Source organism: Camellia sinensis, chromosome 7, assembly GCF_055761805.1.
Source record: "Camellia sinensis isolate YWXY chromosome 7, ASM5576180v1, whole genome shotgun sequence".
Lineage (NCBI taxonomy): Eukaryota > Viridiplantae > Streptophyta > Magnoliopsida > Ericales > Theaceae > Camellia > Camellia sinensis.
The window spans coordinates 24,906,757-24,978,845 of record NC_138967.1 but is presented as its reverse complement, the minus strand read 5'-3'; the positions used below and the strand labels follow the sequence as shown (position 1 = coordinate 24,978,845).

Below are 72,089 nucleotides of genomic sequence, written 5' to 3'. Positions count from 1 at the left end.
AGGGTTTCCACTCGATCGCGAGAGAGATAGAGAAGAGAGGTCGCAACGATGGATATGCCTTGAGATCGCAATGACGGAGATTACCTCGACACGCCAGAAATCACCTCCACACTGCCGGAAATCGCCTTTATCGAGAGAGAGAGAGAGAGAGAGTGAACAGTGTTTTCAGATGGGTATATATAATGGCATTTTCGTAAGTGATGGAGATTAGGAGGGGCATATAAGTCATTTTGCCCCTCCCAAAACAGCTGCGCACATAAGTTGTAAAAATAAGCACCCCAATAGCAACTTAATTTAAGCCAAAATTTGGCTTAAATTAAGCCATAATCTATCCTCATAAGTTGTACCAAACACACCAATATAGCTGAATTTAAGCCAAAAGCTGATTTAAGTTGAAAAAAAGTTCTACCAAACACCCACAAAAGGCTGTCCAAACCAAGAAAGAGAGGTATCTGGTTAAGTTGCGCAAGCTCCGTGCTGCCCATACCGCCGAGTTGAAGAAGCAAGTCGATGATGTGGAAGATTGCGGCTACGCTGAAGGAGAGGAAGTTTATGAATGGCAAGTGGAGGGAACAAAGGACATTTTCTTCCAGTGTGGCTGTAAACTTGGCCATTGGCTAGAGTTTGACTTCTTCAAGAATTACCAACTTGCCTCCATCCCGCCGCATATGCAAGCATACACCGTAGCCGTACAGCAAAAACTGATTGATGCGGCGAAGGTGGCAAGCGCGGCTGAGGCAACACTCTTCTCTCCAAGCAAAGAGATGCCTTAGTCTGTCATCGGGAAAGAAGAATCGTCGAGCGATGACGTGGCCGAGCGAGAAACTGATATCTGCCTCAGCGTTGAAGAAGAGGCCGTGGTGAATGTGACCGAGGAAGAAGTTGTCGATCAGGAAGAAATCGTAGACATAGATTAGGTTTTTTTTTTTTGTTGATGTAACCGAGCTGGCGGCCCCACCTTTGGTAGCCAAACTTCATTATGAATGGAAATCAATGAACTTTTTGTTTGCCTCTTGTATCTGTTTCCCTCAATGTAACTGCAGTGTCTGAATTACAATAACACTATCTTTCATAATAGTCAAGATAAAACGGCTTGGTTCAACTGTAACATGTTAAGTGTGCATAACGCCGAGATGAAATTTGCTCGGTGTGTCCAAACGTGAAATGCACTTGATCATGCCGAGCTAATTTCCACTCAGAAAAGACCGTACAAATTCAAGATCATTTCTCAAATCTAGGCAAGCACCACGTTTTCCTGAGCAAAAATCAATTTGTTTGAGAGCGAAAAGGTTGTGTCGTTGTGATGTGAATTACATTAACTGTCTCCCCGGTGAGCAAATTCAACTCTGTGTGACGAGCAAACTCCGCTTTTGGGTGAGCAAAAATAGCTCGGTTAGGAGAGTGAATAACATTTTTCTCCTTGGTGAGCAAAATCAACTCGGTAAAGGCGAGCAAAATCAGCTCGGATTCTATTGTCCAAAATTGGGTCATAGCACCACTTGCCCTTTCAACAAATAGAATCAGCTCGGAAAGGAAGAGTAAAGTTAACTCAGAATAAATGCTTACAGTTGGGGACAACACCAACTGTTGGCACGGTGGGCGAAGACAGCCCAAGGGTGAGCAAAGTCAGGTCAGTCTTGTGCGCTAAGCTGATCATAACACCAACATTCTGGACGGAGCACCATTTCAATTAAGGGTGAATTGCCCCTAGTGCCCAGTGTCTTAATGCAGTACTTTGATACAAAAAATGGGATAGGATAAACATAATCACATGATACAAAAAGAAATAACACGGTGCTTTCCATTGCTCATCAAACATTACATACAATGCCAAAAGGCCAAGTTTCAATGAAAAGGAAGAAAGATTACATTTCAGAAGTAAAACAGCTTGAGATTGGCCGTATTCCATGGTCAGGGAATAGCTTTGTCGTCCAAGTCCTCCAAATGGTATGCCCTTTGCCAGCAAGGCCTGTTATCTTGTATGGCCCTTCCCAATTTGCACTCACCGGGGACCAATGTGTTGCCCATTACTTTCCCCAAGACCCAGTCCCCAGCTTTGAATAGACGTGGATGCATGGTTTTGTTGTATTTCTTGGAGTGGTCTTGTTGGTAGGCCATGATGTGAATTAGCGCCCTTTCCCTTATTTCTTTAGCTAGGTCCAACTCTAGGGCGATTGCTTCACCGTTCAAGTCTAGCTCAAAATTTTCATACTGGATGATTGGTATGCTGATCTCTAAAGCTATGACCGCTTCCATGCCATAAGCCAGGGCGAATGAAGTTTCTTCGGTTGAGCGTCTCAAGGTAAGAGTTCCTCAGTCCACCTCCCTTTGGCTTTCTCAAGCTGCTTCTTCAGCCCATCCAAGATAGTCTTGTCCGAAGCTTCGGCTTGGCCATTCGATTAAGGGTAGGCCGGTGTGGAATTGTATAATTCAATCTTCAACTCTTCACCAAAATTCGCGAAATAGTTTCCCATCAAATTGCATACCATTATCTAAGATGAGGGCCTTTGGGACTCCGAACCAAGTGATGACATTCTACCATACAAACCTCTTCACGTCTTTCTCTTTGATGGTGGCCAGTGGCTCAGCTTCCACCCACTTGGTGAAGTAGTCAGTGGCAGCCACGAAAAACTTGCGATTGCCCGAAGCCGTTGGGAGTGGTCCAACAATATCCAGCCCCCAAAGGGCAAATGGCCATAGACTTGTCCTTGGTGAAGTAGTCAGTGGCAGCAACGAAAAACTTGCGATTGCCCGAAGCCGTTGGGAGTGGTCCAACAATATCCAGCCCCCAAAGGGTTTGCCATAGACTTGTCGAGGGGAGCAACTCTTTGGGCGGCTGATGGATCTGGTGAGAATTTTTTTTTTCATTTCTCGCATTTGTAAACCTATTTTTGTGCGTCAGCTTGCATGCATCGGTACCAATAGCCTTGAGAAATTGCTTGGTACGCCAGTGATCTACCCCCAATGTGGCTACCACACTTGCCTTCATGAATCTCAAAGAGGAAAGCTTCATCCTTGCTGGGATGGACGCATTTCAGATACGGCCCAGTAAAGGACTCTTTGTACAAGGTGCCAAATGGAGAGAGCCAAAACCGCTCTGACTTGGCCCTGATCTTGTTGGCTTTTTTTCTTTTCGGTGGGCAGCACTTGATCTTTTAGGAAGGTAATGATTGGATCCATCCAGGATGGCCCCAAGTCAGTGTAGAGTACTTCAGGCACCTCTGGCTCCTCGATGCTAGGTAGGGGCAAGAACTCGATCATCAAAGGATTGGGAAAGGCGTTTTGCATGGATGCCAAGCTGGCTAGTTCATCTGCTTGACTATTTTCTTCGCGGCCTATTTGTTCCATTCTTATTGCGGTAAATTTTTTGATTTCGGCACGTACCAGTGCTTGATACATGGCCATCCTCTCATCTTTCGCCTCATACTCACAAGAGACTTGGTTAATGACAAGTTTGGAGTCACTGAACACCATAAGCTTGGTGGCCTCCATCCGTAGAGCACTTTTTAGGCCGGCTAGGAGGGCTTCATACTCTGTCTCATTGTTGGATGCTAGAAATCCCAACGTGATGGTATGTTCAATGGTTTGTCCGTCTGGCGAGGTTAATACAACTCCTAGCCCGGCACCGTGTCTATTTGAGGCCCCATCGACAAAGAGTTTCCACATCTCCCCAATGAACAACTTCTAGCAATCGGAGGGATTTTGAGATTTTTGCAAGTCCAAGGCATTGGTCAAAACCGTGCGCAACTTTCCTACAAGCGCATTCATCTTGTCATTCGGTAAATTGGCTGGCTCTTGCTCTACTTGCTCAAGATTGTCTTGCTCGTCTATTGCTTGCACCTTATCTCCCTGTGGCAGCATTGACACCATAGGCCATGCAAAATCCGCACTAGTCATTTCCTTTTGCTCGGTGTCGTGCACCAACTCTATTGGACAGACGAGGTCGGTGCCTGTGCACATTCCGTGACAAAATCAGCCAGGGCTTGTGCTTTGATGGTTGTTCACAGCTGGAACTTGATGTCATACTGCCCCAACTCTACTACCCATTTCAAAACACTACCAGAGAAATTTGTTTTCTCGAAAAGCACCTTAAACGGGAATTTCATTAGCACTACTATTGTATTGGCGTGGAAGTAGTGCGCTAATTTTCTTGAGGCCATCGTGAGAGCTAAAGCCAGTTTCTCGAGCAGTAGATATCTTGACTCAGCGGGGAGAAATGTCTTGCTGACATATAAAATAGGGAGGTGTTGCACTCCCTCGGTTCGAACTAGCATCGCACTGATCGCATGTTGAGAAACGGCCAGGTAAAGATAGAGCTCTTCACTTGGCTGTGGGGTGAGCAAAATTGGGACGGAAGAGAGATAGGCTTTTAAGTCTATCAGAGCTTGGTCGCATTCCCCATCCTAGAAAAATTTGGCTTTCAAAGTCTTGAAAAAGGGCCTGCAACGATCTGATGACCGGCTGATAAATCTATTCAGCGCGGCTGCTATTCTAGCAAGATGTTCTACATCCTTTGTGGAATTCGGTCATTCCAGCTCTTGGATTGCCTTGATCCGTGAAGGGTCAGCTTCAATGCCTCAGTTGGTGACCAAAAAGCCTAGAAATTTTCCAGTTCCCACTCCAAAGGCGCACTTAAAAGCATTCTGTCGTAACTTGTGGTGCTTGAGGATGGTGAACATATCAGCTAGGTTGTCAAGGTGCTAAAATTCTTTCTTACTTTTGACCACCATATTGTCGATATAGACCTCTATGGTGTGGCCAAGTAAAGGAGCAAACATTTTTATCACCATCTTTTGGAAAGTTGCCACGATGTTTTTAAGGCCAAAGGGCATGACCTTATAGCAATACAGGCCTCTCGGCGTGGTGAAGGATGTGATCTCGCGGTCCGGTTCATACATGGCTATTTGATGGTAGCTGTGGTATGCATCAAGGAAGCTAAACCCTTGGTGACCATCGGTAAGATCCACCGGCTGGTCAATTCTTCGGCACTACAACCGTGTTAGAGATCCATCTGGGGTAATGGACTTCTTTGATCGCCCCGGCCTCTAGTAAGTTTTCGACCTCTTCGGCCACTACCTCAGCACGGTGTAAAGCTGAGCGCCGAGTTCTCTAAATGACCGGCCATGCATTGGGAAAGACATTCAATTGGTGGCAAATAAAGCTAGGGTTGACGCCAGGCATATCGTAAGGCATCAACACAAAGACTTCAATGTTGGAAACCAAAAAGTTTACATAATCCAGCCACTCGACGTTGGACAAAGATGAGCCCAAGAGAAAGAACTTGTTTGGATCATTCTTGTCAATACGAACTTCCACCAAATCCTCTACCAATTTCTCTTCAGCTTTTCTTTCCACATCCTCCAAGACCTCCTTACTTTCTGGTCATTCTATCATTTGGCGAAGCCCTTTGCTGCCCAGATGCCATTGACCGCGACGAAGCATTGTTTGGACATGACTTGGTCCCTCTAAACCTCTTCGATTTTCCTGGTCAAAGTAGGAAAGCCATAACCTGGTGATAGGTTGACGCTACTGCTTGCATGGTATGCAACCAACCACTTTCCAAGATCAGATTGTAGATCGACGAGACCTTCAGCACCCAAAACTTCACCTACTTCATGACTAACCCAACCTTGACTGGCAATATGATCTTCCCGATTGGCCACTCCGGTTGAGAGTTGAAGCTGACCAAAGGAGATGTTGCTAGAGCCATGCCCTTGTTCTCCAACTTCATCTATTTGAATGTACCATAGTACATGATCTCGACCGAACTCCCCTGGCCGATCAGAATTCTTTTGATAACAAAGTCTTTGACGCAAAGTGTTATTCCTAAGGCGTCATTGTGAGGGGTTTGAATTCTTTCCAAGTCTTTGCTCGAAAAGGTCATGATGTCTTTTATCTCGATTTGCTCCTTCTTCACGGCGAGCTGAATAGAGAGCACTTCCTTCAGGTGCTCAGCCTTCTTAATCATCTCTCTCAGCTTGCATACTCGCGCCGGCTCAATGATACCATGAATAACATTGATAACTCCTTAGGGTGCTGCATCCAAGACGACTAGCCCATTCGGCTTGGCTTGTCCTTGTGGAGTGGCCCTCACACCTCTGTCTATGTACTGGTCTAAATGCCCAGCCGCAACCAGCTCTTCTAAGTGTTGTTTCAATGGTACACAGTTCTCCGTGCGGTGCCCCTTTTCCTCATGAAATGTGTAGTGGTACCTTGAGTTGAAGCCCCTCTATGCATCCCCTAATTTTGTTGGCCAGTGTACATATGGTTTGCCTCGGCTTTCACTGAGGATGCGATAAATGGAAATTTTAAAAACAGTGGTGATGCCAGTCCGTGCCTTCAATTTCCTCTTAGCATTTCCTCCTTGTTGCGTGGGGCAGTAGCCCGATCATTCCCATAGCCTTTGTTTCTGTCATTGTGGCCAGCTCTGCGATGTTGCTCTCTGGTTCAATTATTAGGGCAGTTATCCCCCTGCCCCACCGAGTGAACCCTTCCAACCACGCACTTGTCCGCTGCTACTGCAACCTCTACATGGGCAGCTGCCTCAACAAGCACACTATATCTTTTATACCAAGACCCCGCTATCCTCACACGGATGTCGTCACGCAGCTTACTCTCAAACTCGAAACAACGCAAGTCCTCCGTCTCCACCAATTCTGGAGCAAACCTCGACAGATTAGCAAACCACCTTTCGAACCGCACCAAAGGTGTAGTACCTTGGCGTAACTCCACAAACTGTTTCCGCAACTCTTCCCGAGCGGAAGGAGGGAAATCACAACTTCCTCGCCTAGGCATCCTAGTAAAAGTAACAGAGACACGTTAGCACACTCATACATGTGCCGAAGCTAAACACTCACGTCCTAATACATGGACAACTGAAATTCACTCCACGTAAGCACATAAACACATAAGCACTTACGAATTTCATTTCCGGATAATGATAGTCCCGAGGCGTTACTAGAGTTCTGGTTAGAAATAGCATTGATCAAGTGCTTTTCCAACTAGACTCCCAGAAACCCAAGGATCCAATCAACATCCTAGAAACTACGTTCCATACCCACATAGTCACATAAGCATGTTATCAATTTAAACACATAGTATATGACACTACTACTAAGTCTCTATCAAGCGAGACAAACCCATTGTGATCTTAATCACTTCCCACGTACCCAAAGTATTCAAACCCGGTAAGCTCGGATACCAAGTTGTCACGCCCTCAAAAAAAATAATGTTAAACCCATCAATATAAACATACATTTATATACAAAAGATCCACATTCCCTCAAATAATCAGAGTACTTCATTACAAAAGTATTACACGTTAACAAAAAAAGTAAATGCCCTGCGGGCTTACAGCTTTCCAAGTTATCACTTGGTTACAAAAGAGAGTATTAACTCGGTTACACATTAAGCCCTTGGCTTGAAATTACATGTAATACATCAAAAGGAAAATAAGGCAACAAAGGTATGTCTTGCCCCTAGCCTCCCAAGCTATGTTCGTAGAGGCGGCATGCTACCTGTACCTGAAAATGATGTTCCCATATAGGGTGAGCCACAGCCCAGCAGAGATATACTAAACCAACTATGAACAATGATTAAAAGATTAGCAACTGATAGGTGGTCGATACTTACACTTCCATTTACATCTTATTTCGATTCCATGACAACCAAACCTATGTTACAATTCACCTTTCATTTCTTATTCAACTTTGAGTTTGAAAACGGGGTTCAGTACTCTGGCCAAAACATTTTGATGAGATTATAGTTCATCACTAGAACATTTTCAAAATTCACGGTGGATACACATTTTGGTGTTGTATCAATAACACATAAACTACTTCCATACTTCACAAACGATGATGATATACATTTCAGTGCTATATCAAATCAAACAGACTTTTCAATAGATAAGCATATGAGCTATATCACTACTACAACAGATAAGCATGTGAGCTATATCAATATTCCAATAGATAAGCATATCACATATCAACAGACAAGCATATTAGCTGTATCCACACTTCACTAGACAAGCATATGAGCTGTATCTACACTTCACTAGACAAGCATATGAGCTGTATCTACACTTCACTAGACAAGCATATGAGCTGTATCTACGGAGTTCATCCCCCATCTCCTCCCAATCCTATCCGGTTTAGAGGTACATCCCCCATCTTCCCCTAAATCGCGGAGTACATCCCCATCTCCTCCTCTACACAATGCATATAAACACAAAGGTTCTATACACAATATAACGCATGTAAACACAGAATCACATACGCAATCAATCAATACATAAAGTTAATGTATTCTACCAACCGTCTACACATAATGCATATAAACACATTGGTCATATACACAATCACTCAATACATAAAGTTAATGTATTCTATCAACCGTCATACTCTATGACACATCCGATTGATTAGTTTTAGTTTGGCTAATCATCATGCATTGTCTACAACAATCAACACTACCCTCCACCGGTAGCCCAAAGAAAATATTTCTAAGCAGGAAATAAATGCACAAATGGATATTCAATCAACATTTCAATTCGGTGAGTGATAAATAATTCAACTACACCCTTTTTCCCCATACATTCCCAATCTCAACAATTCCATTTCATTTCCTCATTTCTCACATTTAATTATCTCAATTAATCAAACAATGTAATTAGGTCATTTTCCATAATTACCATCCCAACCCTTAGGTCCCATTTTCATCAATGATTCAACATTTATTCCATTTCTCTATACCAAACATGCTTCTAGGTTTATTATAAATAAAACCCCAACTTTTGTAAAATTACACAAAGGCCCAAACTTTCTCAAAATTACCCAACAACCCCCGACATATCAAAATGCTAAAATTCAAAGACAAAGCTCATAAAGAGGAGTAGGATATCCCTACCTCGAATGATGGGGCTCAACGAAGGAGATGAAGAAACGGAAATGCTCCAAATCCCAAAATTTTCAGATTAAAAGATAGCCCTCTACGATCAACACAACTTTTGTAAAAGCCCAAGGTGAGAAAACAACTCCTACTAGATCAATCCTAAGAGAGAAGTTAGGGTTTTAGAGTGAGGTGCTCTTCAATGGAGGTTTTGAAAAAGTAAGAGAGAGAAAGGAAATCAAAAAGTGATCAAAAAGGTGATTTCACGGACTGATATAAAAACAGGTCCGCTCGAGCGTACAACACCCCGCTCGAGCGTCAGACACAGGTTCACGCTCGAGCGTCCCAAGATCCGCTCGAGCGCCGGATGCACTCTCCCAGAATTTTCTGCAGATGTCCAAAATGCTGAGAGAAGGAAATTCACGCTCGAGCGTCCAAACTGCCGCTCGAGCGGAAAGGCAGCAACAAAATCCCGCTCGAGCGTCAAATCGCCGCTCGAGCGGAGAGACCAAAACCTGGGCAAAATTTCTAAGTTTTAAAACACGACCAGCTTATTCCCAACTTGCCCAACACAACCCAAAACTCTAATTAAAAGAGTAGGGGATAGAAATGGGGATAAGACAACAACAAATCTACGGAACCGAGTCCGGATTACAGTTAAACAACAACAGGAAATACCGGGATCGCTATAGTTAACATTATCATAGTTGGTTCATATATATTAGGTTTTCTCTACAAAAGTAAACTACATGATAAAAAAAACTTAGGCAATTAAAAATCAATATATTAGAACTATGTACAAAAAGAGCAAATAGAGCAAAAAGGCTGATGAAAATTTTACACAAATCAATTAAGCGGATGATAAAGAAAGTTAAGCAATTTGAAATCAATATACCCGGACTATGGATGGAGAATAAAAATAAATAAAAAAGGCAATGAAACATAGTTTTACACAAATCAATTAAATAGATGATAAAAAAACTTAAACAATTAAAAACCAACATACAAGAACTATGAACGGAAAACAAAAATAAATAAAAAAATGCTGTGAAACATAATTTTACACAAATCAATTAAGTAGATGATAAAGAAACTTAATTAATTAAAAATCAATATACCAGAACTATGAACGGAGAATGAAAATAAATATAAAAAAAAAGTTGTTAAACATAGTTGATTGAGAGATAATGCGATCGATTGTTTGGTTCTAAAACAAAGTGGGATATTATGTTTTGATTTAAATCCATTGGGCTATGAAACAAATTTGATTTGAAACATCCGAAACAAAGTGGGTAATGCTGATTGTAGAATCTATTTTAGATAACGAAACATGGTTGCTCTAGAACCCTCTGGAGTAGAGACGATTATTATTTGTGAAAGTGATGCAGTGGATTGTGACCGGTGGTTGTTTTGAACCTTTTGAAATAGAGTCTATTATTAATACACAAAACCAATTGAAAAAAAAATAAATCTAAGGGTTATCAGTTTACCAGTAAGGCCACTTTGAATCATTACCACTTATTCAAAGTAGATCAATTGTAAACATATTTATTTTATTTATATATTTTCTTGATTTGAATCTCACAAAATTTTACTTACTTACCATTCATGAGAACATAGTGGAGGAGACAAATATTGAAAAAGCCACAATAGAGGAATTAATAAAAAAAAAATAATCCTATTATGATATTTGAAGGTATTTGATGTTTGAATGCTCACTATTCATGAGAATGTAGGGGATGAGAAAAATATTGAATAGATCATAGTAGTAGAATTATTAAAAAAATAATCATATTATGATGTATTTTAAAGTGTTTGAATTTCGGAAGGTGTTTGGTTGTTTAGTAGATGTAGATTGTTATGTGATAAGGATTCTAGTGCAGAAGCAACAGCCACAGCTTCAGCAGTAGCTTCAGCTTCAGCAGTAGCTTCAGCTTCAGCAGCAGCTTCTGATATGGCTACTTCAACATTCAAGAACAGAGCTTCAACTGCAGTTCCATATAGTCAGTTAGGAATTGGTTAGCTAATTGTTAGGAGTTAGTTACACTGTTAGGAGTTAGTTATCTGCTTAGATCAGCAATAGTTTATCTTCTATAAATACAGCTTGTATGTACTATCAACATTAATAATAAGAAATGCATTTTCCACATGGTATCAGAGCAATAAAGCTCTCACGAGGATTCTTGGGTTCTTGATTTCATTTTCTCAATTCTTCCAAGAATCTTCAATTTTTCTCGATCATTCTTCAAAGTTCTTCAATCTTCTTCAATGGCAACTCCTACCTCCAATGCTCTTCCATCAAATCTTAGTCTTCTCATTTCAAATCTCAGTTCTTTCATAACTGTAAAACTGGATTCTTCAAATTTCATCATTTGGAGAAGTCAATTTGTCAATATACTGCGTGCCACAGATTTGCTAGGGTTTGTTGATGGTTCTCATTCTTCTCCACCATCAACAATTACAAATGCAGATGGAACCACAGCAGTTAATCCAGAATTTCTGCAGTGGAAACAAATTGATGCACATCTATTAAGTTGTCTAACAGCTACACTCACACCGTAATTTTCTCTTCTGTTTTACATCTTCAACATAGTGCAGAGGTTTGGCAAGTTCTGTCAAAATGATTTACTACATTGTCTCACAGTCACATTCATCAATTGAAAAATCAATTGACTAATCTAACCAAGACTTCTCAATCAATTGAAGAGTATCTGAGTCAGATTAAAGAGTTAGCTGATCAACTTGCTCTTGCCTCTTCTCCTGTAGATGCAGAAGATCTTGTTCTTCTTACAATAAATGGTTTACCTGAAGAATTTGATGCTTTTAAAACCACAATTCGAACCAGATCCGAAGCCATCTCAATGGAAGAACTTTCATCTCTTCTATGCTCAGAATCTATTCACATGCATTCCAAGATCAAGAACATTAATACTCATGAACCTTCAGTTGCATATGCTGCTTCTCACGGTTCTTCTCATGATTTTTCTTCTCAAGGCCGATCTTATTTCAAAGGTCATCGAGGTGGTTCTCGATATGGCTCCCGAGGACATTTTTCATCTAGAGGCAGAGGTCGACACTCATCCAGCAGTGAACATCACAATTTAATTTGTCAGATATGTGGAAAACCTAATCACTCAGCTCTGGAGTGTTGGCACCGATTGAATGAAAATTATTCTGTTCAAAATCAGTCACAGCAAAATCAGTCACAACAATTTCCAAATCTGTCAAGGCCATCTTCAGCACAATCATCCTCTGGTTTTTCAAACACCAGAGCTTTTGTGGCCTCTGCTTCCTCTCCACCTCAGTATGATTCCTCTCCTTGGTATCTTGATTCTGCTGCATCTGATCATACGACTCATGATTTGTCTCAGTTAAGTCTTCATCAACCATACCAAGGCACTGATCACATCACTGTTGGTAATGGTAATTCTATCCCTATTCTTAATACTGGTAAGGGTCTTTTACCTACTCCACATCATATTTTTGAACTCAACAAAATCTTGCACACTCCTATTGCTTCCAATCTTGTGTCTGTACACAAACTTACTAAAGATAATAATTGTACAATCACTTTTGATGGTTCTTCCTTCATTGTTCAGGACAAGCACACCAAGGACATCCTACACAAGGGCCTTAATTCACATGGTTTATATCACTTTCATACATCCAAGCCCAAGCCTTTTTCTGCTGCTATTCCACCTTCTTCATTTCAGTCTCATAATGCATTCTGCAGTTCAACTACTAATAAAGTGTCTGCCACTGTTTGGCATAAGAGATTGGGGCATCCCTCATCTCTCAAGTTTAATAAGCTCAAACACTTTCTTTCTTCCACTTGTAATAAAACCAAGGATGATGATTTTACTTGTGTTCATTGTTGTGTAGCAAAGAGTCATAGATTACCTTTCAAATTGTCTAACTCTACTGTTCAAAAACCATTTTCTCTCATTCACAGTGATGTATGGAGACCTTTTTCCCTTTCTCTTTCTGGTTATAAATACTATGTACTCTTTGTTGATGAATATAACAAATTTACTTGGCTTTATCCGTTGTGTTACAAAAGTGAAGTATTTGATAAATTTGTTGAATTCACCGCATATGTTGGTACTCAATTTTCCACTCACTTGCAAATTTTTCGTACGGATGGGGGTACTGAGCTTGTTAATTCCTCTATGACTAAAATTTTCAATTCTCATGGTATTCTTCATCAAATTTCTTGTCCCTATACACCTCCTCAGAATGGAGTCTCTGAGAGAAAACATAAACACATCACTGAGACTGCCATTGCACTGCTTCACCATTCTTTTATTCCTATTAAATATTGGTTTGATGCCATTTCTGCAGCCACTTATCTGATTAATTGCATGCCTAAGTCTAAGGCTCCTCATTCTTCTCCTTATGAATTATTGTTTCACAAAGCACCTGATTACTCTTTTCTGCGTGTGTTTGGATGTCAATGTTTTCCTTGGCTTAAGCCACACACTTTCATAAACTTCAACCTAAATCTACTTTGTGTGTTTTTCTTGGTTATCATCCTTCTTACAAAGGATATAGGTGTCTTGATCCTTCCTCTGGTAAGGTTTATCCGTCTTGTCATGTCATCTTCCATGAAAATATTTTTCCTTTTGCTAGTATTTCTCCTCTTACTTCTCAGACCTTGTCTATGCTTCAATCCTTTTTCTGGTCTCGTTTTCTTTCTCCTTCTCCACCTATGAATCATCCCTCTGTTTCTGTTAGTTCACTACCACCAGCTCCCATATCTCATTCCTCTTTTTCCTCTTTACCTTCTTCAGCAGCTCCTGTGCCCGTGCAGTCCACTGTGCCTCTGCAGTCCACTGCCTTTCCTAAATTTGTCCAGTCTGCACCTTTGCAGTCCTCTGTATTCCCTCAATCTGTCCAGTCTGCATTACCTCCTCAGTATGTTTCTTCTTCTCTACCATCAGGTCCTCTTTCTTCTTTTATTCCCACTTCTACTCATATTTCTTCTATTTTTATTGATTTACCTCTACCTCCTCCTTCTACTAATTCTCATTCTATGATTACTCGCTCTAAAGTGCATCCTCAAGTCTTCATGGCTTATTCTTCCTCTTTTTCTGACATTGAGCCATCTATCTATCAGCAAGCTCTCACCTCCCCTGTTTGGCACACTGCCATGCTAGATGAATACAATGCTCTTCTTGCTCAAGGTACTTAGTCTTTGGTTGCTTTGCCTACTTCTAAGTCTGCTATCGGCTGCAAATGGGTATTCCGTATTAAGCACAATTCTGATGGTTCTATTGCTCGTTATAAAGCTCGTTTGGTTGCAAAAGGGTTTCTCCAACAAGAGGGGATTGATTATACTGAAACTTTTAGCCTCGTTGCCAAACAACCTACTATTCACATTTTATTGTGTGTGGCTCTGCATTATCACTGGCCTCTTAAACAACTTGACATTAGTAATGCCTTTCTCCATGGTACATTGGGAGAGGAAGTTTACACGACACAACCTCCAGGCTTCACTAGTCCATCTCATCCCACTCATGTCTGTCTTTTAAAGAAGGCTCTCTATGGTTTAAAGCAGGCTCCTCACACCTGGTATTCTACCTTCTCCAGCTTTTTACTATCGCAAGGTTTTCTTAATAGTCAGTGTGACAATTCCTTATTCATTCAAAGGACTTCTTCAACTGTTACTCTTCTTCTTGTATATGTTGATGACATTTTGGTTACTGGAAATAGCTCTTCTCATATTCAATCACCTCTTGCTCAAATGCATACTGCCTTTGCCATGAAGGAGCTTGGGGATATTTCCTATTTCTTGGGTATATCTATACAAGCTTATGGTGATTCCTATTTCTTATCTCAACACAAATATGCTTCTGATATCCTCATTAAAGCTGGTATGACCACTTGCAAGCCCTGCAATTCCCCTATGTCAGTTAAACCTTCTCTTGGTCCAGATTCTACTCTTCCATTTAATCAATCAGAGCTTTATCGCAGTGTTGTTGGTGCACTTCAGTACCTTACGATCACCCGGCCTGACTTATCTTTCTTTGTTAACCAAGCTTGTCAACACATGCATGCTCCCACTAATGCTCATTTTGCTGCTGTCAAGCGACTGTTAAGATTTGTCAAAGGGACTTTAGCTCATGGGCTCACTTTCAGTCCTAGTTCTTTTGAACTTCAGGCCTTCTCTGACTCGAATTGGGCTGGTGATGCTCTCGATTGTTGCAATTCTTCAGGCTACTGTGTGTATCTTGGGTCCAACCTTATTTCTTGGTCTGCTAAAAAGCAACCAACTGTCTCAAGATCCTCAACCGAAGCTGAATATTGCTCTCTCGCTCACACCACAGCTGAGCTTACTTGGTTAACCATGTTACTTCGTGAACTTCAACTTCACTCTCCTATTCCTCCTATCCTTTGGTGTGACAACCTATCTGCTATTGCCTTGGCTTCCAATCCCGTGTTTCACACTCGGTCTAAACACATTGAAGTGGATTGTCACTTCATTCGTGAAAAGATTGCTACCAAACAACTGCTTCTCAAATACATTCCTTCTCTTGATCAGATTGCTGATATCTTCACAAAGCCTCTCTCAGTTTCATGATTTCACTACCTTCAAGCCAAGCTTCTGGTCTCTCCCTCTCCCATCAGCTTGCCCGAGGGTGATAAGGATTCTAGTGCAGAAGCAACAGCCACAGCTTCAGCTTCAGCTTCAGCATCAGCTTCTGATATGGCTACTTCAACATTCAAGAACAGAGCTTCAACTGCAGTTCCATATAGTCAGTTAGGAATTGGTTAGCTAATTGTTAGGAGTTAGTTACACTGTTAGGAGTTAGTTATCTGCTTAGATCAGCAGTAGTTTATCTTCTATAAATACAGCTTGTATGTACTATCAACATTAATAATAAGAAATGCATTTTCCATATTATGTGATATTTAATAAGTTTGGAATGATACTTTCGAGATACACAAATAATAGAAAACATATGTACTCTATAGACTTTTAAAATAATAATAATAATAATAATAATAATAATAATAATAGATATATTTAAATACCCCAGACCCAGTCCTTTTATACAGGTTTCAAAAAATATATAAAAAAAAAAACAAACAAACAAACTTGGGTAGGTAGCCAAGATTTCAACTTTGGAGGGTTGCGGAGGAAAGTGAGTCCGCTCAAGTTAATTGACTAAAATATTATTTTAATTAATTAATTTGTCCATCTATCTATATATATATATATATATATTGAGAAGAAAAAAAAAATAATTAGTGTTTGGTTTCAGTTTTCTGAAATTTAAGTTTTTTTTTTTTTTTCATGCTTTTTTAAATTTATTTTTAGTGAATATTTTTAAAGTTTTAAGCAATTTTTTTACTTTTTTAGATCCGCCTTACTTAGATATATCTAAATAGTAAAATATTTGTAAAAAAATATTTTAAAAAATTAATAAATATACAAAAATACGAAAAATATATTGAATTTTTATTTTTTTTTTGTATTTTTGATATTTAGCGATTTTTTTTGAAAAAATTTAACAAATATTAAATTTTTTAATTGTATTTATGTTGGGTGTGTCTAAAAATTAAAAAAAAAAACTTGCTTAAAATATTAACAAAATCAATAAAAACAAAAAAATTCGAAAAACAAAAATATAAAATTTTCTAAAAATTGAATTCTAAAAACTGAAACTGAATAGAGTGAATGGTTTAAACAACTTTAACATAATCTAACAGTCATATGTAAAGTATTTATGTTAACAAAAATTCAATAAATATGTTTACAAACTCTTCAAAAATGATGTTTAGACTGCCCACTTGGCCCAAATAGACCTACCTGCATGCTCTAGAGAAACCCACCACAGAAGACCTCCCTAAACATGGTTTTATAAACAAATAATAAGTTCTGAAATCAGATCCATGAAAAATAAAAATAAGAAGAAAAAGACCACATGAATTTGATCAGATAGAAAATTAAGAAAACAATTTAAGTAGAGATAATTACTAAGATTATGCAAAAATAAAGGACAATACAATTGACCCAACTTCATATATAAAGAACAGAACAACAAACGACTCTAAATCAAGAACAAATGAGTGAAATCTATACAAAACTGTTTACAATTATCTGTGTTGGCACCGAAAACGGGTTAGCCTGCAAATAACACTGCTTCTGGATCTTGTATGCAATCTGGAATTTCATGGTGAAAGAGACAGAAGGAACTTATTAATTCACCTAGCTAACAAGCGTCGTCTAAAGAGTTGGCTATCACAACTGAAAGTGGATAGGCCAAAGTGATATTTTAGTTAAAGTATGTGTTAAGTATAATTAAGCTTATTTTGTTTTGATAACATATATGAGTGATTAACTTACTAGCATTACAATGAATACTCGCTACCACCACAACTGCCGTCACCACCACTACTAGTACCTCATTATATCCAGTGGCGAAGCCACAGCTGGTTCAGGGGAGTTACGTGCCCCCCTGGGTTTTGGAATTATTATTATTTTTTTTTGTTTTTGCAAACGTAAAAAAAATATTTTAAATAAAAAAAATTATAAAATATTATTTAGAGTGAAATATCAATGACATTTTTAAAATTATGAGAATAATAATGGTTTTTTTTTTTGAAAATAAAGATATTACAATAAGCCATATTATTATTTATAAAAATTTCAATACAATGGTGAGGTCTATCATTATTTACATACAATTATAATTAATCTCAATAAAAATTTGGAATTTATTGAATTGTTAGTTACATTTGACATGTGAGGTTTATCCTCTATATGTTTCTTTACATTTGGTTGGTGATATCATATGTCAATGATGGTGTGGTATTACTATTATATTGAAATTTTGTATAAAAAATTACTTTATCATTATATAATTTATTTTAAAACTTATATCCATGACTTTTTTTTATATTGTCTATAATATACTAATTACAAATAATATATATATATATATATATATATTTATCTTTCTTGAAGTCAATCGTAAAAATTTATGTGAAATATTTTTATAAAAATATCTTTCTTGAAGTCAATCACAGAAAGACACCCCAAACCACCCCCCCAAAAAAAAAAAAAAAAAAAAGAAGCTTACTAGCATTCCAAGGAATATCCATTTATTGGATCAACGGTCCATATTAATTTTTTTTTTTTTTTTTTTTTTTTTAAATCCTTGTTTGTTTGTTTGCTTTAGATTTTACATTCATATTTTATAGTCATTACATAGGTAAGCCTGATCAATTATAAGTGATTAAACAAAAACTTCCAATTATAGTCATTAGATAGGCAAGCCTGGTCAATTATAAGTGATTAAACAAAGACTTCCAATTATAGTCATTAGCTAGGTAAGCCTGGTCAATTACAAGTGATTAAACAAAGACTTCCAATTTGAGAACTTAGCCTTACTCCATCGTCAGTAGTGTAAACTCAACCCCACAACATAAACCGATGCCTATTTTGAGAAGTTAAAATTTTAGTTAAAGTGTTAAAAAGTCACTACAATTTTTTTTTTTTTGAATTTAAATTAATTATAAATTTGTATTCTTATTTTATAGTTATTAGATATGTAATGAAGTTTCTCTATTATATAAATGAGATGGAGAGAATCAAAGTCCAAAAAAATCTATTTATTGATCTTGCTGCTCCTCTTTTTTTTTTTTTCTTTTTTTTTGTGTGTAAAAAATCAAATAATCACTAAAATATCAATTCACAAAACAAGTTAGAGTTGTAGTTTGAGCCCAACTCCAAGTGCCTAATAAAAAATAAAAACTATTTTTACAAACCTTAGTTGTAGTTTAGGGTTTGTAAAAAATTTAGCTGTCATATGGCTATGAATATTATTTGAAAGACGTTGTCAAGTGATGATATGAACATGATAGTAACCATATTTTAAAAAGCTGCTTTATGTTTACTCACCTAATGGATTTCTTTCATGATATTTTTTTTCATCCCTTGTTTATTTAAATGTTGAAATGGATTTCTCACCTAATCCCATTAACGGCAGATGCACCCAAAACATCACAATTAATTAACAATTAATTACGTAAATGGAGGTTTATTCTATTCCTATTAGAGAAAGGGTTTATCACATTTTTTAAACAAATGTCAATGAGTGACTTTCACGTATTGTTTAATATTAAAATTTATATGATAAATGTTTCATAAATAAATAAATTAAAAAAATAATTCTGAAATTAATAAAAATGTGTAATAAGTGAAAACTATATCATATTTTTAATCTAAATATTTAAATACCCAACTCCTTTTTATACAAGTTTTTAAAAACAAAATAAAAATAAGAAACAAACTTGGACAGCCAAGATTTCAACTTTGGAGGGTCGCAAAGGAAAGTGATCAGTCTGCTCAAGTTAATTGACTAAAATATTATTTTAATTAATTAATTTATTGATCTAAATATTTCATTTTTTGAGGGGGGGGGGACTAGTGGTTTAAATAACTTTAACATAATCTAATAATGATATGTAAAATATTTATGTTAGTATCCAAAAAAATAAAAAAAATAAAAAAAAAACCAAAAAACATATTTAGAAACGATTCAAAAATGGGCTCAATTTAGAAATTTAGTTAAAAGTCAAATGTCAACTTTTAACCTATTTTAGGTCACATCACTATATTTTTTTTTATAAAAAAAAATAAAAAAATAAACTTTTAACCAACGCCTAACAACAATAATGTTTACAGCATCCTTACCAGCCCACTTATATTTTATTCTAAAATATTATTAAAAAATTTATTCCCTATTTTAGGAATCACTTTTTCATTTGCTTCCCCCAACAAACTCCCTATTCTTTCTCTATTCTATCAAAATAATCTTTTACTTCCCCCAACAAACAAGCCTAAGACAGAGTGCAAAATACGCCCAAAACAGAGTGTAAAACAACACCAACAAAGCAACAGATCAAAGTATCCAAAAACAAATAAGGGTGGTCAACTGGTCAGGCCAATTTTGGGTATTTTCCTTCTCCAATTACAAGCACTCACGGTACATCCGGGGGGACATGCAGGAGGACATCCCCTTCGCGCTTTCAACGAAATAAAATAAGAATTTATTAGATATGAGGAAGCTACAGTGACTCTCTACAAATAGTGAGTCACTGTAGCAACACTTACATTTGAGGGGTTGGATAAGGGATTTGCTAGGAAAGGATTTCTGAAGAATTATCGCCTTATAATAACAAAAAGTTACTATAAGAGAGCTACTGAGGATGCTCTTAGAAACTTTCTTGCAACATGTCCAACACTGGAAATGGGAGTTGAGCAGTACTTGGTATTGGGAGAAATTATTCAATGCTCTAAGAGCACTATGTGTCATGTGGTGCTCATACCAATCAAAGCACGCCTCCCAACATGTTTGCCAATCGATCCATCCACATCAGCTTAATTAATTTAATGAAAAATATCATTCTAAGAGCATCCTTACCAGCCTACTTATATTTTATCTTAAAATATTATTAAAAAATTCATTTCCTATTTTAAGAATCACTTTTTCATTTATTTCTCCCAACAAACTCCCTATTCTTTCTCTATTATATTAAAATAATCTTTTACTTCCCCCAACAAACAGGCCCAAAACAAAGTGCAAAACATCACCATCAAAACAGCAGATCAAAGCAACCGAAAACAAAGAAGGGTGGTCGACCGGTCAGACAACCAGGCGGTCAACCGGTTAGGCCAATTTTGAGCATTTTCCTTCTCTAACTACAGGCACTCACGGAACATCTAGGGGAACATCCAGGAGGACATTTCTTTCGCACGTTTAACGAAATAAAAATAAGAATTTATCAGATATGAAAGAGCTACAGTAAATCCCTATAGGGAGTCACTGTAGCAACACTTATATTTAAGGGGTTGGATAAGGGATCTGCTGAGAAAGGATTTCTAAAAAATTAACCCCTTATAATAGCTTTTTGTTATTATAAAGAAGCTACTGAGGATGCTCTAAAGGATGTCAAATAGAGTTCACATGGTTAACTTTGTCTCCGCGTTTGATGTGTTTTCTCTCTCCTCAGCTAGACCAAATTCAATAATAGCACAATTTCAAAATTTAAATTTATTAGACAACTCCAATATATCATCAATTTTTTTATTAAATTTAAATTTGATAAAAAAATCATCTTTTTTCTAGTCTAATAATTTCATCAAATGAGAATCAAATTAAAGATATGATAAATCTTTCACCAAATTGAGGATAGTAAGGAGTTTTCTTCAAATCACTATTTATAGTCTTTGAATTTTTACCACCGGATGTCCTCCAGATGACTACTTATTTGCAAAAAATTTTGAAAAAATTACAGTGACCGGTCAACCAGCCGAACATCCGCCCGATCGTTCATCCGGTTGATCCATATTTTGATAAAAACTTAAAATCCTCTGTCTTGATATCAAATAGAATTTTTATTCAAATTTAATGAAAAAAAAATACACCATTAAAATACTCTTACACATTGATTTTAAACCAGATGAGACACTACAACAAAAAAGGCCTTTGGTGATAGACTGATTTTGTCTCCAAATATCAAATTTTCGTCACTAAAGTGGTCTACGACGAAAAAAATTTGTCACCACGTTCGTGGCTTATACGTTGTCACTGAAAGTACCTGGTGCCGAAAAACAGTTTCGTCGCCTATTTTTCATTTTTGGCGCCGAAATGTTTCGTCTCCAAATGTTGAATTTTTCATCCTCTAAAACATCAATTTTGTCACCAAAACTAAATAATATTTTATTTTAATTATTTTTTGTGACGAAATATTTCGTCACCAAATAGATTTTAGTGACGAAAGTTTTCCTCACCAGTGATATGGATTAAAATGACAAAAAAATTCATCACTAAAATGAGCAGAAAAGAAAATTATTCAATGACAAAAACCATTTTGTCACCAAATATTTCAATTTAGCGACGAAATATTCAACAAATGTGACAAAATTATTCATCATGTTTTTTGAAAACTAATAGCGACATTTTTCATTTCGTCGCTAATAAAAATTAAAAAAATTTAAAATGGGGGGTACTATTTTCATATTAAATTTTTTCTTTTCAGTAAAAATTCCCTATGCATTTCAATAACCTGTGCAATAACCTGTCCGATGGCCTATTCAATAACCTGTTCAATAAAATATCTATTACAAATCAATACAAAAATCTGTGTATTTTCATAAACATCACAATCGAACTTCAACACTATCCACAAAAATACAATATGAACTGCATGCGGATTATAAACATGTCTTTTAATATCCACAAAAAACATGTCTACTAATATCCACAAAAATATAATTTCAGCTGCATGCGGATTACCAAACACGTCTCCTAATATCCACAAAAAACATGTCTACTAATATCAACGAAAATAAAATATTAAGTGCGGATTACCAAATATATCCTGTAATACCAACAAAAATATAAAATTTACAACGCAACCAAAATACATGTAAGGTAATATGAACAAAAATAAAAAATGAGCTAGTTTCTGCTCTCCAAATTACCAAACATGTCCATATAAAATCTCTAATTTGCAAAAAAAATGAAACACAAAAAAAAAAAAAAAAAGAATGCAAGTTAGACAATTATTATCTTATCAATTAAATATACAATTTAACATGCATTTTTCGACTTAGTTTTCAAATTGGGAGTCCGGTGCTAGTTCCGTAAGTTTTCACAACTTACAATGGTCCCTCCCGAGGTGTTTGAGGTGTTCCGTGGGCGTTCCCGTGCCTGTTACATGATTTTAGCCTCCGATGGCCTATTTTTCAAGCTTAAGTATGAAAAATTGCATTTTTGGACTTAGTTTTCAAATCGGGAGTCCCGTGCTAGTTCTATAAGTTTCCACAACTTACATTGGTCCCTCCTAAGGTGTTTGAGGTATTTCCTGAGCCGTCTCGTGGCTGTTGCACGATTTTGGCCTCTGAAGGCCTATTTTCAAGCTTAAGTGTGAAAAAATACATTTTTGGACTTAGTTTTCAAACCGGAAGTCTCATGCTAGTTTCGTAAGTTTCCACAACTCACATTGGTCCCTCCCAAGGTGTTTGAAGTGTTTCCCGGGCCGTCTCGTGGCTGTTGCACGATTTTGGCCTCCGATGGCCTATTTTTGAAGCTTAAGTGTGAAAAAATATATTTTTCGACTTAGTTTTCAAATCGGGAGTCCCGTGCTAATTCCGTAAGTTTCCACAACTTACTTTGGTCCCGCCTAACATGTTTAAAGTGTTTCCCAGGCTATCTCATGGCTGTTCCACGATTTTGGCCCCCGAAGGCCTATTTTCAAGCTTAAGTGTGAAAAAATGTATTTTTGGACTTAGTTTTCAAACCGGGAGTCCTGTGCTAGTTCCGTAAGTTTTCACAACTCACATTGGTCCCTCTTGAGGTGTTTCCCAGGCTGTCTCGTGGCTATTGCACGATTTTGGCCTCCGGTGGCCTATTTTTGAAGCTTAAGTGTGAAAAAGTGCATTTTTGGACTTAGTTTTCAAACCGAGAGTCCCGTGTTAGTTCCGTAAGTTTCCACAACTTGCTTTTGTCCCTCCCAGGTGTTCGAGGTGTTACCCGGGCCGTCTCGTGGCTGTTGCATGATTTTGGCTTCCAATGGCCTATTTTTGAAGCTTAAGTGTGAAAAAGTACATTTTTGAACTTAGTTTTCGAACCGAGAGTCCCATGTTAGTTCTGTAAGTTTTCACAACTTATTTTGGTCCCTCCCGAGGTGTTTGAGGTGTTACCCAGGCCGTCTCGTGGCTATTACACGATTTTGGTCTCCGATGACCTAACTTCTGATGGATTCCAATTTTCTTTACAATGTAGATGAACATACAAAAAAATGTCTTAGGCTAGAGGTAGATGAACATACCCGCAAAGGATGCGATGCCTATATGGAAGCAGGACTACACTGATCTCTCCCTCAACTTTATAACAAAAGTTTACTTAAGATTAGAAGGAAACTTTGGAGTGTCACGATTCAAATAAATTGATATGCAATCACAAATCTTACACATCAAATCAATACAAAGAATTTAAGGGATTCATGTAAGTGCAACTGTTTAATGACTAACTCGGTTTGACACGAGTACATATACTATGCACATCAAAATATATAAATTTCTTATGAACTTAATTGTTGAAAAACTGTATTCGAACATCTAATAAGCACAAGGTGTAATAAAAAATAATGTGGAACAGTAAAGCATGTAATTTGATTAGTATAAAATTAGTATAAAGTCCTATAATAGATTTATATTGAATGGGAAAAAAATACTAAAGCCATAAACTTAATAATATTACATTTTGAAGTCTTTCATACCCCTACTGGCTAAGTTTTGTGATTTTTGTTTGCTCACCAAGAGCTACTTGAAGTCTCCAAACCTGACATGCAAGAAAATCAAGTGAAAAACAGGAAAGAAATACAATCAAACTCAAGCACTGTGTAAAACAATAATTGTAATGAACAAAGAGACTTTATCATTTGGGAGACCCAAAAAAAAAAAAATATATATATATATATAACGAAAACCAAGAAAATAATGACTTAAAACAGGTAAAATGTTAAAAGTTAAGAGTACAAATCAAAAAAGTATGAAGTAAGCTCGGGAAAAAAAAAATTCTTAGAATTTATTTATTTTTAAATACATGAAAGGATAGTAAATAACAAATCCATAATGTTAAAAGTTTTCTTCACGGAATTCATCAATTAATGAAATTCAATAAGTAAACTCACAAAGTTGTAAGTGAATATCTGCTTTGAAAAGGTAATATTCAACGAATCAGAGGAATTAAATAAAGAGAAGTACAATCAATATATGCTACAAACAGGAATTAAATAAAACTTACATGGCCACCCAAAAGTTACATATGCATCTTAGTCAACCTTAGTAGTCCCAAAGACTCGTTCGTAGACAGTACTACCATACTTAATAGATATAAAATGGAAAGGGATACTATGAGATATATGATCACCTCCTCCACAAGATCCTTCTTAGGCATTTTCTTCACTATTTTAGGAGGATAGCCACAAAAAGTGCTATAATTGCATATATAGGACTTAAGAGTGAAGGACGCCTATTACAAACTACATAATGACTCCCATCTAAATCCCCATAACTGACAGATCCTTAAAGAACCCATCTAAATATTACAATAAGGAACCAAAAACCTAAAGGAGACTCGAGCAAAAAAATATGAATAAATTTAAGTTGGAAAAGTATACAAGGATAGCAAGATATGGCAAATAAACTAGAATATTTGGATAACTTCATAATAGCTAATCTCCATCAGGAAAACATAGATATACTACTAATGAACAAACTCAATTCAGGGGAAAGTCAACAACAAGAAGTTTGGGGACTAGGGTAGATTCATTGCTATCAAAAGCAAGAAGTTTTCACTCAATAACATATCAAATTAGAGAAAATCTGATTAAGTTGGGGACTTGGGTCACTCTAACCATGGTTGCAAATAATCATTATGATCAAATATGATACATACATATATATATATGGAAAAATTAGACTCTTCAATTAGCATGACTACTGTCAAGACAATTGCCATATACAAAAAAGCATGAAAATCTTATGCTCTTCGACGCACTACGCATTTTTTCTTTCATCATAAATTCAGCTACAACTAATAGTGATAATAATCAATTGATGTATCATAAATATTTCAGATTTGAATCTGCAATCATTTATCCCACAACAATCATATCAATCTACACACAGAATGATATCACCAGGTCCAATTACATCAGACTCCATAATTAACAATTAGCGATCAAATTGGGAAAATTAAATAGGAAAACCCATCAACATTGAGCATCAAACTCACAAAACTTAAAATTTTAACTCACAAACTTCAAGATCACTACTGCAGAACTCATCATTGCGACCGAGACAAGCGAAGAGGCTGGAGTCCCACTGAGCTCGACGTAGAGGTTTGCCCATGACATTGTCGTGCCCTAGCGGCAATCCGTCGGCGGTCCAATAGGGGTTGCCGAATGCTACCGGCGGAGAATGCTTTTTCGTCACCGCAACAGGCATAGGAGGAGGAGGAGGAGCTGCGATTGGCTTGGTGGCTCTCTTCTCATCGTCGTCTACGCTGAGTGCCTTGGAGTAAGGGGGCTCGATTCCTCTGGATTTTCCATTGAGAAGTAGAACGAAACCCTAAAAAATATAAATGGAGAGAGAGAGAGAGAGAGAGAGGGGTTGAGAAAATAGAGATAGAAAATGAGAGAAAGAAAGGGTCAAACGCTTTTATCCCCCTAAATATTTTGGCGATTAAAATTTTTTTAATAGCAGAAAATTATTTTTTGACCATAAAAAAAATTTTATTTTTAATTCGGCGACTAAATAGTTTTTGTGGTCAAAACTCATTTTTTGGTGACTATAAATTTTTTTAATAGTTGAAAATAAATTTTTAACGACCAAACTTTTGATCACCAAAGATAAAAAGTAAATTTTTATATTTCATTCGATGACTAAATAATTTTAGTTGCCAAAACTCATTTTTTGGAGACTTAGTCTCCAATTGTGGCATTTTTAGCGACTAAATTTTTTTTTAGTGGCCAATAATCAATATACCCCGACTAAAAAAAATTAGTAATTGAAATTTTTCAATATTTTAATCAATTAAAAAAATAATTAAAATATTAAAAAAATTCACTAAAAATTAAAAAAATAAGGATTGAAACTTGAAAAATAGTTTTCGAAAATTGAAACCAAATGAAATTGATTCAAACTCACCAATTTAATAAAGGGGCTTAAATGGGTTTGGTGGAGGTGGAGTGCTAGTGGTGGTGGCAGTGGAGCGGCGGCGGTGGAAGTGGAGTGGTAGCAACGGTAGTGGTACGTGGTAAAAATGGTAGCGACGGCGGTGGTAATGGTAGTGGTAGGGCAGTGATGGTAGTGGTAGTAGTGGAGAGTTGATGGTGGTAGTAGTGGTGATGCAGTGGTGGGGGCAGCAGTGGTGGAGTAGCGGCAATGGTGGTAATGGTGGTGGTGTAAAGGTGATGGTGGTGGTGGTAAAGTGACAGCGGTGGCAGTGGTGGTATTGGTGATGGAAGAGAGTTAGTGGCAGCAGTGGTAGAGTGGTGATGGCGGTGGTGGAAGATAGGTGGTGGTAGTAGTGATAGTAGTGGTGGAGTGATAACGGTAGTGGAGTAGTGGCTATAGTGGTTGTGGAGTAGTAACGGTTGTGGCGATGGAAGTGGAGGAAATGTGGTAGTGGAGTGGTGGCAGCAGTAGCGACGGTGGTAATGGATTCGTGGTGGCAGAGATGGTGGTGGTGTTGGAGTGGTGGCAATGATGGTAGAAAAATCCATGTAAACAAGTACTTATGTCTAACCCAAAGAGGGTTTTGCAAAATAGGAACGGATTTGGGCAAACAAAGAGGGCTTCTCCCTTATAGCATGAAACTACATCGTTTTGCATGATAAAACTATAAGAGACGAAATTATTTCCTCACGGAAAATTTTGTGCAATGGTGACGAAAATTTTCGTCTCTAAAATGGTGCCATATATCCTGCTTCCAAGGCGGGAATTTTTTTTGCGACGAAAAATAAAATATAGAGACGAATAAATTTTTCGTCACCTATTGTTTTATTGATTTTAAGCATTTGGTGACGAAATTTGGTTTTTCTCTCTAAAAATGCTACAATTAGAGACAAAATCTTCCTTTTATCTCTAAAACATGTATATTTGGAGACAAATTTTTTTTTTGTCATGTGTTTTCATCACCAAAGACCTTTTTTGTTGTAGTGAGAGAAGTATTTTAGTCTCCTCTCTCCATCTCTTTCACCTTCTCTCTGCATCTCTCCCCTCCCCTCACAGATCCTAGCGACCATCAACCTCCACAGGTGCCATAGAATCGTCAACCCCAACACAGCCCTGTAGACACCCCATTTTTGACTGTCCTCAAGACTTGGACGTCACCGCTTGAACACTCGGTGATCATCCTTGTTTGTGTTTGTCTTGAGTTCCCGAAGTTCTTGGCTACGTGCCTTGCCTCAGGATCTCTTGGCTCGACTGTTTTGTGTCTGGTTTTGCACCAAACACTTGTGCTTTGCCTTTGAGGGGCAGGGAATGGCTTGTTGACCATCCCCACACATCATCGGCCATGGCTTGAGGCCACCGGCCACTGGTTTGTTGCCACCGGCCAAATGTTTGGCCGACTGGCACTCTTTGTAGTCGACCGGCCATCTATTTTGGTCAAATTGCATTTTTGGCCGGCCGACCACTGTGCATCTGCTTTTGGCAGATATTTTGTGCCAGTTGTGATAGCTGGCACCCACTTTGCTCCACTCCATCCACGTGTATGGAGAGATCTTCCTCTTGACTAGCTTACTTGAGAAGCTTTGCAAGAGTGAGCTTCTATAAAGAGGAGGCCTCTCCTCCCTCTTCTAGGGTTAGAAAGAAGCTCCAGAGATCTGGTTCTTTTTAGGGTTAGAAGTGTGTCTATTCTATCTCTATACTTTCCTCTCATTGTGTATAAGTGTGTGTTTGTTCATAGTTTTGCACATAAACACCTACCATTACACCTTCCCTTAATTGCTGAGGCTTTAGAGGGTTGATCTTGGGCTTTTTGAGCTGGTTTTGATCCAAGAAGAGGTCTGACCATGTGATTTTGGAAGTGTTCTTCAAGGGTGAGTGTTATTGCCTTTTATTCCCCATTTTTGCATAGCTTTTTTGCCTATATTGCAACTATTTTTAGACTTTGCATATAACTAATAAAAGTCTTATTTTTACTTGCTTAAAATATTTGTTTAAGGGTGTTTTGTTGTTTGGGGTTGTTCGACCCCTCTTAGGGCTTGTTTTGCCCCATTTTTGTGCTATTTTGGTGAGCTCTGGGACCACCTTGTTTGGGCCTCCTCACCACTGAAATCTTGAGGGATTTCAATGGTGGAGATGATGGTTTAAGGTCCTAAAAAGGAGAGGGCCACCCCCTCTCCTTGTTGTCTTCAAAATGTGCCATTTAAGCCTCATGTGTGAGCACCATTTTTGAACTCATGTTGGCCATGTTTCAGTAGGTATTTGGTAGTATTTTGCCATGCTTTACCTCTGTTTTTACATGGTTTAGACACACCATGCTTTCCTTGCATACATGTCTTGTAATGCCATATTTTTTGCCTTAACATGCTTTAGGTTTTAACCCATGTTCTAGCATGATTTCGGCCTAGCTTTGTGAAGCTTTTATGCTTGTTTTAGTGTGTTTGAGGTCTGTTTTTGGTCATTTGGGTCATCCATGCTTCGCTTTGTATAGCTACCATGTAATCCCTCTTGTAGGCCTTAGGGATTGACCCCTTTAGCATGCCATCCTTGCATCATTTTAGTGGTTTGGAACCACTTTTCATGTCATTTCAGTCCTCATGATATGCTCGTATGCTTGCATTTGATGCCCCTTCCATGCTTTAAAAGGTTGGTGTTTCTTGCTCCATGTTTGTGCCATTGTGTATGCCTCTAGGATTAGATCATTTAGATGCAATCTAAGTGGTTTTTGGGGCTTACTTTTGCATGATTTAGGACTGTTTTAGTTCATTTTGGTCATTTGCTTCATATGTCATATGGCCATGGTTTAAGTCCTTGGGCTTGGTGGCATGCCTAGCTTGCATTGTAGATTGTTTTGGCACCTTCTCTAACATGACTTTCAGAGCTTATAATGCATGCCATTTGTCCATGTTTGCATCCTCTTAAGTGTGTTTGAGAGTTGTTTCTATATGCCTAAGTGTTGGTCCTTGTGTGCATGCATGTTTGCATGTCATTTTGCCTTCATTCTTGAGCATATTGGCCACTGTTTTGGGCTTAGTATAGAGCTGTCCAAATTAGTTTAAGTCCATAGTTCGCATGTTATTGCATGCTCATCTTGTGTGTTGTTGCATACTTGTATGTTGTCACATGTTTAGGTTGTCTAACATGTTTGCTCCATGTGTTGTGGCATGATTGAATGAAGTCACATGCTTGCTTGCATGCTTGAACATCCCCATTGTATTTGGCATGCTTATTGGTTAGCATGATCGTCACATGCCTTGTATGCTTGTTCGCATTGCTCATGTTGCATACTAGCTCATACGTCTAGGTTACATTACATTGACATGCATGCTTAGCCTCTTGAATTGAGTATGATAGAGGTTGAGCTCCTTGTTTGTTTATGTGCATTTCATTTGAAATCACAGTGCATAACTTGGTTTCTTGGGCATCACGCATCGAAATGCGCGATTGGTGGTCCGAGAACCGAGAACCATGTCCCTTTGAGTCATAAACATGATAAGGGATGTGTTGGTGCACACATTTGCTTGGAATGCATTGCCATGCCTTGTTTTGCCCTCTGATGCTGTCAAAACAGGATTCTGCAGGAAGATTTGGCCGGCCGGCCATCTTTAGTGCCGACCGACCAACAATTGGTGGCCAATAGCTTAACCAGTGGCCGGTGATCATTTCCTTTGGCCGGTGACCATTTCTCTTGGCCGGTGGTATCCCACAGGGTTCATAGAGTGCACCTTGGGAATTTTGCAATGATCAGAGAAGGAAAACAGTGTGGACAGAGGCAACTTGTGCATGGCAATGGATTTTTGAGCGGAGCCGAGCACGCATTGCATTGGGCCCTCTTCCCGAGGCTGTTTACTATTTTATTTGATTAGTTAATTTGCTTAACTAGTTTAATTGGTCTGTAATATTTAATTAGCTTGTAGGTTAGTTAAATCTGTATTATTCTTTCGGTCCTTCCGAGCAAGGGCAAATTTGTAATAAGTGTGGGTGCGTGTGTGCATGTCTTCTAACCCCCACTTCTTTCTCCCTTTTACTTACCTGCTTTGATGGTTAGTACTAGGGCATATTTAATTTAGCATCCTTATGCTATGCATGCGTGCATCATTCATCAGTATTTCATGCATCGGGCTCGGCGCATAATACTAACTACATAGTACTTCAAATCTAACTTGAATATGTGCATCAAATGGTTGCATTTCACATGCCATCCTAGGATTAGCCGGGCCTATGCTAATTGCATTCTGTATGCGTTGCATTAGGCACTTAACATGGACGTGGATCATACATTGATTGCTAACGAGTTCTTTGTTTTGGCTTGGAGTACACTGTAAGTATTTTGTACTTTAGCATCTCGCACGAGTGTGAATGTTAACATGACATCATGCTTACCATGTGGCTAGATGCTTATGTGATATGAACTGCCTGAATGCCTGTGGGTGAAAGTTGGATTGCTTGAGTTGGAACAACTCATCAAAATCCGTGTTTTAGCCTACTCACGAGTAGCAAATTTCAAAACATTTTCCAAACAAACGGATATGCGATGCTTTGTTCCAAATTAGGTGATCTAGTCTACACTTGTTTTGATGTGTGCATCACATAGTAATTCTAGCTAATTAACCGGAATAAGAACACATAACATTTTCAAAATTGGATATCATGGTTAGTAGAGGCCGATCTTCGGATCGGGCGAGAGAGGGTGCTCATAGCTGACCTTCCCCAATCGTACCCAAGTTCCCGAGCCGAGGCAGCTTTGGTAATGACGGACACGTGGCCTTAGGCAAACGAGTCAGGGTTTCCTAAATTCCCCCATAAAAAAATATTTAGGTGGCGACTCTGTATCTAGCAAAGCAGTCCATGTTTGGCACTTCTTTTCTAAAAATCTGTTTTCTCAAAACGATTTGCTGGATTTGGACTCTTTGGTTCAGACTAAGAACCATGACACAAAAAGGGAGTCCGAACTGTGGTGGCATAAAGCCCGAGGGCACGTCCACAGTTTCTAGCGACTCTGCTGGGGATTTTAGAGAGCTTGACTCGAACTCATGATATCTTGTTTTGACTACATTTATGTGTTTCTTTGCATTGCATGTGCATTGGTGCGCCTAGGACACCATGTTGGCCATCTGCTATTCCTGAACAGTTTGCCAGAGGCTTGCCTTGTCAAGGCATGACCATAAGGCTGGCCGGTTGCGGGCTCTGCCAGTATGGGAACACAAACGCCGGTTTTTACCGGGGCACCCTTTTGACCATTCGACCTAGTGCATATTCGGAATCCGTAGTGACCATTCCAAACTAGGACAGGTTGCTTACCCGACTATGGGTTGTTTGAAACCACTGCGTACGTAGTGAAACCCTAGCTCTTGACAAAATAGGACAGGGAAACCCTACCCCAGCATAGGGGTGTTTTGGTTCTCATTTACTTGCTATGTGCTTTTAGAGTGTATCTCTACAGGAAATGTGAATATCAGTTTGCAAGTTTGAGTACCAGGCCTGAGGGCATCAGTATCAGTGTTTTGGGGAATTAGTTATATCTGCAGGTATCAGACTCAGTTTTGGGGCAGTGATTTTGGGGAACAGTGATCAGTAGTAGAGTACAGTTTTTCAGCTATGCCTGTGTCTGTTCCGTCTGGGCTGAAATGCTGCTTGTTTTCCTTTTCAGTTCAGAGATTTGGGTTCAGAGATTTGGTGTTCTCCTTCGCTGAGGCAAGGCAGACGTCTGATCCGTTAATCGCCGGGTGCATCATCTCTGTTCGGTTTAGTGGACTTATGATGACCCAAAGTTCGGAGGAAATCGTGGTTATGACAGCCGCATTAGACTAAGGAATCACCCTGCAAAGTGAGACCAATGTTGAAATACCACATCCGCCCAGGTCGCCTGCTGCGCGCCCGATCTGGGAACCCCAGATGTTTCAAGTTCGTGAACCCACCATGTTTGAGTTAATGGGAATGATCAGCGACCTCCAGAGATCCGTGGCCGATCTGGCCTATGGAATGTCGGCTTCACCACCAGCCACACCATATGCCGGGAATTTTGTACCACAGGAGCCCCCGCTACTGGGGCAGATTGTGATCGAGCTCAGCCAACCAGAGGTTGCCTTCAGCTATAACAACGACGTGTCAACAACAACTGGGTTTCGCTCTGATGTAGTAACCCAAACCCTCGATCAGGCTGAGGCTAGAGGTAAGAACAAAGTGGGAACAGATGCTGATCCCGTTGGACAGCTGCTGTGGGCAGTCGAGGCTTTGAAAGCCGGGGGAATGAATAAGCAGCAAGTGTTCGCAGTCATGACTAAAGCTGTGGATGATGCTTTCCCCACTCCAACCGAAGGTAGTTCAAGCCAGGTGAAAAATCAGGATAGGCCCCGTCATGCCAAGACAGTTCCTTCCATTTCCAGCCCTACACTAGGAAAAGATCAGAAAGCCAAGGCAGTGCCTGCCGACCCTTTCGCTAGTGCGTCTAGCAAGAACCCTCAGACTTCGAAGTATCTGCCTCGAGGGCGCAGAGTCTTTCATGCCCTTTACATGCCTTTGTCTAGGGCATTTCAAATTTTGGCTAAAAAGGGGCATCTTAAACCCCTCGAGCCTCGACCTCTACCGAAGAATCTTCCTCTCACACATAATGCTGCCCTGTACTGCGCATACCATCAGCAAACCGGTCACAGCACCGACGGTTGTTTCCGCCTTCCCCACAAAGTGCAAGATTTGATCGACAATGAGGTCATCCTCCCACCCACCTCAGCAAAGTCTGTTACCACTGAGTTGTTGGACTTCAAAGATACTGCAAGTATGTGATCAAGGGTTGGACCACTTGCGGGCAGCGCCCGGTGTATTTCAGATGTGGCGTTTGGCATGCACTGTTGGGAGCATTTGCGAATACAGTTTTGTAATTTCTGGCTTGGGTGTCAAGTCAGTTCTTTGTTTTGTTTTGGGGTCTGTCTCATTGTCTTGAGTCAGTCTTTTTGCTTAAGGGTCTGTCTTGTTGTGTCGAGTCAGTCCCATCATATAGAATGTCAGGTGATTCCGGGGTTGTTACCTTGAACACCGTTTTGTTTTGTAATTATCCTTTTGCTTTCTTTTTGAGCCTATCTCTGCTGTGGAGCCAGTTGCAACCAGGAAATCTTGAATGAAACAGCTGCGGCTATCATGTTCTCGTGCTTACCGCTACTTTGAGCTAGTTGTGTCAGAGCATTTGAATGAAACGGCGGAGCATCTCACTCACTCTTCTGCACCCCAAACTCATTGCATTGACTTACGTTTTTTTTTTTTTTCAAAACTTTTTGAACATTGTGGTGATGAAAACAAAGAGGAAGGAATTCCTCGGGCCTTGCAAAACTTTGATCAAATTGAGAGAAAGAGAGGTGTGCTAAGCCCTTAATGATTGAAATCATGCTCGTCAGCGTGAGTACTGAGAAGGACCCTGGCTTGATCTAGACTGGTTCGACACTATCTTCAGCGCGAGCAATTTGTCGCTTCTTTAAAAACTTTCAAAAACAAAATGTTTTGCGCGGCCCTGCGAAGACCTGTGTGGAATCGCTCTTCAGATTGTGCAGCTTAAGATCACTCTCAGCCTCAAGACTTGAGCCCCTGCTTTAAAACCTTGAACCACAATTCGAAGTGTTCAACGATCGACCATCAAGAGAGGCCTGCGTGGCCAGATTAGAAGCAATCCTCGAACAAGAGGCACCAAAGTCAGATCAAGAAGATTAGATCTCATCAGAAGAAGCTTGTGAAGCCAGAACAGAAGCACCCCTCCAACTAGGGGCAAAAATGTCCGTTGTGCTCGAAGAACCGAAGATGGGTCCTTCAGCAAATCAATACAACAGTCATTTTCCTGGATTCAGATGACTTCAGGATCTCAAAACCATTTGGCATGGACTTGTTACACTTTTACCCTTTAAGAGGCTCGTTGGGCCAAAAACCCGAAATGGCGACCCACGCAAAAGTTAGAGTAAGAGAAAATACAAAAAAAAAGAAGAAAAAAAAAATGCAAAAGAAATGAAAAGTGAAAAATAGAAAAAAAAGAAAAAAAGAAAAGAAAAGAATGGAAAAGGAAAGAAGAACAAAGCTCGCAAGGTCGAAAACCCGCAACGGGCGCCTTGGCAAAAGTTAGAGCCTAAAAAGTGAAGGTTAATACCCGAGTGTACCTTAACCCGAACTACGTAAGGCTTGATTCCTATGTTTGGGATACGTAGACAACTTCATCTTGAAGTCCAGCCCCCAATGCTTTCATAGCGATTGAGTCCATGTAATGGTTTTGATCATCCTTGCCTTCTCTGAATTCGATAGTTCGGTTATGACACCCGAACTACGTAGGCTTGATTCCCATGTTTGGGATACGTAGGCAACTTCATCCTGTAGTCCAGCCACCAATGGTTTCAAAGCGACTGTGTCCATATATTGGTTTTGACCATCTTCGTCTTCTCCGTGTCTAAGAGTTCGGTCGTGATCATCACAAATGAGGACTGTTTACAAAATGCTGCGGCGTTATCCAGACAAGGGGCAACTTTCCATTGCCATGAGTCGCCATTCAAACCAGGGGAAACTTTCAGTTGTCATGCAGCGTCCTTCGAGCAAGGGTCAATTTTCCATTTCCTCCGATCCAAGGTTGCGTATCTTAAGAGTAAGTTCTACGCCCGTCGAGCGGTGGCCGTTTGCCAATAAAAAATAGTTTTTGAGAATTTTTACTGAGGTTGACCATTTTCTCGAAAATTATTCTATCTTTTCCAAAACTGGACCATTTTCTTGGACCCAAAAAAGGAAAATTTTCAGTGCTCATAGCCTGACTTGCATGATTTTAAATCAGAAAATCGGACAAGTATGTTAATCTAACTCTCATTTTGGTCAAAATTGTTTTAGTAGAAAACCAAAACAAAAAAATGGTCAAAATGATGAGCTAGGGGCATAGTTGAGTCAGGTGTTCTGTCTTTACCCCGTGGTTAACATTCCTTGCTATAAAGACACTCTACCTGGCAGAAAGGGCACAACTGGAGCTGTCTGTAAAGGGCTGAAAGCTCTCTCACCCTCCAAGTGACAAGGAATCAAACCAAGTGCGAAGCACGAACTGGAATGGATCAAGGTACTCCGTTCCCTCATCCGGAACATCAACTAGACGTCCCTGGAGGAAATAGCTGCGAGCTAACAGTGTTGGGTTTGAACCCACAACTTCCTATTCATCCATCAATCACCCTAGGGAGGGATGAAAAAATGAGAGAATAAAGAATAGAGAGGTGTAAGTTGAGAGAAAAGTGAGCAAAAGCGTTTTTGAGAGAAAAAAACCGAGCTTGAGGGCCAAGTGATGTGAGAATCACAAATCAGAAAGGGTGGGAACAATACCCGAAGGAACTAGCTCTTCGTGATTTGAGGTCTTTCATTTTTGTAAACACGTCTGTGTGTCGTGTCGTGTCTTTTGTTTTGTTTAGCTCAACTTTTATTTTGAGTCTTTTCCGAGTGTTACTCGTTGTGTCTAGGTAGTTTACCTTTTGATTTTCGCTGTTGAGTCTTTTCACTGAGTTCAGTCGTAGGCTCAATACCCCGGTTTGAGAAACCCTTTTTTAAAAAACAAATCATTTTGTGCTCAGAGTGCTGTGCCATTCTCCACATTTGTGCAAAACAGATTTGGTTCTTTCGTAAAGCCGCAGAGGTTCAACCCAGGTCATGTGAAGACAATGAGCATATGGATTCCGGATTGCGTCTGAGTGTATTTCAGATTCAGCAAATTCAACCTTTGTATTCCGTCTTGTCAGATTGAACTGTTTGTTTAGGATTCGCTGTATGCAGATTAATCCCCAGCAGAGCATGAGCCGAGTGTTCGGACTGAGCAGTGGGTTGTTTAAGTTGTTCTGCTGTTAGCTGGTTCATTACCTAGTTATTACAATACAAATGTCTGATTTTCAGATAGGAGATCATTCTCATTTACATTGAGGTGTAACATGATGCAATGCGATGCAATGTATAAAATGTACAAATGTAACAATTTTTCAGACGAAAAGTTTGTTTCATTTCATCATCTTTTTCAAGTACAAAATTTTGGAGAAAACAAAAACCTGCCCGCGGCAGTACAAGGTACCCTAGCTACCAGCAAAAGAAAAGCAAAACATGAAGAAGAAAAATAGCAAAAATCTGGATCAATGTCAAATGGTCTCAGGCCTAGAGGTCTGTCCTCGTCCTCTTCCTGGACAAAAGTCCAGGAGCATCATCATCAGCGCCGTCATTTGAGCCCGAGTCAGTGCCATCTCCGGTCTCCTCCTCAGATGACTCTGCCTCCACCTCCACCTCGGACTCGTCGTCATTTGGAACTGGTGCCCGAGAGCTACTCCCAACATGAGTGCGCCCCGCCTTGGAGCGGGGGTATACTCTGCCATCTCCTCCTCTTCGGGTAGGAACCGAAGGTCCGGCTGGAGCATCTCCTGCAGCGGGAATCAGAAATGGAGGCTGAAAAGTACAAATTACAGACGCATCAGTATGCTACGCAAAACAGAGTAACAGTACAGAATGCGGTGTATGAGTACAGAGTATGAATGCTATGAGCAGTGTATTAGTACAGAATGCAGTGACTGAGTGCAGTGTATGAATGTCATGAGCAATGCTGTGAGCAGTCTATGGGCTACAGTGTATCAGATGCCGTGAGGGCAGTGTATTGAGTGTTGTGTTAACAGGGCAATGCATCAGATTATGTGAAACAGTTTATGTATGGTTTGAGACCGTGGTCAGAAGAGCATACCGGAATACTGTACATGGCCAAAAGATTGAGGCTCTGCTGGAACATCCCCATCACCGAAGCAGTCAACTCCAGGGACTGGCGAGTGTACTCGGAGGAAGCCTGCAAAAGTGTTAGAAGTATCAATATTTTGCGGAATATCAAACGAAATGAAATGAAATGACGGTGCAAAATGCAAAATGCAGAAGTACATGCCGGAGGCAAGTCATAGAAACTGACTAACTCATGATCAGTCGGAAGAGGAGCGATGGGGATCTGGTAAGTCGCCCCACCCCGCCCTCTGCACGTCATTGTCTTGGGCAGTGCTGGCCAACTAGCCCCCCGTCCTCTCCGAGCTCCACTCCTGTCATGGACTCGAGCTGTTCTCGATGTCCCTGCCCCTGCTCCAGCCGCTGGCGCCCCCGGCCTCTCTCTCTCAGCTCGACGGCCACTGTTCAAAGGCCGTATGATAGATGTACGGACGTACTCTGAGTAGTCGCCTATGCCTCTGAAGCGTATCGCATCTCAGTCAATCGTGTAGTCGGCCACCTGCTCAGGGGTGAACCTCTCAGTATCTCAGGGGGGTGAACCGGGACTATCTTCTCTGGCAAACCTAAGGTCTGGCGTAGGAAACGCTCACCCAGGTACCAAGCCCGACAGGCTGGCCCCTCCAGCAAGATCCTGAAGCGTGCAGTCTCCTCGGCACTGGCAAATCGCTCCCGCATCACGGCTGGCAATGGAGCCCAAGGCTGCCAGGTGATCTGTAAATGGCATGCAGTTTGTTATCTACTGTTATTGAAAATACAGTGTAAAGCGAAGTTTAAATAAACTCTAAAGTTGAACATACCTCCGCGGGGGTGATGGTGTCAAAGTAGCGGCGGAAGAAGATGAAAGACTCCCGCGGTCTCCGCACACACCTAACGTCGAAGCGGTGGGAGAATGGCACGCCAAGAAGCGTCTCCACGTTTGGCACTGGGGCGAGTCTCGGAAAGTAGGCGTAGACCCACAACTGTAGAGCAAATATCAGTATGCTTATCAGATAAAGCAGAATACAGAATAAAGCAGAAATTGTAGAACCGTGTATTGTGCAGTGTATTGTACAGAGTGTACAGTGTGTACAGTGTACAATCAGTGTAAAACAGAGTATATGTGTGCCGTGTGTGCAGTATATAGTCAGCGTGAAGCAGACCACAGTGTGTGCAGTGTACAGAGTACATAAAATGTAGAGCAGAAACGTAAAACAGAAGAAGCAAATGTACCTCCCAAGCTCGCCAGTAGCCCCCGAGCAACTGTCCACTGCCACGGGAGGCTGAGCTTATGTATCCATATAGAGTGGCCAAGGCAGCGCCACCCCAGTCGTAGCACAGGATCCGCGTGACGTCCACAAGCGCACTCAACAAACAGAGGGGCACGGTATTCGCCCGGTCGGCGAAAATGGTTGTCCCCAGCAGAAATATGAGGAAGCCGCGGGCGTACTGCTCCACCTCCTCCTGAGCCATCGGTGCCTCCTCGGCCAAGGCTGGCTGAACCCTAAAGTTGCTCTCAAACCATGAATATTTAACGAATCCGGGGCGCGCAAGAGGCGACATCTCGCCCAGCAAGTAAATCTGAGCGACCTCCCACTCATCCATGTCGGTGTCGAAGGGGATCGGATCACCCCCTACCCCGATGCCGATGAGCATCGAGAAGTCATAGGAAGTCATCGTCATATCTCCCGTAGTAGAGAAGTGGAAGGAGTCGGTGGTGTCCCACCACCTCTCCACTAGAGCAGCAAAGAGAGGCCTACTCGCAGTGAAGCGCGAGAGTCCTCTGCAGAAGGCGCCGAAGTTGGCCTGGTCTACGATGTGGCAAACTGCATCTGGTAGCTCCATGTACCAGTCTCGAGCGACGACATTCCCATACCCTCGGAAAGCATGGGAATCTCCATGTGTTCAAGCAAAACAGTTGCGAAGTAGTATAAAATGTACAGTTTTGAAGAGCATTAAGAATTGGTGACAATACAGCTTGTGTGCACGTTTTAAGCTCAAACAAATATCGGGTGTCGGTGTGCTCGAAGTGAACTATGGCATATGATGTGTCAATGTTTCCGAGTGGTTCAGTACAGATACAGCGTGTGTGCATGTTTTCAAGTTCAAACAAACATCGGGTGCCGGTGTGCTTACAGTGAACTACAACATGCGATGTGCTAGTGTGTTTGGGTGGTTCAGTGACAATACAGCATGTGTGCACGTGTTCAGATTCAAACAGACATCAAGTGCAAGTGTGTTCACAGTCAACTACAGCATATAGTGTATCGGTGTATCCGGGCTAAGCAGTTAAAGAACTGAATCAACTATGGTAGTTAAGTGTTCTACATTGCGGAAAATAAAACGGGAAAGAATATACCTCAGAAGCGTCGTATGATAGATGTGACTCCGGCTTGCGTAGGAGAAGCTCTGGAGGCACTGTCCTATCGAAACTCCTGAACTGGCGAAGTCCGTCAGGAGGAAGTATGTGAATCGCTGGCCGGTAGGTCGCCGGGTTGAACGGTCGAAGTTTCGTTCGGTTCAAAACGTCCGAAACGCGAAGGTATTCGCGAATCAAATGTCGAAATGAGCACTAAAACTGAGGAAAACGGTGAATGGAAGAGAGAAAAATGCTCTAGAGAGAGGGGGGGAGGATTTTTGCACAAGAGGCAAGTGCCAAAATAGGGTTTGAAGCCCTATTTTAAAAGACCCAAGGCCAAAAGACCAAACTGCCCCGAATCAGGCACTTTTGGCCGGTTGGCCAAATATTTGGCCGATGGAACCTTTTGATGGCCGGTGGGCAGCCGGTGACCTCCTCTGATGGCCGGTGAGCCTCCTACAACCTTTTTTGGGTCAGATATGTGGTTTGGGGCCTTCATTGCTCAAGACAGTGCAAGACAGTGCATTTTCGAAGCTCAACCGGCCTCCGTTTTGACCTCAGACTGTGTCTTCTGTGCGCAGCACTTGAGTATGTGCAAGGTGTATCCTTTTTGTATCCTTTTGTCCCTTTCAAGATTTGAAAGTTTCCCCACATGCGTTGGTTTACAACGCTTTGATGTGAACACGCGTTGAGTTGTACGTCATTATGCTTACATTGTCATACACCTCGCCACGGTCTGGCGAGACCTTAAACACACACAGTCTGGCGAGACCTTAAATACGCTCGGTCTAGGAGACCTTAAATCTGTCGGTCTGCATTGTCATGCATGATCCTCGTCACGCGTTGCCATACGCACCTTACATGCGTTGTTATGCATCTTCCTCATTTGCATTGTCATGCATTTCAAGCCGCGCGTTGTAGCACATTTCAAATTCACATGCATTGCCATGCATTTCAAGCAACTTACGTTGTCGCGCATTCAAAACAACATGCATTTCAAACAAAAACAACATGCATAATTTGCATTTCAAAAAACAAAAAAAATATATGCATATGTCATGCACTGTAAATAGCATGCATTATCATGCATTTGTCATGCATCCACTATATATAGTGCATATGTCATGCATTTTTATTGTAAATAATGCATATGTCATGTGTTCACTGTACATACATACATTCCATTGCATATTGTATATATTGCATTGTAGCTTGCATGCATTCATTGCATCACCTCCATTTATGGCTTGCGCCTTTCCATGATTGAGCTTGGTCTGGTATGTGCCCATATCTTTCACGTCAAAGCACAGTTATGATATTATGTGTACGCACCTATTCCACACTGGTATGTTGGTTTGAGGGTGACGGCACTGTTTCTGTGTTAGACGCGGCTTGTATGTGTCCATGCCTTTCCTAGGCAAAATACGGTTTGGCCGCAGGCCTTATCCACTGCATCCATTGCGTTCTCCCTGGCAGATCGCATTGTACATAGCATTCATTGTATATAATGCATTGTACATACATACATTCCATTGCATATTGTAAATATTGCATTGTAGTCTGCATGCATTCACTGCATCACCCCCTCCATCTATGGCTTGCGCCTTTCCATGTTGAGCTTGGTCTGGTATGTGCCCATATCTTTCACGTCGAAGCACAGTTATGATATTATGTGTACGCACCTATTCCACGCTGGTATGTTGGTTTGAGGGTGACGGCACCGTATCTGTGTTAGACGCGGCTTGTATGTGCCCATGCCTTTCCTAGGCAAGATTTGGTTTGGCTGCATGCCATATCCATTGTATATATTACATTGTAGTGTAATTTTTGTATCCAGCATTAGGATCATTGGCCTTTCCTCAGCGGGACATTTCCTCACTCATGTCATTCCACCCAATTACTTGTTCTTGTGTCCGTCTACATCACTCATAGTTCAGCATGTGTACGCGCCTATTCCACGCCGGTATGTTGGTTTGAGAGTTGCGACACCTTTTCTATGGTAGACGGACTTTGCATCTCCATCATCCTTTTGACATTTGTGTGGTTTTGAACCGCTTATGATTTGATCATGATTCAATTTCATTGCATTTTCATTTGCATTATTATACATAGTTTTGTATATATCGCATATTATTTTGCATTCATTTTGCATGTTATGCATGTTGCTAACAATATTGTACCTGTTGAGTTTTCGTTCTCTTTCAAGCATGATATTGTATATACGGTTCACTTGAAGCTGGTGCAACCAGACGAACCCCACAGGTATTGTATTCTCCGAGTGAGACATATCGAGAATTGCATAATTCTCTTATATCCTTTCTGCATTGTAGTGTGGTTGGATTTGTGTTTGCTAGCTTAAAACTGTCACATGTTATGCTTCGTTACAGCTTTCTTTGCATGATCATCAGTTATGTTCGGCTTCTTGCATTGTCAGTTGCATTCTGCCCCTGCCTTCGGGTGCATATCTTGTCTGTCTTGTATGTTTGTCTAAGTCTTCGGCCTTGTCAAAAATGGGTCGTCTCTGGGCTTTGACAATCACTCCCGTCATTGTTATGACTTTCGAGTTCTGTCAAAGAGGGGCAACTGTAGACACCCCATTTTTGACTGTCCTCAAGACTTGGACGTCACCGCTTGAACACTCGGTGATCATCCTAGTTTGTGTTTGTCTTGAGTTCCCGAAGGTCTTGGCTACGCGCCTTGCCTCAGGATCTCTCGGCTCGACTGTTTTGTGTCTGGTTTTGCACCAAACACTTGTGCTTTGCCTTTGAGGGGCAGGGAATGGCTTGTTGACCATCCCTACACATCATCGGCCATGACTTGAGGCCACCGGCCACTGGTTTGTTGCCACCGGCCAAATGTTTGGCCGACCGGCACTCTTTGTAGTCGACCGGCCATCTATTTTGGTCAAATTGCATTTTTGGCCGGTCGACCACTGTGCATCTGCTTTTGGCAGATATTTTGTGCCAGTTGTGATAGCTGGCACCCACTTTGCTCCCCTCCATACACGTGTATGGAGGGATCTCCCTCTTGACTAGCTTACTTGAGAAGCTTTGCAAGAGTGAGCTTCTATAAAGAGGAGGCCTCTCCTCCCTCTTCTAGGGTTAGAAAGAAGCTCCAGAGGTCTGGTTCTTTTTAGGGTTAGAAGTGTGTCTATTCTATCTCTATACTTTCCTCTCATTGTGTATAAGTGTGTGTTTGTTCATAGTTTTGCACATAAACACCTACCATTACACCTTCCCTTAATTGCTGAGGCTTTAGAGGGTTGATCTTGGACTTTTTGAGCTGGTTTTGATCCAAGAAGAGGTTTGACCTTGTGATCTTGGAAGTGTTCTTCAAGGGTGAGTGTTTTTGCCTTTTATTCCCTATTTTTGCATAGCTTTTTTGCCTATCTTGCAACTTTTTTTAGACTTTGTATATAACTAATAAAAGTCTTGTTTTTACTTGCTTAAAATAGTTGTTTAAGGGTGTCTTGTTGTTTGGGGTTGTTCGACCCCTCTTAGGGCTTGTTTGGCCCCATTTTGGTGCTATTTTGGTGAGTTCCGGGACCACCTTGTTTGGGCCTCCTCACCACTGAAATCTTGAGGGATTTCAGGGTGAGGATGGTGGTTTAAGGTCCTAAGAAGGAGAGGGCCACCCCCTCTCCTTGTTGTCTTCAAAATGTGCCATTTAAGCCTCATGTGTGAGCACCATTTTTGAACTCATGTTGGCCATGTTTCAGTAGGTATTTGGTAGTATTTTGCTATGATTTACCTCTGTTTTTACTTGGTTTAGACACACCACGCTTGCCTTCCATACATGTCTTGTAATGCCATATTTTTTGCCTTAACATGCTTTAGGTTTTAACCCTTGTTCTAGCATGATTTCGGCCTAGCTTTGTGAAGCTTTTATGCTTGTTTTAGTGTGCTTGAGGTCTGTTTTTGGTCATTTGGGTCATCCATACTTCACTTTGTATAGCTACCATGTAATCCCTCTTGTAGGCCTTAGATATTGACCCCTCTAGCATGCCATCCTTGCATCATTTCAGTGGTTTGGAACCACTTGTCATGTCATTTCAGTCCTCATGATATGCTCGTATGCTTGCATTTGATGCCCCGTTCATGCTTGAAAAGGTTGGTGCTTCTTGCTCCATGTTTGTGCCATTGTGTATGCCTCTAGGATTAGATCATTTAGATGCCATCTAAGTAGTTTTTGGGGCTTACTTTTGCATGATTTAGGACTGTTTGAGTTCATTTTGGTCATTTGCATCATATGTCATATGGCCATGGTTTAAGTCCTTGGGTTTGGTGGCATGCCTGGCTTGCATTGTAGATTGGTTTGGCACCTTCTCTAACATGACTTTCAGAGCTTATAATGCATGCCATTTGTCTATGTTTGCATCCTCTTAAGTGTGCTTGAGAGTTGTTTCTATATGCCTAAGTGTTGGTCCTTGTGTGCATGCATGTTTGCATGTCATTTTGCCTTCATTCTTGAGCATATTGGCCACTGTTTTGGGCTTAGTATAGAGCTGTCCAAATTAGTTTAAGTCCATAGTTCGCATGTTGTTGCATGCTCACCTTGTGTGTTGTTGCATACTTGTGTATTGTCACATGTTTAGGTTGTCTAACATGTTTGCTCCATGTGTTGTGGCATGATTGAATGAAGTCACATGCTTGCTTGCATGCTTGAACATCCCCATTGTATTTGGCATACTTATTGGTTAGCATGATCGTCACATGCCTTGTATGCTTGTTCGCATTGCTCATGTTGCATACTAGCTCATGCGTCTAGGTTGCATTGCATTGACATGCATGCTTAGCCTCTTGAATTGAGTATGATAGAGGTTGAGCTCCTTGCTTGTTTATGTGCATTTCATTTGAAATCAAAATGCATAACTTGGTTTCTTGGGCCATCACGCATCGAAATGCGTGATTGGTGGTCCGAGAACCGAGAACCATGTCCCTTTGAGTCATAAACATGATAAGGGATGTGTTGGTGCACACATTTGCTTGGAATGCATTGCTATGCCTTGTTTTTCCCTCTGCTGCTGTCAAAACAGGATTCTGCAGGAAGATTTGGCCGGCCGGCCATCTTTGGTGCCGACCGACCAACAATTGGTGGCCGATAGCTTAACCAGTGGCCGGTGATCATTTCCTTTAGCCGGTGACCATTTCCCTTGGCCGGTGGTATCCCACAGGGTTCATAGAGTGCACCTTAGGAATTTTGCAATGATTAGAGAAGGAAAACAGTGTGGACAGAGGCAACATGTGCATGGCAGTGGACTTCCGAGCGGAGCCAAGCACGCATTGCATTGGGCCCTCTTCCCGAGGCTGTTTACTGTTTTATTAGATTAGTTAATTTGCTTAACTAGTTTAATTGGTCTGTAATATTTAATTTGCTTGTAGGTTAGTTAAATCTGTATTATTCTTTCGGTCCCTCCGAGCAAGGGCAAATTTGTAATAAGTGTGGGTGCGTGTGTGCATGTCTTCCAACCCCCACTTCTTTCTCCCTTTTACTTACCTGCTTTGATGGTTAGTACTAGGACATATTTAATTTAGCATCCTTATGCTATGCATGCGTGCATCATTTATCAGTATTGCATGCATCGGGCTCGACGCATCATACTAACTGCATAGTATTTCAAATCTAACTTGAATATGTGCATCAAATGGTTGCATTTCACATGCCATCCTAGGATTAGCCGAGCCTATCCTAATTGCATTCTGTATGCGTTGCATTAGGCACTTAACATGGACTTGGATCATACATTGATTGCTAATGAGTTCTTTGTTTTGGCTTGGAGTACACTGTAAGTATTTTGTACTTTAGCATCTCGCACGAGTGTGAATGTAAACATGACAACATGCTTACCATATGGCTAGATGCTTATGTGATATGAACTGCCTGAATGCCTGTAGGTGAAGGTTGGATTGCTTGAGTTGGAACAACTCATCAAAATCTGTGTTTTAGCCTACTCGCGAGTAGCAAATTTCAAAATATTTTCCAAACAAACGGATATGCGATGTTTTGTTCCAAATTAGGCGATCTAGTCTATACTTGTTTTGCTGTGCGCATCACATAGTAATTCTAGCTAATTAACCGGAATAAGAACACATAACGTTTTCAAAATTGGATATCATGGTTAGTAGAGGCCGATCTTCGGATCGGGCGAGAGGGGGTGCTCAGAGCTGACCTTCCTCAATCGTACCCAAGTTCCCGAGCCGAGGCAACTTTGGTAATGACGGACACGTGGCCTTAGACAAACGAGTCAGGGTTTCCTAAATTACCCCATAAAAAATATTTAGGTGGCGACTCTGTATCTGGCAAAGTAGTCCATGTTTGACACTTCTTTTCTAAAAATCTGTTTTCTCAAAACGATTTGCCGGATTTGGACTCTTTGGTTCAGACTAAGAACCATGACACAAAAAATGAGTCCGAACTGTGGTGGCATAAAGCTCGAGGGCGTGTCCACAAGCCTATTTGCCAGTGATGACCATCGTATCGTGCTTGTGGCTTTGTTAGTTGAGGCTTTTGTTTTCTTGCATAGCATGGTGAAATAAGCTCTCTGATTTGTCAATGGTGAGTGAAAAAAGGACTTTTTTGGTGCAAGCTGTGTCGGTGCTTGCTTGTCTAGCTAATAAGAGCCGTCTAAGAAGTCAAAAGAAAACTCAAACTTAATAAGTTACCGGACACAAGTGCAGTCCGGTCCTGACTCCAGGTAAGTCTATGGACCCCTCACAAGTAGAGGTATGTGCGATGCGATTCAAGCGATTTGAGAATAAAATTAGAAATCGAATGACGGATTAGTGGATTAGTAGATTAACGGATTGGTGAATTGTGGTTTGAGCGGATTGGTGAATTGAAAAATATTCTAATCAATTATCAAGCCTTTGCATATTATATAACACTAATTTGCATAATATTTGTCATGTATATAACGCAAACTAATTTTATATAATATTTTTCATATATATAACTACTAATTTATAATAAATTTCACACATTCATTTTTACTTTGATATTACATTATAGATTAAAAAATATACATGTATTAACTATACTGAAGCAAAGCGGTTTCGAATGCGAATTATAAATTTTGAAGTTTAAGCCGTGGTTAACGGATAAAGTGGTGCGGATTGATGCGAATCTGTACGATTTTAACGGATTAGGTGGTATTATGTACAACCCTACTAATCACAAATGATACTTCAGTGAAGTTGTTCATAATGTATTTGAGGAAGGGCTTTTTTTTTTTTTTTTTTTTTGACTTTTTTCGTTTGGTTTATTTTTGTTTTTAGAAGAAAAAAAAATAATTTTTCAAAAGTTTAGGTTCCTTCAACTCCACCAAACAAATTAGAAAATTATAATTTTTTCTAAAACAAAATCCAAAAAAAAAATCTAGAAAAGACGAAAATAAGTCAAAATAAATATTTTTTTTGACTTATTTTAGTGTTTAGTATTTTTTTTGAATTTTTTTTTAAAATATAATTTTTAGATTCAGTTCCACAAAATGGACCGAAAAAGTAAAAATTTCGATATAATTTTGAAAAAAAATGATTAAAGAAAATTTTTTTTTGAAAAAAGAGGTTGCCTGTTATTTTTTTGTTATTATTTTGTTTTGGTTAAAATGGGCCTAAGACTCTACAAGTAAATTATTCATGAAATTTATGAAAAAAAGTTCAATTGATCTAATAATTGTCATCATATAATTTTATCAGGTTTGTTTTTTTTTTTTTTTAAATGAATGATCATTATGATTTGAAATAGACTATCAAATTTTTTTAAAAATAAATTATGTAACTATAATTACGATATCAATATTATATATATATAATGATTCACAAAATAAATAGGTTAAATTATTAAAGTGAAATATATGGGACCCAAGGATCCATCTGCACTCTTCGAACCGGAGATCCCATACAAAAACCACAATTACCTCTACTGTAAATTAATTATTTCTAATTGATTTATAAATTTCAAGATCCAACCAGACCCTTGTAGCGAGCAGGAGCATAGGAGGTGATGAGTATAAAAATGCTAGCACAAAATGCCCCAGTGACGATTACCACCTGCCAACAATAAGAAGAAGAACATTCAAATTAACTGAAATAAAACTTGCATTCAAAATTATATTATTTACAAAATGCAACCATGCAATCAGACAAAGCTTGCGTGAGAGAGTTGTGTCTGATTCTGTGTGAATCCGATTTTGTGCTCGTATATTCAAAATTGTATGCGTACCCATTTAAACATGTAACCGAGTGTGTGTTCCGAGTATATGGGATATTCACACCAAATATTCCAGCTATCAATGAATAAACCAACATACACATACTTGCAGAACTTGGAAAAAGCTCTAGCTGCAGACACAAAGTTTAAAAAAAAAAAAAATTAGACAAATTTTACGTCCCAACAATGTTTTCAAATACACAAAAATAGAACATGAAATCAAGGTATTCGATGTGGTATAAAGTACACATAATTGATACATTACCTGAATTAGCTGATTTCGATGATTGTCAAGCTGGAAAATGGAAACATGAGAGTGTATTTAGGCCAAGAAAGGTAAATCTGAACCTATTTAACTTGATCAATTAATTGAAATTTCATATTAATTTCTACTTCTAGTTGGTTACCTTGTAATCATATTATTCCAGCTATTAATTTCTACTTCTCGCTAAACAAATAATATCGAGTTTGACAATTTTGAAACAGAATGCCAGAATCGAAGCTGAATTTCAATTAGGGGAACCCTCTTTAACTTCCTTCGCTCATTGCTTGCTCATTCTAAAAGGAATTACTACAATTGGTGGCACAATCACTTAGCAATTTGATCATTTGATGGCAGAACAGTAATTTAAGAAAATTTTCAATGTTGTTGGATCAGCCAGAAAATTTTGATCCGAAACAGCCCAACTATCACAACTCACACCTACACAATGGCTAACGCTGGATTTTTGCCAAATTCCTTTGTTTATGCCTTCAAATATAGAAATTTATGATTTTTGGAAATTTTAAGTATACGATTTAGACCTCGGGTCATACCCATTTTGAGTTAGAATTTTTCCAAGAAATTTTGTTTTATTCCAGATTCCAAATTATTTTAGCCGTTTCTTTTCTTTTCTTCTTTTTTTTTTCTGTATTTTTCTTCCTTTTGTAATCATGATGTTATTAGCAAGTAATTACTGTAATAGTGGCGTGGCTTGCAAGCCATTTCTCTTCTCCTATAAATAGGATTGTAAGAAATTGAGACTAGTGGAGTGAGTAATTAATTGAGTTTAATAAAAATTAAGAGAGATTTTTCTCTATTTCATATTGTTCATCATAATTGTACTGTCACCAACTGACAATCAATAATACAAATTGATTTAAGAAATTCAATTCAAGTTATGCACTATACCGTAGTCAATTTGTTCAAAGTTCCATCAGTTTGCATGAAGTAAGCCTGCAAATATACCACCACTTTCCTTCAGACATTAAAATTAGAATAAGTCTAACAACACTGAAATTGATTACTAAACCAGATGTAACTATTTCACATGATGTAAGTCTCACACCCATATAATAGGTCATATTCTGTGATTGATTTATATGTGTGCCAATAGAAGAAAGAGAACATAACAAACAAAGAAGCATATCGATGCTATAACCTCAAGTAACATTTCAAGCTCCTCAACATCATTCTTGTCTCTGTGAATTCTTGCCACACTTGCCCTACTTGCTCTGGATATCTTCGAACCAATGGTTGGCAAGGCAACACACCAATTGGCAGCACCCGAGCCACTAACAGGCGAAGATGCTGTAGGAAAATATTTTCGAAAAATCATTTTAATACAAATAAATAATAAAATAAAATACAAGAAATTTCTTACAAAAGTTTTGTAAAACAGTTTGTGACCGAGGCTAGTGTTTGAACACTGTCTTTAAGATAGAAATTTGCCTTCGCCTCTAGTGTTTGCGATTGATAGGCGTCCTTTCTCCAAGATACAACGATCACCATCCACAAAAATTACACAACTTTTTGTGTGTACAGTGAACCAATATGTCATGCACTCTCACTTATATACTCGACTAGATATAATGTATGAATCCTAAAACTCTTTAATAAATGAATGCCATGGGAATGGTATTTATAGAAGTATTTGTGACTGTAAAATCTAAAAACTCCCGAGATATTGATTTGTGATTATGATTCAATTTTAAACAATGAATACCAATTCTAATCAAACAATCAACAACAAATCAATACAAAGATTTAACGTGGAAAAAACCACAATTGAAACACCTCCAATTGTGATAAAAAAATCACGGGCCAAAGCCACAAAATAATCTAGTAAGAAGACAAAAAGGAATTACACACGAGAACCCTCAATTACCTAGTGAATACACTCCCAAATTGAACAAAACTTGATGTGCCTCTTCCACCATTGTCTTTACCTCATAATCACTTTGCCCAATGTTGAATCCACAACGTCGATGTCGAATCCATAATGATGAGCTACTCTGAAATCCACCAAAGCTTGAGACCCAAATTTCCCGAAATCCATCGATGAATTCCTCCTCTTTTTGTGAATAAAAGAACAAAACCAACCCTTGATGTTTGTCAATATGTAGTTCGTTGATCAATCAATCACCTTCTATACATCAAGGTAACTCATATATAAACACCCTTCAATATAGAACATTTTGTTTTTTCTTCCTCATTGAGAGTCTAGATGGGTTAAATCCTTAAAATAGCGAACAACGCACTTTCTACTAAACAGAGCCATGAAGACCGCTCGAGTGCTCACTTTACCAATCGAGCGGCGTGTCTAAAGGCAACTCGATCCCCATACTTAGTCAGTGAAGTGGAAAACAAGGAATGTTCAAGTCAAGATACGGAATGTAAGTACAAACTCCTCTACACAAGCACAACTCGGGTTGGATTCGTATCTAAACTCTCATAACTCATAGATATAATAGAGCGAATTAAAATACAATTGAATGGAGTTTTGTCTACCGGGATTGGGAATTACAAAAACCTCACAATGACCATTCATAAGGGTCACGACTCTAGGGTCACATCGTTTCATATGAATAGATACCATGAAGGGTTGCAACATTTTATTCAAATGGAGTCCATATCCATTCACTTATAAAATTTTCCAACAATCCCCCACCTGAATGAAATTGATAAAATAATGAAAATGAAATGCAGACAAAGACAGAGAGTATAAAATGAAAATATTTTGCATCATGATAGGTAGCTTTTGATCTTGAACCTTCCTTAGTGAAAGACTATCGGACTTACTAGCTAATCAGTGGACGTGATACCTTGAATTGTTCAACCGTTTATGTAAGCTAAGACAATAGAATTCACACAAAATATCTCCGAACATAGCTTGGTTATTTCGGTTGTTCCCATTTTGGTCTTGGGCAATTCCTAATTTTCATGAGTGCTTTAGAGAAGTCAACCTTATTAATCCTCACAGAAGTAGCCTCTTCACATTCATATAGGCGATTCTTATTTTAATTCTCATAAATAATCCTCTTGAAAGATACCTCTCTAGGTTTTTCAAGATATAAGTAATAACTTATCCTAAGTCCCCCGCATATAACACATGTTGCACATATCACTCTCATCATAGGAATGGATATGAGATAGACTCTCTTAGTGATTTTTGATCAGTCATCCATAATTTGGTTGTCTCTTTGAACCTAGATCCTAAGATCTCTAGTCAGCTAGGTTAGGTTACCTTTATGGCGACTCAAAATTAATAGGTTTTAATCGCATTCCATTCGATGAACTTTTCCTTATTTGCTCTCTAGTCAGACTTTTTGTTAGCGGACGCTATTTTTTGTTTTCTTCACCTTTATATATCATTGAGTAGTTAGTGGATCTACTATATTGTTCTCAAACAATATTCACAACTAACAACAAATTTCTTCTGGTATTAAGTTTTTAAATACATCGAGACTTACCGTTACTCTATGTCACTCCCATATCACAGAGACGTTTCCTAGGAGTTAACAAAGTCATTTTTTGTTTCTATTCCAACTTTGTCTTAGATAAAATTGAGATCCTTTGTGGACATATTATTGAAACCGTTACATTAGTAAAATCCTCCAAGCACCCCCCAAATAAGAAAAATTAATTTTTCTTAATACACCCCCACATTCTGACATAAATAAGAATATAGAATCCATCACTTATTAACTATGGTGTGCTTGAATAACAAAATTCTAAATCAAATATATGAAATAGAAAACCTAAAATAATTATGACTACACAAGTCAAAATTAATGCTTAGACAAAATCATATTCTCATAAAAATTTTGCCCAAGAACCAAACAATTCAAAAACCTCATTTCATTACAATGCATTCAAGCAAAAGTACTTGTACCTCCAAATTAATATTCAAACTCTTAAATTTAAATACTGTTGTTCGAGTTTCTGTGAGTAATTTGTCATGAATCATGATTAGGAGGCAACTCTACTTCTCGCCCCCCAAATTTGTAATAATACATAAATTAACACAAATCATGACCCGTTTTTCGAACAAGTTTCAGTGTCACTACCAATACTTTATTCTTGATAAATTCAACTTTTAGTTATCTAAAAAATATTTGTGACAAACAAAATATTAAATTATCATTTCAAATTCAAGAGATATACATTAACCATCTACTCTTATTTTGTGATTAATGCTTACTGCAATAAACACTTATGTATCCTTGAAGTAAATGAATATTCACTAAAACATATAAACCAACTCTACTCCATAAGTCTCATAATTATTATGACAAATTATGTCACAAAACTCAAATAACTTTCAAATTGAATATTAACAAAATAATAATCAAAGCAAAAGATTAATCAATCCATTTCTTAAAAAAAAAGAAAGAAGAAAGAATGACACCACTATTTAAACCATCATATTTAAACTTATCCGGTGTTAATGATTACTTTGACATTGCAAGAATATTACTATCACAATTAAATGAAAAGTCATTTACAAATGAAATATGCTTTTCTAAATAATACTCCACAAGAGATTCATTGATAGCAGCATGGATGTCATAATCATCATCACAAATTTATTAAAAGTTCACAAACTTTTAGAACCCCTATTTAAATTCCAAACATATAGCACTGAAATTAAATCAATCAAAAAATAACATATATCACACAATTTTTCCATAAAAAATTTCATGGCAACATGATGTTATAAGAACTCATTCTAAATTAATTAATACACCCGCGTAAAACCACATCAATAATAGTCATCAACAATTTATTGTGTACATGATTATTTTTGTGCACTGACCTCTAGTTTGTATTAAAAAAACACAATCCAAAAACTAGCAATATATATATATATATTTATGCAGATAGGAAACATATACCAGAAACTTAACTGAAAATATACCCACGTCTTTGAAAACATAAAACTCAAAAATCTATTAAAACAACAGAAGCAGAACATAAGAAAAATAGAAAACGTCAAATTCACCGCTTTCACTCCTATTGTAGCGTTTTTTTTTATTATTTTTAATTTTTTAATTTTTAATGGTTGTTGCAACTTTGTTCTACAGTCAGGTCAAATAAGAAAACTTTTGACTAGCAAACCAACTCTAATACATTATAGATTAACCTTACAAAACTAATATTCTTGTACAAGGGAAAAGCTTTTGTCAAAGGCAAGTCTATAAAGCATAGGCCACATATACATAGGCTTCCTTTGACAATAAGTTATTTTAATAATTTTTTAATTTTTAGGTTAAAATATGAAATTAAAAAAATTAGTATGTTTAGTATGACTTTTTGATTTTTTACGAAATGATGTACAAAAAATAGAGAGAAAAGGAAATCTTTGACTTTTTGATATAGGTTATAGGCTTTTTGGTTTTTTTTTAGTAATTTTTTGACTTTTAAGTTAAAAGTATTGTATGCCAAATGAGGCCTATATGCCGATTAAAAAATAAATAAATAAATAAGGCCTAAATGTATTACACAGATGAACAACATTGAATTTAAATAAAACCAGTATGTCCTTAAACAACTGACAGATGCAATATAAATAAAAATTGGCAATCTGTATAACAAATTACACACATTAAAATTTGCTAATGAATAAACTTTACCCAAGAAAAATATACCAATTCTACCAAACATTGGATTTAAACATAATAGAATTTTGTTCAAACTTAACTTGGAACTCTGTAAATGAAATCAGAATCCGTTGTCTGTAAAAAATCAGACATAAACGAGGCAAATAGAAATCTATTTAATCACAAACAAACTGATAATATACAGAATAAAACTTCTATATTAAACAGAATTGAAAACACCAAACGAAATCTGTCAAAGAAACAGATTAACCAAATTCTATTTAATGGAAAGCAAATTCTGTCTAAAAAAGCATACCTGAAAAATATCAAATAAAATTATGTATTAGAAACAGAATACATATAAAACAGAATTCCACTGAAACATAGTTTCGGATAAAAACCATCAACGTTTATGGGTTCTATTATGAGAGGAAAAAGACAATAACAAAACTGGAGTTTTATCAAAAGAAGGAAACAAATCTTGCAGAAAACCAAATTTGCAAAAAATTAATTTAACTAAAAAGAATTATTCTGTATCACTATCGATAGAATTTCTGTCCTAAAATTGTAGGAAAATATTTTCAAAAAATCAATTTAATGCAAGTAAATAATAAAATAAAATACAAGAAATTTCTTACAAAAATTCCATAAAAGTTAGAACAGTTTGTGACTGAGGCCAGTATTTGAACATTGTGTCTTTAAGACAAAAGTTCACCATCGCCTCTAATGCTTGCGATTGATAGGTGTTTTTCCTTGATGATACAATGATCACCACACATAGAAATTGCATAACTTTTTGTGTGTATAGCAAACTAATGTGTTATGCACTCTCTTTTCTATACTTAACTAGACATAATGTATGAATCCTAAAACTCCTTAACAAATGAATGCTAAGGGGATAGTGTTTATAGAATTATTTGTGACCATTCATAAAGGTCATGACTCTAGGGTCACACCCTTTACATGAAAAGATATCATGAAGGGTTGCATCATTTCATTCGAATGGAGTCCATTTCCTTTCATTTCTAAATTTTTCCAACAAAGGCACTAGCCAATTTTCTTGACAAGTAAAAGCCAGCCATGTTAGCATCATCATTCAGTAATTGTTCAAGTTCATCTCTCACCTATAGGTAGAAATACTTGTGAGCACAAATCAAAGGTCTAAAATCACATTCTCAAGTTAAGAATTCTACATTTCTAGTTATAGTTAAATTGACTTATAAGCTCAATTATTATGGAGAATCACAGAATTCAGGACATCAAAGCCTAAAAAGAGACATCATTACTAAGTAACAAAATGAAAATATGACCATGTAAGTGGGGAAAAAAGGATTTTGATGATTAAAAACTTAGAAGCTATGATAGGAAGTAGTAATATAATACCTTTTGAACCCTAGCAGTTAACCTTGTCATCGCACTCTTCATTTTACGAACTCGATCCAAGTTGTGGGTACTAATTGTTGGGATAAAAATGGTTTTATGGTGACTTTCATATGAAATTAAAGTGGGTCTCAACCAGCGGTTGAGGTGGGAACAAGTGGATCTAGATTTTTTATAACAAGATCTTTACACTACAAAAAGAATGACAAAAAGCCATTAATTATTGAATGAGAAATTGTCCCATAAAATTGGCCTCATGAATGAGGTATTGGGAATGACGTATAACCACATATCCCACATTGATTGTAGAGGAAAGTATTGATGGGTATTTAAATCTCAAGTTTTTAATAAGGGCATAGTCCTTTGTGTAACGCCCTCCCCAAAAAATTGACATCTAATAGATGTAGATTAACTCATGGGCATAATCTAAATCACATTACTTCTCATTATTACATACAAGAACATTGAATAATATAGACATTTCAATAGCCAACATTCATACTAAATCACCATTTTTCTATTAACGATAACCAACATGAGATTTCACAAAAGAGAGACCACAATCATTAATACATTCATCATCCTGAAGATACAAATTTTATAGCATGTGATAATAACAAGTTAAAGCAACAAAATACAAATTAATGCCTTAACGGCTACAAGTTCCAAGTCTTTGCCCGGTTACAACAAAGTGGTTTTCAAACCCATACATAGATAGCCATTGGCTTGCAAAGAAAGCATAACAAATAAATAAAAGAGGCTTGTGCTCCAAAAGATCCTCCACGCCTTCACTTTGGCGGAGGCACACCACAATCACCTGAAAATGGTTTCCACTAAGGGATGAGCATAAAGCCCGGCAGAGATAATCTAAATAAAGTGCACGCAATTTAACAATATCATGAGGTGCAATGCATAGGAAATGCCAATGCCAAAAATCATAAGTTTTCTCATTTCGAAATTCTCATGCCATGCATTTGTTTAAAAGCATAATCAATTCAATCATCCATTTCATGGAACAAGGGGCGGTAAATACGACACTGGAAAACCCTAGGCTGGTATCTGCAAGTAGGCATAACTAGCACTACCAAAGCCCCACTTTACCAGTTGCTAACCTGAAGGGAAGTGGTACCTTCTTCGCGCGTGTTTTCGGTCTTTCACCCTGGACACTCAGGCCAACTTAAACAATACCAAACTACACCCCTATCTGGATTTACCAAACGTATTTACCCCATAACTCAACATATTTCAAATATTCTCAATGAATCAATTTGAAAATCAATTTCTCAAATCCAATGCAAGAATTAAATCATGAGATTATGCAATGTTTAATACCATGCATGAATTTACAAACATTTCAATTTACCTATGACACATGCAATTTCTACAATAATCAATACAACCCTCCTCGGTTGCCCAAACAATTATCTCTATACAAAATATAAATTTCAAGAGACCAACATAACTCGTAATCTCATATTTTCAATCATTTCAACATAGAAGTAATAATCACATATTCAATCTCCTCTTTCCCAACTCAATCAGGAATCATAATATTCTTTAAAAAAAAATCATCAATCTTCCCTTTTTATTCAAACTCAAAAATTCATCAAGAATTTTCATAACACCAAAAATAACATACTTTCTTTCAACCATTCTCAATACTTCAACATGACAAATATTATCATCTTTCTCAAAAGTTCAATATTTTCAAATTTAACAATTTTCAAAAGAAATCTCAATGGTTTTTAATATTCCCAACAACATTTTCATCAATCTCATCCCTATAAATATCCACTTTCAAATTCTCATTTGTTCAAATAAACATATATTTTTAACTCTTGCAAGCTTTTCACAAACTCATCCCAAAAATCTAAATCTTAACATTTAAATTTCTAGGTTTTATTAAAATTTGGGGATTTCTCAAAAATAAAATATAATAGAATAAAATACATTCCTCAACATCCATGAGTCACACAAAAAACAAACACAACTAGCAATGGATTATCAAAAAAAGTTGAGAACTTCCCCCTTTTTATACATTTAATATACCATTAATAAAACCCTAATCTTTTCAAATATCACACTATCAAAATAACACATAATAAAGCTAAAACACATACACAATGTTTAGAAAATCCCTACCTCAAAAGTTAGAAGAGAAAACAAGCAAAAACCCCAATTTTCGACTTTGTTGGATTTTGATCTCCACCGATCAGAATGTTGCTCTCACCAAGCTCTTCACTTTGATCTCAAGAACATGGGTCTAAAACCTAATAGATTTTGGTAGATCAAAGATTTTATGTGGTAGATGTAACCAAAGAAAAAATTCCAGGAAAGAGAGAGAGAACCAAGAGCCACAAGAGAGACCAAAGAGAGAGAACAAAGAAAAATGGAGAAGTATTTTGCCAAAGAACAAAAGAAAAGGAGAGGAAATGGGGGAGGAGAGAGAGGGCCCACAGGTTGCTTTCAATTTTTTATTTTTTATTTTTTTCAATCAATGTACACCTGTATATATATATATATATATATAACTAAAGGTATATTTTAGGAACATTATAATATTTTGTAACATAAACAATAAAATGATATAATTATTTTCTCACTACAAAATATATTTCGTTTAATGGTGTACACCATAAATATTTGTAACTCTTATGATAATAAAATAAATATTAATAATAGAAGGTTACAAACGAGTCGTGATTCAATCAATGAGTCCAAAATGACTGCAATTTAATAATTTAGAATAAATCTCCAACTGAGATTAAAGAATAAAATAATTTAAATAGACTCAAGGTGATTCCCACCATTCACATAATTAAATATGAACCAAAATGATTAAGTATGGACTACGCAAATAAGTCCCAAAAATTAAATTTATATCTCATTTAATATTCAAGTCCCTAGAATTGCTATAACTAAAACTAAAAAAAATTTGCCAACTGGGCCTTATGAAGTCGAAATCATGAAGTAATATAATTTATTTTCACCAATTTAAATAGAATGGTCCTTGACACCACAACTATAATAATAACAACTAAACAATCAAGCGATTCGGAAATTCATATCAATCCAACTCCAATCAATACTTGAACCCACAAACATATTTAAAAAAAAAATTACTACACAGATATTGAAAAGAATAATAAATAAATAAATTCAATTTGATTCAACTCGTTACACTTTGGGGCATCTAAATTTTTTGAAGGAAATGAGTTATGAATGTTTCAAGGATGGACTTGGGCCAAGACTATGGTCCAATTTGGTTATTGTCACGACCCAAATCCGTCCTTGTAGGTTTAGCATTGTAACCAGCCAGTAATCCTAAGATTATCGAAGACCTCTGAAACAGATTATCAAAATAAGGGGCTAGCGGAAGCAAATATCAAAATACACTGTCCATACAGCTGTGCAGACTTATATAGGACATAAACTTAAAACTTTATATACATATATTATGACGTCATTTGTACATCAGCTAAAAAACAAATAAGTCCAATGGGGACTTAGCCCTACATACAGAAAAACATAAACTTGTCCAAAAGACAAAAGAAAATAAAACCCAGACTATTCACTTGACATAACACCAAATACAAAGACTTCCGGGAACCTCCACATGAGGCGCATTGGTTGGCTTGACAAAAACAGAATCCAGACTGGAAGTCTCAAGCCTGGTCACGCGCTTGATCACATACATATATAATACAAACAATGAGCTGGTGCCTAGTGAATAATAGCAGAGTAAAGGTTTTATGAATGATGTCCATAACAGATTCAAAAATCAAAATTCAGAATAGAAACAAATTCATATACATATCCAGCTTTGTAAGCAGTCATACATGGTATATCCATTAGCGCTAACAGATCAGATTGGTCATAAAAACCCATATACAGAGCAGATGGTCATTAAGACCCTTATTCATATCAGGCAGATGATTGTGCACAATCGTAACAGATAACCATATAGGTTTCACAAATAGTTCCACGAATGGAACCCACAAAAATCCCTAGTACCAAGTAACAGATAACCGATTCACATGATGCTAAGGATGCCATGATACATTTCAGAAATAGGGCAATTATTCATCTATACAGAAAATATCATTTCAAAAAATAGATCTTTTCATATCATTATGATTGAACATATCATTACAAAGTTGTTACTGACAGATAGCTCCAGACGCAGAACAGACGGATCAGACATTGAAACACACATACCAGATACACATTGCAACACACACTCCGTAGCTGCTTAACTTAGTTCATTTTTTTCTTAGTGTGTTTCTAATTCATTTCCTCATTATTATAGCTTAAACCATAGCTTAAGAATGCCTAAGATGGAATGGGGATGCAATTATGCACTTTGAAACATTTAACAAAATTTTAGGAAATAGAAAGTTCGCTCGAGTGAAATTTTGGTCGCTCGAACGATTTGCAAAGTCTGCAAAAGTACTGGATGCTGAAAATCTAGGCTCGAGCCAACTTTTGTTCGCCCGAACCATGTTCCTTGAAAAGGTGAGGTTGCTCGAACCAACTGCCTCGACTGCAAAAGTACTGGGAGCATAAAAAGTGCGCTCAAGCGAAAGAGCCATCGCTCGAGTGATGAAGCAGAATTCTGGAATTTCCAGAATGTTGTTCTATGTTCAAAACTCAAGTTAAAGAATCAAAACTCATCCTTTTGGGCCAAAACTTTAGAAAACACTTACTAATTTGTGTAAAAACATAAAATGAAGTTCAATTATCAAAATCAAAACCCAAAAATAAGTCAATTCTTTAAAATCAAACTTTGAACTTAATGTGTAGCAAATGCATGGATTTTTTTGAGCTCAAACTCTTTCAATCATGCACAATTAGGATGAAATGGTATAAAACATGATGAATTTTCCAAACAAAACTAGAATCATTCCGTGCATTTGAGAATCCTTGGAAAACAACTTCAAAATGCAAAGGGATATGCATGCATGTATGGATTGTTTCCCAGTTCTTCATGCAAAGTTTAATTCTCATGCTTAACCTCTAATTCCTCTTGAATTCCTACATTTGATGTTTCAAAGACAAGGCTAAGGGTTGAACTTTTTACCTAAACTCCTCAATTTCTTGAATCTAGCTCAATTATACACAATTCCTAACTTTCTCCTCTTTATCCTTCAATCTCTTTGTTAATTAGTCAAGTTGAACCCCCTTCTCTCACTCTAGCTTGCTTCTTCCTCTCTCTAGAACACTCTAGCTCAAGAATGATGAGTGTAAACGAATGCTAGAGCTCAAAGTGGCCTTATATAGGCTTTGATTAGTGTTGACTAATTAATCTAGCTTAAACCAAGCAATTATAATTAATTTATTCTAATTAATTGATTCTGAATCGAATCCTAATTAGACTACCCATAAAATTCTAAAAAACCTGAATAACACATTGACGTAGCCAATTTCGTGTTCAGATGTTGATAAGGCCTTCAATTAACAGAAGAAAGTAGAATTCTGAATAGATATTCTTACGGCTAACAAATAGGAATTCAAATAACATGAAAATAACACAATTAACACATAATTCCGCTTAACCATTTAATTAGCATTCTTAATTATGGATTAGTAGCTAATTACAGAGTGGGGATGTTATAATTATGCAAAAAATGCCACACACGTACACGATCTACCCGCCCGAACTGGGCCAAGTCCGGGGTCCATAGATCTTGGGACTTGGGCTTAAGCTTGAGCTTGAGGCTTGATAGAATGGGTTAGGTTTGGGTTGGGTCAGGTTGGTGGCCCACCAACCTATCTTTTTGGGCTAGGTTAGATTGGTGGCTGCTGATATAGATATACCCACGTGTATATAGAGTGTGTAACTCATAGACTCACTCCATCAACTTTTGCAGGATTTATTCCTGCATTAGTTGGGCAGTTTTACATAAATAAATTCTACATTGTTGAAAGATTTATTTCTGCATTGGTTGGGTAGTTTTGCAGATCTGAATTTTACATTTTTTACTGGAAGGCTCCTTCTCTCTCCCCCTTTGTGTATAAAAGGAGACCATTCTCTTTGGTTTGAACACATAATTTTTTGCTCTCAAGTTATATAGTTAGTCTGCTCATATTATATTCTTCTTGTGTAAGAGAGTGCTATCATTGTCCGTTTGCCGGAGTTATATAGAAAGTGCTTTTGACTTAGTTGGTTCTAATCGTTATATCCTGGGAGACAAACGCCGGCATACCCCAAGCACCCACGGTGAGGCGGAAAATCTGTTTTAAGGTGATTGTGTATCACATAGGTTTCAATTTGCTTCCTATTACATTTTTATTTCAGTATCTATCTATTATATATTTCTGTTCATCAAATTATAATCTCTAGCATAATTAGTTCTATCAATTTTTGTTCTATAATCTGAATTTAATCATATATGAATCTGTTTATTATTTTAATTTAATTATACATCTTGTACAATAATCTTAAAACAGACACTATATATGTCATGGAATTAGAAAAATAGATTAATTTGACATAATAGATTAATTTTCCCTACTAGTAGATTACACTGTTTCGGCTTCTACTAAAAAAAATAATAAATAAATAAAAAACTAACTGTTTCAACCACATGAATCGCATGATGATAAATCATGCTGCTAAGTATTAATAATTTGAATTTATTTTATGAGTACATAACACACTGTGCTTGTTTTTAGTCTAGTTTTATAACATCATGTGCAAGTTTGATGGATTTCTAGTTTCCTACCATGATATGCATGTTTATTTATTTTATAATTTTATGGGTAAATTGCACTTTGCACTCTTCCACTTTGTACCGAGTCTCACTTTGGCCTCTACACATGAAATCATGACAGTCAACCCCCTATACTTTTACTCAAATCTCATTTTGGTCTCTACACAAGTGTCAATGTCCTTCTTCTATTACTTCATTTTTAAATCTTTAACAAAATCTAGTAATGTGCCAAAAAATGTGACTACGAAATGAGGGTAGGAGAGAAAAATTATCCATGTTTCCCACCTATATACTTTGTCCTACGTGATAAGCACATGAGAGTTATATAACACAATATATATATATATATATATATTCGTATGGTAAAAATTGGAACGAAATGTAAGAAAGTAGAGTTTTTGAAATATAAGAAAAAAATATGACAAAGAAATCAAAGAGAAGTAATGATGAATAGACAAAAGATTGTGTTACCATGAAAAATAGAATTTCGTGGTTCCAATTTATGAAAAATCTTAGTTTATCTTCTTAATTAGTCACAATCTGCATTTTGTTTTAGCTTAATACAGTCATATTTTGATGTAAATTTTGGTATAAAGTGTGTATTGGTGGAAAATTTAAATGATTTTCCTTTTTTACCCTCATGTCGTAGTGACATTCTTATCACACGACTAGATTCTATTAAAGATTTAAATAACTGAGTAACAGAAATGGGACATTGACACTTGTATAGAGATTAAAGTGAGATTTTACCAAGTATAAAGGGTTGACTGTCATAATTTCATGTTTAGGAACCAAAGTGGTATTTGACCAGAAGTGCAGAGAGTTAATTATCATGATTTCATGTATAGGGGCTAAAGTAAGATTTAGTGCAAAGTGTAGGGGTGCAAAGTGTAATTACCCTAGTTTTACAATATAATATGTGTGCTCATTATTTCTAATTTTCTAGTTTAATTTGCATACTTATTTGTTTTTAGTTTTCTAGTACAACTTGCATGCCTATTACTTTCTAGTTTTTAGTTTAAATTTGCGTGGTAATTACTTTCTAGAGTTTTAGAATTATTTGCATGTTCTTGCTTCTAGATCCCTAGAATTTGCATGTTAATTGCTTCTAGTTTTCTAGAATTTGCATGTTTATTGCTTTGTAGTAATTTAATACAATTATTGCCTATTAAAATTTAATTTAATTATTTGGAGTTGTAAGTTTTCTTTTGTAACTTGTCCAGCATTTTATTTTTAGTTAATTGTGCTATTAAAGAGATTGCTAGAAACGGAGAATGAGAAGAAAAAAAAATAGTTTAATGCATTGCATGAGGATTTACAGTTTCTTTAGATTATTTGTTTTGTATTGTTTTTTTCTACAAAATTTCGTGACAGAAATACCTATGCGAAAGGGAATGGAAAAATAAGTACAAAACCAAATGAATAGAATTTGGGACTATAAAATCAAAATTTTGGACTACTAACATTTTTGTTGAACAAAAATACCTAAGCGTGTAAAGGAGTTTTTGGACCAAAAGAATCCTTATTTTGGATTGATTAATTTTTCTTATAATTGAAGCAATATGTTGCTTGTGTTCTAGTAGTGATTGGATTACCTAATACTTTGAAGCAAGTTTGTTTGCTTGTAATTTTTGGTAGCATTTTTATTTGCTTATAAATTGTTGTCGCAATTTTGGTTGCTTAGCAATTTTTAATTGCCTATAAGTTTGTTTGGAACTTGGTTTGTTTAACCTAGTTTATCCCCTGGAAAACGTAATTCTAAATTTCTTTCCCATAGACAAGGAGTCAACATGCTCTTGAAAGTTTTGTCTAAGATAACCTGAGTCTTAAGTGGGACTAGTGTAACTTCTCTAGTATTCCTGGAAACTTTCTTGACCATGTTTTATTTTAAAGTTAGTGGTGAGATTAGTTTTGAATTAGATTTCAAAACTAATGCTACTGGTGCTGCAAATGTTGGTGGGGATCAAAACTCTAGGTCAACTGGCATGACAACCATTGCTGTGACTCCTACGGTCAATCTCGTTACTACTCATGTTGTTCCGGAAGGACCACTAAACCATAATGAGCGTCCGGAGAAATTCACCGACGTGAATTTCAAGAGGTGGCAACAAAAGATGCTATTTTACCTGACAACTCGTAGCCTTGCGGGATTTTTGAGTGAGGATCCACCAGCCGTAGAAGAGAATGAGTAAGACAAAAAGAAACTCATGGCTCTAGATGCTTGGAAGCAGTTGGAGTTCCTTTGCCATAATTATGTTTTGAACAGTTTGGTAGATACACTATTTAACGTGTTTTATGCCAAGAACACGGGAAAGAAGTTGTGGGATGCTTTAGACAAGAAGTACCAAATCGAAGATGTTAGGGCAAAGAAATTTGTCATTGGCCGGTTTTTGGATTTCAAAATGGTAGACTCTAAAACTGTCATTAGCCAAGTCCAAGATTTCCAAGTAATTCTACACAAAATTCATGCAGAGGGAATGTTGTTGAGTGAATCATTCTAGGTACTTGCTTTGATTAAGAAGCTGCTTAACAGCTGGAAAGACTTCAAAGACTATTTGAAGCATCAGAGAAAGATGATGACAGCCGAAGAACTCGTTGTCAGGCTCCGAATTAAGGAAGATAACAGGAAGAAAGGGAGGAGTACCTCAACTGTTAAAGCAAATAGGGTTGAGCATGGCCAGTCCTCGGGGGTCAAGAAGAGGCCATCAACATACAAAGGCTCAAAGTTGGGGGCTAAAGGTGGTGTCTCTAAGAGACCGGTTTACAAGCTGCAGGAACGTACTTATAAGTTCAATGGAAAGTGCTTTAATTGTGGAAGTGATGGGCATAGGGCAGTTGATTATCGCAAGAAAAAGAAGTCTTACAAGAAGAATCCTCCATCGAACAAAAGCCAGCCTCACATGGCTGAAATGGAGGATCTATCACAAGATGTTGATGATATGCACCTTCCAACTATCGTCTCAGAGGTGAACACAGTGGCGTCTAATCCAAATGAATGGTGGGTGGACACTGGGGTCACTCACCACATATGTGCTGAGAAGAAGATGTTCACAATTTTTGAACTGATTTCAAAAGGTGACAAGTTGTTCATGGGGAATTCTGCAACCTCAACTGTTGAGCGGAGAGACAAGGTAGTCTGGAAGATGACTTCAAAAAAAGAGCCGACTCTAAAAGATGTCCTATTTGTATCGGACATTCATAAGAACATTGTGTCAGGTTCTGCATGGTATTTGAATCCGATAAGGTTGTGTTGACCAAAAACGGAGTCTATGTGGGAAAATGGTATATGTCGGGTGGTATGTTCAAACTCAATGTAATGATATTATCTTGAAAATTAATGAGAAAGCTTCTTCTTTTGCTGCTTATATGCTTGAGTCCCCTGAATTATGGCATGGTAGACTAGGTCATGTGAATTTTGACCCACTGCGTAGATTAATCAAGTTAGATTACATATCATCTTTCAAGATTAATCCAAATCACAAGTGTGAAACTTGTGTAGAAGCAAAATTGATAATGACTTAATTTCATCTTGTTAAAAGAAGTATCGAACTTTTAGATTTAGTGCATAGTAATGTATGTGACTTGAAAGTCGTACAATCACGTGGTGGCAACAAGTATTTCATCACTTTTGTTGATGATTGTACTAAATTTTGTTATGTATATTTGCTTAAAAGCAAAGATGACATGATTGATAAATTTATTCTTTTTAAGAATGAAGTTAAAAACCAACTAAGCCAAAAGATTAAGACTTTAAGAAGTGATTGTGGTGGAGAATATGAATCGCTATTTATTGAGATTTGTGATCAATTTGGAATTATCCACCAAACTATAGTGCCTTATTCCCCTAAGTCAAATGATGTTGTTGAGTGAAAAAATATGACGTTAAAAGAAATGATGAATGCAATGTTGATTGGCTTTTGGGTTCCCACAGAACTTGTAGGGGAAGACAATTCTCTCTGCGAATTACATTCTAAATAGAAAACTTCAGAAGAAAATAGACAAGACTCCTTATGAATTATGAAAAGGCTGCACGTCTTCTTATAAATTCCTATGAATGTGGGGTTATCTTGCGAAAGTGGTGGTATCTACACCCAAGCAAGTTATGATAGGTCCGAAAATCGTGGATTGTAAATCTATTAGTTATGTACAGAATAGTACTGCATATAGGTTTCTTATGAACAAGTATGATATTTCAGATATACAAAAAAATACCATTATGGAGTCAAGGAATGTGTCCTTCTTTGAGGACATGTTGTAATGCCCTAACATAAATATGATAAACCCGTCTCATAAGGGGAAGTACAATCGAAACAACATACTTTCATTCATTAGAGTTAATATACAAAAGGTGGCACATGCGATATACATTCATAAATAGTTCATCCCGAATCTATAACATGTGTTACAAGTAGTAAAACAAATGGAAGCTAAACATATATTCATATGCCCTAAAGGCTTACATCTTTCCAAGTCACTGCTTGGCTACAACAAAAATGAGTCTAGCTCAATACAATTAAAGCCCTTGGCAGTACAAAATAAATACAACAAAAAGAAGCTCTTGCTCCAAATCCCTCCAAGTTACTATCTTGGCGGAGGCATATCACTGACACCTGAAAATGGTTTTTCCCAAATAGGGTGAGCCAAAATCCAGTAGAAACAATCTAACATAATATATGAACCTTAACAAAGATATTAATATGAAAAACATATCCAATGCCCAAGATAAAATCATTTATAACTCTTTTACAAAACCATGACATGCTAAGCTTTATATCTCAATTCATGTTATCTTAATTCATGAGTCACTCACCATTTTATCTCATTTCATGAGTCATTCACTAATTCATTTAGACAACCAAACTGAAGGTACAACTCAGTGGGTTTCTAGCCAACACAACCATTATACAAACACTTTCATTTTCCATTTTACAGATATTCCATCCGCGGGAATCGGCACCCATGTATACGCCCGGTTTTCGGGACTTTCACCCTAGACACGTAAGCCAACTTAATTCAATGGAGTCTATCCCCTTTCTTCTCCCGAACACCATACATTTACAATGTATTAAAGACATAATCATATTCAATGACAATGGATAAGAGATTAGTTTCAATTCACCTAATCCTTATACAATTTCTACAACAATCATAGCTATCCCCCACCAATAGCCCAAAACAGATATTTCTAAACAGCTATGTAATCTCCAAAACAGATAAATTATCCAAATTTCCATAGGTGAGTGGTAATACATATCCAACTCCACCAATTATATAAACATCCATCCAATTTCATATTCCCAATACCAATTTCATTAATTTATACAAAATAATTATTTGAGACATTTTAGGGTAAAACTCCATTTTCTTCCAAAATCCATTATGTGTGTCAAAATCAACAAATTTTTCACAACACAACCTCACATCTACTCCCATAACCATTTTTACTACATACATTTGAAAATCTCTCCTTTGATTTTAAACCAAAACCCTAGATATGTTCAAAATCATCCCAAATTCCAATATTCCTTATACATCAACAAATAACTAAGTTAAAACTCATAGAAGAGTGTAGAAAGTCCCAACTTCAAACTTAGAAAACCAAGAAAGCAATGAAGGAACTTCAAAGAGGCCGAAACCAAGTTACGTTCAGACCAAAGTGGAGCTCTTGAGACGCATAACCTTTTTAACAAAGGCACACGGGTAGAGAAACTACTAGACCTAGGTGAAAATGTAGAGAGAATGTAGGTTTTAGAGAGAGAGGGTCCCGATCTAGGGTTTTAAGAGAAAGAGATATGAAAAAGTGATGTAGAAGGGTGCTATTGCAAACTGATATACGCATAGTTCGCTCGAGCGCAAGAAGTTACGCTTGAGCGTCAGATACATAAGTTGTTCCGCTTGAGCCCAAAAAGTGACGCTCGAGTGCAGAATGCACAGTCTCAATAGTTTTGTAGACAATAAACCAACGTTCAAGTACAAGAAAGGCCGCTCGAGCGCTTAAAGCACCGCTCGAGCGTAAAAACCACTCCCCTAGTAGATTTGCAGACCTGCAAAAGTACTGAGAGTTCACAAAGCCCGATCAAGCGCAAGAAGTGACACTCGAGCGGTGGAGTAAAATTATGGGCAATAAAAGGTTAAAAACCAAGCCACCATCATGTTCCAATCATAACCGCTACAACCCAAAAGCCCAACTCAATGAGGGAAAAGAAAAATAAGGCAAGAGCAACAATATAAAGCCATGAAACTTGAGTCCAGAATACAAAAAGGGTCGGGTCAAAACCGGAATCGTTATAATCTCCCTCCCTTAAGGAATTTCGCGCCTGAAAGGATAAATCAAACTTTAAAACTATGTTTAAACCAATCACAACAATGATAATCTATCAATTCCGTCACTATGACCCGTTCTCCGGTCATCTATTCTCATCAACTCGATACACAAGTTCCAACATTGAAAATACCATTCACATTTCTCCAAAACATATACAATGTTTATAATGAACCCATGTTTCCAAAACAAATATAACATATACAATGTTTCTATATTCTCAAAACATATACAATTTTTTCATATTTCATTAACATAACCAAAATTCAATACATGATCAAGCATCAACAAATAAGTTTGGGTATTTCTCCAAGACCCCCAACTCATGTTTCCAAGTTGCTTCCTCAAACTCGTGATGTTTCCACAATACTTTAACCAAGGGAATTATCTTGCATTGCAAGACTTGGTCCCAACTATCCAAGACTCTCACCAGTCTCTCCTCATATGAGGCATCTTCATCTACCTCTAAGTTCGTCCAATCCAACACGTGTGATGGATCCAGCTTATACTTCCGAAGCATGCTAATATAAAACACATCATGAACCGTGAAAAGTTGTGCCAACAAGGCCAAACGATAAGGTACCTCTCCAATCCGCTCAAAGATCTCAAAAGGCCTAATGAATCGAGAGGACAACTTCCCACTCTTTCCAAACCTCATCAAACCCCTTCTAGATGATATCTTCAAAAAGACATGGTGTAGACCGCCCGAATTCTGCTCCGCGCACGAGGGCGCGAATTGTAGTTCTAGCTACTACTACAATTCGGACTCAACGTCACGGTTCTGAATCTGATCTTCAAAGTGCAATGCAAGACCGATAAATCACCAAAGAGTCCAAATCTGGCAAATCGTTTTGGAAAGCTGATTTTTGTAAAGAAGTGCCAAACATGGACTGCTTTGCTAGATACAGAGTCGCCACCTAAATATTTTGTTTTGGGGGAATTTAGAAAACCCTGACTCATGCCTGAGGCCACGTGTCCGTCATCACCAAAGTTACCTCGGCTCGGGAACTTGGGTACGAGAGGGGAAGGTCATGCAATGAGCACCCCCGCTCACCCGATCAAAGATTGGCTTGTACTAAGCATGATACCTTGTTTTTGAAAACACATGCGCTCTTATTCCGGTTAATTAGCTAATCTTACTGCGTGATGCGCACAACAAACAAGTATAGACTAGATCGCCTAATTTGGAATAAAACATTGCATATCTGTTTGTTTGAAAACGGTTTGAAGTTTGCTACTCGCAAGTAGGCTAAATCGAAGATTTCAATGAATTGCTCCAATTCAAGTAATCCAACCTTCACTCACAGGCATTCAGGCAGTTAAACACTTAAGCAGTTAGCCTCATGGCAATCAATAACACACATGCAGTATGCTAAAGCGTAAACACTCACAGTGTACTCCGAGCCAAAACAAAGAACTAGTGAGAAATCAATGCATGATCCTAGTTCATGTTAAGATGGCTAATGCAACACATGCGAAATGTAACTAGAAATAGGCTCGGCTATTCTAAAATGGCATATGAGATATGACATTTGATAACATGTATTCAAATTGGAATTGAAATACAATGTAGTTTGTATGATGCGCCGAGCCCGATGTACGCAAGATAAATGAATTGGTGCACACATGCAAAACAAAAGGTATGCTAATTGAAAATGCCCTAAAACTAACCACTGAAAGCAGGTAAGTAAAAGGGAGAAAGAAATGGGGTTGGAAGACATGCACACACTCACGCACACTTATTACAACAATTGTGCCCTCTCGACGGAGAGTCCGAATAAATAATACAAATCAACTAATTAACTAACTAACCAGCTAATTAATTATTACACAGCCAAATGAATAACTAGCTATGACTAATTATTACAAAACTTAATTAATTAACAACTTAACTAATTAAATTACAAATTGAAGCTAACTAATAAGTATGCATAAACAATGCTGCCTCAGCTCTGCTTGGAAAGTTTGAACAATGCATGCTCGATTTCCATCCCGAGAACTCTCCAAATGCTCTTTAGAGGCTCTGTCTGCAGGGTGTCCTTGAGAATTAGCTGCTGGGTCTTACCAAAACCATGCTTAGGAGTGCACCAGTGGCCTACCGACCATGAGGAGCTTCGGCCGACCATCCTACCGACCAAGAGTGCACATTGCCGGCCAAGGATGAGAGGGGTGCCGGCCACTGGTGTGTTGTGACACCAAGCTGCAGTAGAGCACAAAATAGAGAAAAGGGGGGAGGGGTCTCCCAAGGGTATGTACGGACTATGCCACTCCATATCACCTCTAAACATCAAGGGAGAGGCATAATCGGATCGAAGACCATCAATCACGCATCTCGATGCATGATGGCCAAAGATCCAACTTGTATGAATTTCAATAAATGCATGGCAAATAAGACACCAAGTCCATTTCCTTATCATGGGAAGTCAAAGGAAATGGAGACCAAGGGTGATTGGCTCACTTCATCACTTCAAGTATGAAGTGGACCAATCAACCTTGTGTTCAACATAATGTTCGGTTGAACATAATGCAATGCAAACAACATATGTAATGCAACATAAGCATGCCAAATGCAATGTAACAAGCATGCAAAATGCAATGAAACCTAATCATGCAAACATGCAATGTACCAAATATTTAAAATGCAATGCAACCATAACAAGCATGCGACAACATGCAAACTAGCAAACATGCAACAGCATGCAACGTGACAAGCATGCAACAACATGCAAAGATGGATAAGCACGAAACAACATGCAAAGATGGACTTAAACCAAAATGGATAGGCCTCAACCATGCCCAAATCTGTGGCTAAAATGATGAGACCAAGGCACAAAAAGGCAAGGCATGCATGTACAATGCATTAGCCATTCAACTAGGCCTAAGAGCACAACTCTCAAGAGTGCTCAAGGAGTGATAAACATGGAAGTGTGACAACACTAAAGGCTCTGAAATTAAGTAAGAAATGATGCCAAATCATTCAAACAAAGCAAGCACGGCATGCAAAGGTCCTAAAGCATGAAGGCTAAAAAAGAGGACTGCAAAGGAGGCATGCAATACATGGCACAAATGTATGAACTAAGCATGGACAGAACTCAAGTAGGTCTTAACAAAGACCAAAACATGCTAAGATGATGGCCCGAAGGCTTAGGCAAGATGGCATACATGCTAAGCCATAAACAAGGCAACAGTGCACAATACTCAAAGGCATTTAAAGTGCAAATGAAGTGGGAACATGGCAATGCTACATGCTCTAAAATGAAGTATTAAATGATGCCAAATCATCTAGATATCTCAAAGGTAGCATGCATGAGTCACCAAAACACCAAGCTAGCAAGGCCAATCGCACTATAGCTATACAAAGCATGAAGCATATGGCAAAGGCAACCCAAAATAGTCCTAAAACATGTTAAAATGGTACTAAAACATGTATGGAAGGAAGCCAAAACAAGCTAACATGAAGGGCATAAAGCACAATGCATACAAGGCAAATATGGTGGATTACACAACACTTATTAAGACCAAGCATGGAATGACTTAAGCAACAAAAATCAGAGTTATATTATGGTAAAATAACCCCAAATAAACACTGAAATGGTAGCTCGCAAGCTTAGGCATGAAGGCATGCTCAATTGCTCATTTTAAGGCATAAAACACAAACTATCCAGAACATGGAATAAGTGAAAGATGCAAGTGTGTAACCATGAAACATAGTCTGAAATCACATAATAAATGATGTCAAATCATTCAAATAGTCCAAGTAATGTATGCTAGTGGACTTGACCCACAAATCTAACAAGCTAGAATGCTCTATAGCTATACAAAGCAAGTCATGTATGGCTAAAACAATCAAAATCTGACCTCAAACATGGTAAAACATGAACACAATCT

At 37.9% G+C, this 72,089-nt stretch overlaps 1 protein-coding gene and 1 long non-coding RNA gene across 2 annotated transcripts; both read right to left on the bottom strand.

Annotated features, from left to right (window-relative positions):
• Positions 1 to 47,671: 47,671 nt before the first annotated feature.
• On the bottom strand, positions 47,672 to 50,242 carry LOC145795674 (magnesium transporter MRS2-I-like). Its single transcript, XM_082880527.1, has 6 exons — positions 50,149 to 50,242; positions 49,356 to 49,494; positions 49,096 to 49,162; positions 48,190 to 48,219; positions 47,954 to 48,055; positions 47,672 to 47,764 (listed from the first exon to the last, which is right to left on the bottom strand). The coding sequence occupies exons 1-6, from the start codon at positions 50,240 to 50,242 to the stop codon at positions 47,672 to 47,674; spliced, it is 525 nt and encodes a 174-aa protein (XP_082736653.1).
• Positions 50,243 to 55,707: 5,465 nt separating this feature from the next.
• LOC114314544 (uncharacterized) lies at positions 55,708 to 57,625 on the bottom strand. Its single transcript, XR_003647500.2, has 2 exons — positions 57,309 to 57,625; positions 55,708 to 55,983 (listed from the first exon to the last, which is right to left on the bottom strand). It is a non-coding gene; the product is annotated as an uncharacterized LOC114314544 (long non-coding RNA).
• Between the last annotated feature and the right edge of the window lie 14,464 nt (positions 57,626 to 72,089).

Bases quoted from the DNA above. Each gene is read 5' to 3' on its own strand.
- LOC145795674 (XM_082880527.1), bottom strand. From the start codon at position 50,242: ATGGATTTCGGGAAATTTGGGTCTCAAGCTTTGGTGGATTTCAGAGTA. The intron at 49,163-49,355 runs GTTACTTGAGGT...TAATGTCTGAAG, and splicing joins GATGTTGAGGAGCTTGAAAT to GAAAGTGGTGGTATATTTGC. The intron at 48,220-49,095 runs GTATAGTGCATA...TCCATTTTCCAG, and splicing joins CTTTGAACAAATTGACTACG to CTTGACAATCATCGAAATCA.